This window comes from Pinus tabuliformis, chromosome X (genome assembly GCF_031772625.1).
Source record: "Pinus tabuliformis cultivar Carrire ecotype Pingquan chromosome X, CPIR1, whole genome shotgun sequence".
Taxonomy (NCBI): Eukaryota; Viridiplantae; Streptophyta; class Pinopsida; order Pinales; family Pinaceae; genus Pinus; species Pinus tabuliformis.
This window is the reverse complement of record NC_142308.1, coordinates 340,981,401-341,053,489: the sequence shown is the minus strand read 5'-3', so window position 1 is coordinate 341,053,489 and position 72,089 is coordinate 340,981,401. Positions and strand designations below refer to the sequence as shown.

The 72,089-nt window shown below is 37.2% G+C and overlaps 2 protein-coding genes and 2 pseudogenes across 2 annotated transcripts; 3 read left to right on the top strand and 1 right to left on the bottom strand.

Moving 5' to 3' along the window:
- The first annotated feature begins 13,504 nt into the window (after positions 1-13,504).
- On the top strand, positions 13,505-23,518 carry LOC149139866 (xanthohumol 4-O-methyltransferase-like). Its single transcript, XM_089450842.1, has 3 exons — positions 13,505-13,634; positions 23,021-23,085; positions 23,198-23,518. Exons 1-3 carry the CDS (start codon positions 13,505-13,507, stop codon positions 23,516-23,518), a joined length of 516 nt encoding a protein of 171 aa, XP_089306968.1.
- A 2,041-nt stretch (positions 23,519-25,559) lies between these two features.
- On the top strand, positions 25,560-26,234 carry LOC149139865 (uncharacterized). Its single transcript, XM_089450841.1, has one exon. It carries the CDS (start codon positions 25,560-25,562, stop codon positions 26,232-26,234), a length of 675 nt encoding a protein of 224 aa, XP_089306967.1.
- A 12,587-nt stretch (positions 26,235-38,821) lies between these two features.
- Positions 38,822-42,596, top strand: LOC149139864 (uncharacterized; annotated as a pseudogene).
- A 381-nt stretch (positions 42,597-42,977) lies between these two features.
- On the bottom strand, positions 42,978-43,490 carry LOC149139863 (OVARIAN TUMOR DOMAIN-containing deubiquitinating enzyme 2 pseudogene; annotated as a pseudogene).
- Positions 43,491-72,089: the final 28,599 nt, after the last annotated feature.

Genomic DNA, 72,089 nt, shown 5'->3' with positions numbered 1-72,089 from the left:
GGCACGCCGATGGAGCTAGTTGTAGTACGCAGAACCTATCTTTTGTGGCCTGGGCCATTTTCGCTCTAAGCGGTGAGTTAGTGAGTTTCAGGGGGATATGTATTGGTCGATCGACAAACAACATCGTTGAGTATAGCGCGTTGATTGAAATTCTCTCTGATATTGTTTCACATGGCATACGCCGACTCATTGTCAGGCTAGATTCACAACTCGTAATTCTACAACTTACTGGCGTTTATTCCATTCGGAACCCAGCTATTTATCGCATGTTCCTAAGAGCTAAGATTTTGGAAAGACATTTTGATTCCATTCAATATCAACAAATTTCCGAAAACTTGGACACATTGACTGGTTTATTAGCAAACTATGTGTTAAATAGACATTTGCAGCATTTGTAAAGAAAGCATTTCACATCAATATTTGCATTAGGATTGCATCACTTAGCCAAAATAAAACTCCAAAAACCAAAAAATGAACCCACAAGCATAGTTCCCCCATGATTCAAGCTTGTCAAAATGAACCCACCAAGCATAGTTCGCCCATGGTTCAAGCTTATCAAAAAATGGACCCACCAAGCATAGTTCCCCTATGGTTCAAGCTTGTCAAAAAAAAGAACCCACTTTCAACTAAATAACCTTTGTGATTTCCATTCTATCAGCCTTTTGAGCCTTGGTTGTGTACCTCTCATCACCACCATCCCTTTGGCCGATCATATGCTCTCACTTGGTTGTTTTACCCTTTTTGAGGAACAATTGTGATGAGTGGTCTTATTAGCTAGCCTCTTCACAGAATTCACCATGTTTTGAGCAGTTCCAAATTCACTAGAACAAGTTGTTACCTTAGACACCACTCGTTCCTAAAAAATCGAGTCCCCCTTAAACCCTTTTCAGACTCGTTAAATATTAAAATATTTTCGAGCGCTGACCTTTCCAGCTTGTTAAAGTGATTGGAAATGTCATCCCTCCTGTATGATTTTATACTTTTTTGGACCCGAGGGATTATCTTATGAAAAATTCGAGCGCTTGTCTTTTTCAGCTTGTTAAAGTGATTGGAAAAGTCATCCCTTTGGTATTATTTTATCCTTTTTCGAACCTAAGGGATTATTTTACGAAAAAGAACTTATGGAGTTTTCTTTTCATCCCTTTTCAAACTCTCTAAACATGAAAAGGACCGAGTTATCCTTGTCGTTAAACTCGTTAAAACAATAGCGACAAACTTGTCCATTCTAGACGAGATCGAGTTTCATTGTCGCTAGACTTGTTAAAACATAGCAACAGGTTTTCCCAAAGGGAAAATTATAGAACAAGCATATGTTATCCTCCTCAAGCTTGACAAAAATAAAGAGGTACTAGTTAGCAATGACTAGGGAAAAAGGGAAGAAAACTTGAAGAATTTATGGTAGCAGGTCGCTCTTGAACATGACACTTTCACTTCATCACCATGATTGAGTTGGGTTGGGTTATTCCGTTCATGAGTCATCTCACCATTAGTCTTTAATACCATCCATCTTTTGGGGTTAACGCTACCAATTCATCTTAGTGTTGCCGACATGTTAAAGAGAAGTTGTTCAGTTGAGAAACCACCATCTAGTTAATGTCTCATCCACTACAATACCTCCAACCTTCATTTTTTTCATGACCACCATTCCTGAACCTTGTGTCCTCAGTTCATTTTCACCTCCAGAAATCATTTGCTCCATTTCGTGTCGTAGATGTGGGATATATTAAGGCCCTCCTACGATGAGTCACTTCTTGTTGACATCAGCTCATTATCCAAGAAATTGACTTAGAAACAACCCTTTCAGTGCTTTGAAGCTTGCATACATCAATGGCAAGTTTTCCATTTCCGGCGATAGCTTGACATCAATGGCCTTCGACCGAAAGATTTTGCGTGGTGTTCAACATCGGATCATATATTCACACCACGTGAATTGTACTGTAGTACCTTGAGGGTCATTAAAATTATCATTGATTCCTCTCGCGTCTGTTAACAGCTCACATTATTGGTTGGTAATCAGGCAATGTCTTTCCATGTTCGACTTCAGAACATCTCTTCACATGGATTGACTTGTACATCGGGCAAATATTGAACGAGTTTGAATACCCCGGATCTAGTTTCATCCATCTTGGCTGTAATATATTCAAGGACATAAAAACATCAAAGGTACAAAGGCGCTACACAGATGGTCATCCTAACCATGGATGATGACTCTACATCTGAAGAATCACTAGTTTGCATCTACAAACGACTATCTAATCTATGTACATGAAATGAATTTATAAAGCTGAGCATGGGAATGCCTACCTCAACTAGATCATGAAAATTATATTATGATGATGTATTGTATTGTAACTTATGCAGGTCACCTTCCAGTTCGAAACCTCAGATCCTCATGATAAAGCATTTCACCCGACATCAAGATTTACGACTTCATGCTTTAGGGGGCAACTGTTATAGACATATTTGGGCACATCAACCCCAAACTTATATGTTGATAAACTAGGGCTCATCAACCCCTAAAAGAGTTGTTTCATACCCTAAAAGAGCTTAGTCATCTGATTACATCATTCCCCAAAAGTTCCACCTGAGAAACCATCCAGAAATGGCCTAAACTGAACCATACTGACTGCTCCACTGGCAAAGTGCGATGCATACTAAGTGGTACACTGCTAGGGTGCGATGCATACTATTTAAGCCTTCTATAGGGTACGATGGGAAAGAATGGACAAATGTCTGAGACAGTTTGCTAGGTTGTTGCTCATGGAATCTTCTAGAAACTTCTCCTATGCCACTTGCCTCTCTGAATTCGCCCAGGGATGAGTAAGAGATCCAAGAAATCTCCAAGTGGAACCAATTGTAACAAATGGAATGACACTAATCAAAACCCCAGAGATGACTCACACCCTTGCACACATCTATAAATGGATCCCTCATTGAAGAGATCCAGAGGCTGGAATATTGTGAATTGTGAGGAAGTGCTAATAGTTTGTAATTGAGGAAAGAGCATTGTATTGTTGGCATGATCTTGCTATTTCATGAAGTGAAAAAGGATTGAAGCTGGGAGGATGATGCTGGATCAGACAACTAGGTTGTAATTCTCCCTTCTATTAATAAAGTTCTTCAAGTTTTTTCCATATGATTGAACAATTGTGAATGCTATCACTTGTGAATGCTATCATTTGTCCATCATATCTCTGATTCTGTAATGTTTATGTTGTAATAGATCATAATGCTTTGACGGTTCTTTGTTGCTGTACTTGTGCAGGTACTCTCCAAGTGTGTTAAGTAAGGAGAGGAGTTGTGGGTTCTATCAAAGGAGAGAGAAAGCAAGCAAGGGATTAAGCGAAAGTTCTAGGTTGGTCCCATTATCTTTCTCTTATCTATTACACATGGAAGAAATCATTGAATTGCTTTAAACTACTGTTTCTAGGGTAGATTCCAAACCTAGAGGGCTAGTTGTTCGACAAGACACTAGTTTTCCCAGAAACACTCCACCCCCCCTCTAACCCCCTAGTTAACTACGTGGGCTAGTTGTGGAAGGAATATAACACAACCCAATATTCCAGGCCTGCTGGCAGTGGAGCAACACCAGAGATGAAACTAAGACTATGAAGACTATACTACTTGTGCACCTATATACCCCTCAACCCTAATTGAAAGAATTGTGATGCATCGACTTGGAATGTGTGTCAATTGAGCAAGGGTCTGGCAGTTGATACATCTTACAATCTAACTAGTGTGAAGCCAAGATGAGCTGAGAGCTAAACAATACTTCCAGAGGTGTTAGACTTGCTTTTCATTAACAAGGCCCATTCAGAGAGCTAGAGTTCTACAAGTGTGCCTTCAAGTGTTGTAGTGGCTAAAACCATCCTCCAAAATTTTTCCTTAGCCTATTTTGGAGCCTCCCTACCAACCTTACACAACACCTTGTCTTTCTTCATCAAGTACACAAGCTTCAAATGTTTTCGTTACACAAAGGCAGCTTGTCGATCATAATTGATCGATTCCCCTCACAGGCTATTCTCCCAGACTTGGTCCAGTTGCAGGCTGAGCAACTTCCCCTTGAAAATTTCTCATTTCTAGAGGGAAACCAACCTTCCCTCTGGGAATAACGTAGTCCTCTCTAATAGCCTACTAGGCTCTAGGATTGCACAATCCTGCCAGCTAACCCTCCCCGCAGGATTTGCACAAATTTTCGCAATACCAGGCTCTTCAGCTCAGGATTTGCGCAAATCTGGGAAGCAGTCAACTTCTTTGCCCAGAAATTGCACAACTCTCCTGGGTAGCTAGCGCAACTCCCAGCCAGAAATGTGCATTTTTCGCCAATAGTCTCTTGCTTCTCCCAAGGCATCATGCAAAGGCATCCCTTGTTTTAGGGATATATGTTTAGCAGTTGGAGGTTACATGCAAGGAGAAATTCTGAAACCTCCCACCAAGTTTCGCTTCCCCTAGATTCGTGGCATGCACGTCACAACTTCGATGTTATCAAAACTCATCAACCGGACACTGCAGAGCTGATTCCTCACATCAACCTTATAGCTCTGACATCCCACATCACATCTGGGATCAGTCGGCACATTCAGCTCCACTGTTTTGGGGTAAGCTCGCTTCCCATGCCTTGTGCTGCATTTCTGTCGCTTTTTGTGTTTTTGCTTGTAGGAGTATTCTTTTCTTGATTTCTTTGAATTCTTGATGTCGCTTACATATATACTAGCTTGTCCTAGCTCTATTTAAATTTATGTTGCCATCTCATTGTTGTTGCATGCATGAAACTGTTTTGCATAGACGTTTGCCCAACCGGCGAATTGTCTCACCCACATGCATGTTGATATGTTTGCTGAATATTTCATTCATGTTTTTCATGCACTATCAATCACTTCTACTATCAATTAGTGTCGCCATGAATTCACTGACTTACTTGCTTTCAGTCGCCCGTCAGCGAGTCAGACCAACGTTGGCCCGGGCTCTACCTTCACCAAGGCTGCATTAGGCAATCTGGGAAAGGAAGGCTCACCTTCCTCTTGATATTTGTGCATTCCTGCCCGACACTTGCTTCCAGGACTATTTTGTGCATTTTTGGAGGACAGTGGCTGCTTGGCCCAAGAAATTGCGCAGATCTATCCCTAGGCCAGCAGTCCTTCCCAACTGGAATTGCACATTGCATAATCCTAGTCGTTAGCAGCGAGATTGGACTATGCATTGCGTAGTTCCAACAGTCAGCTAGTCTCCCAATAGCCCAGACTGAGCGTTGAGCAGTCTTGGCAGTCGGTCTCCTGACCTCCTAGACGAAATTGCACAACCTTCATGATCATTCACCCAGGTATGTTGCAAGTTAGTTCTCATGTTCGTTTTGGTTTTCGACTGACATATTGCTTGCTATGAGTCTTGCCATGTCTTCAGGTATCACAGGTGTTCATATGCCTCTCAGCAGTATAGGTACAATGGTTTACAGGAGAGCAAAGATGAGGACACCGTTTAGAGCACGCTTAGGGATGCAGTCAATCAAGTGTCTATGAGCTTTCCTACTCACGAAGAAATCAAGTTGTTCGTAGACAAGGACATCAAGTGCCAACATCATAGTGAGTAGCATCATGAAAAACAACTGAAGATAGCATACCAAATGCAACAAATTCAAGAGGAGGGTTGTTGACAACACGGAGGCAGAACAAGGCTCCAAGCTCAAGCAGGTCCATTGATGATGAAAGCAACTTTGGAGACTTTAGCTATGGAGTGACAGTGTGACATGATGATCGCATGAAGGTAGAAGATGTAACAAAGAAGGAGTTGCATGTGCTGAAGCAACAACTCAATAAGAACATGAAGCTACGTAGACAGACGAATGAGTTGTAGCAGGATCAAGAACAACAGTGGGCGCAATGTGCCCTCATGGATGAAATTGCACCTGGACAAGTTAAAGATCCATCCCAGCAGCTAACATAGAGCAGATATGGTGAGCAGTGTGGTTGATAGCATGAAAGGGATTCAACAACATGCATGTCATTGTGCGCACACATGCAATCCAACCCATTCAACACACCCACCAAGGTGACAACAAGAAGCAAGTCCAACTGGAGTTGAATGGGTACTTCGGCAAGTTGAAGTGCATGACCACCATCACACACTTGAAGATCAACACGGAAATTATGCATTAGTGTGCTTCCAATTCAGCCGCACCCAAGAAGACCATGTACATGTTAGTAGATGAGTTGGATGAAGGGGCTGGACCAATGCACTGGTTGCAACGAAAGAAAGAGTTCTCTTCAGCAAGATGTGACCATGAGGTGCATGCACACCATCACGAACAACCAAGCTTGGCATCAACTCACCAGCTTCACCATCACAAGCATGTCAAAGAGTTGGTCTCACCACAACGAACTGAGTGTTAGTGATGTCTTGTAAGGCTTTCTCAATCCATGTTGTCTCACATGAGTACATGTGCATTGTAATGTTGAGTCATGTCAAGTGTAAGTCAAGTGTCAATAGTTTGGTGTAACAGTCATAGAGTAGGTGAAGGGTCATGAGGGTAGTTGAATTGTCACAAAGGGGAATGTCAAGGGTCACCCCACCCTTTACTATAAATAGTCCCTCATAACTCATTGTATAGGCTTTTGGTCAGCCAAGCTTCTCCTACGACGATATTGAAGAAGGCTTGGATAGTATTGTAACGTGCCTTGGCTTCTCCACTGCACGGAGCTAGTACATCTCTTTAGAGGAGCAGGCGGATGTGGCTGTAATGTTCCACTGTTGGGCCTAGAAGGTTTACATGGTGCATTGTATGATTGTGACTTACACTTCTTTAATAATAAGAGCCATCACATTTTCATGCATATGTTGTTACTGTAGTTGGATTGTTTTGGTTGCCTTAATGATATATGTTGTTTAACCTATGTACTTATATATGAACTGATTTGTATGCAATTATATGAATCTTGTTGTTAATGTGTTGCATATGTTGTTAATGTTGTCACCGTCCGTGTCGACTGCTCTACTAGACATTAGACATACCTTCCTCATGAACCTTGCTATATCAACTACCACACTCATCTCATACTGATCCATAAGTGTTCTTCGTGTTATCTTACCTTGTTGTTGTGACTGCCGCCTCTGAGTGGACCACTCCATCGGAAGTTGTGCATGTCCTTTGTGTGGTGTGTTCCTAGCTGAGTTGGGACTGATGCCTTTCAACTTGGAACTCACCTTCACCTTCCTCTCCCTTCGAAGTGTTGGAACCTCTCGTACACATTCCTTGACTATCTACATTAGTCACACCCTTTCTACTAACAAATTTATCTTACTTGCCTCTGTGCGACATCGTGGTCAAGGCATTACCTTACGACCCACTGCTAGGACTCCTACACCAAATGGTCTGAGGTCAAATTGGGACTTCTTACGGGGGAGACCCCCTTAACATGTTGGAAAGTCCAACACCGTCAACAGGAAGGAATAAAGGTATTTTCCATTTGTTTTCTGTTCAAATTTTGTTTTATCTATTACAGATGATGATCCCAGAACTATCAGGGGGCAGTAGATTCAGAGGATGGAAAAATATGGAAAGAGGTCGTGGTTGATGAAATGGCATATTTGGACAAAAATGAGGCTTGGGATCTATTGGAATCTAGCTAGAAGGAAACCCATTGGAAGAAAATGGGTGTTTAAGAAGAATATGAATGCATAGGGAAAAGTGGAGAAAGAAAAATCTCGGTTTGTAGCAAAATGTTATTTCGAGGTGCCGAGAATTGATTTTGGTCATATGTTTTCTCTTGTTTCCAAGGTAGCTTCTATTATATTACCTTTATTTGTTGTTGCTTCTTTCGATTTTGAGGTAGAACAGATGGATGTGAAGACAACATTTCCTCATGGGGATTTGGAAGAAGAGATCTACATGAAGAAACATGAAGGATTTACAGTGAAGGGAAAGAAAAAATTGGTATGCAGGTTCAAAAAGTATCTTTATGGGTTAAAACAATCACCAAGGATGTGGTATCATAAATTTTATACACATATATGGGGACTTGGCTTCACCATAAGAAAAGTGGATCACTATGTGTATTTTAAATTAATTGGTGACCGTGCTATTTATCTGGTCTTTTATGTGGATGATATGTTGCTGGTTGGAAATGACAAAGAAATTATCTAAGATTTGAAGACCCAATTGTCCTTGAAATTCAAGTTGAAGGATATTAGTTCTGCAAACTATATTTTGGGCATGTAAATTAAACAAGATTGGGAAAAGAGGAAGCTCTGGTTAAACCAAAGGAAGTATGTCAAGATAATACCACAGAGGTTTAATTTGTAGTATAGTAAACTAGTGAAGGTTCCTATTTCTGTAGGTTTAAAGTTATCTATTGAACAGTGTTCCAAGACACAAGAAGAGGAAGATGGCATGTCCCTTGTTCCATACGCAAGTGCAGTCAGTAGTATGATGTATGTAATGGTATGTACTATACCATACATTGCACACGCAATGGGAGTATTGAGTAGGTTTATGTCAAAACCAAGGAAGGATAATTGGAAATCAATAAAGCAGGTTTTCAGGTATTTGTGTGACACTAGTGATTATGGTTTGTGTTACAAAGAAAAACCAGGTTTGGACATAGTTTTGGACATCTGTGGGTTTGTTGATGCAGAATGGGATGGACACAAGATTGGAGAAGATCTGCAAGTGGGTATGCTTTTAACCTATTTGGAGGTGCATTCAGTTGGATAAGAAAGAGATAGTCTGTAGTGGCACTTTTAATTACTGAGGTAGAATACATCGCAACCACTCATGCAAGTAGGGAAGCAGTTTGGTTGCAGAGATTGTGTTCCAGTATGGGGTTATTAGAATGAGATATAAGGATAGACTGTGACAACTGAAGTGAAATTTTCTTGGCAAAGAACCCTGCTTATCATTCGAATACAAATCACATTGATGTTCAGTATCACTTTGTGAGAGATATGGTTGAGGACGCATTGCTAGTAGAGGTGGACACTTTGAAGAATGATGCAGATGCATTGATGAGGTGTGTGAGGACGGAGAAGTTTTTTAAGTGTAGAGAAACAATGGGTGTTGTAGGGATGGATCAATGACTAATCTCTCCTTTCATCCCTTGTGTGGAAAATAAAACAACAAGTGGGAGAATGTTCAGTGTGTGTTATATTCTTTCCACGACTGGTTGCACGTGCAGGAGGGGGGGTCACAGGGGGGTGAAAGAGACCCCTATTCGTTGTGACGAGAACGACACGAGGGTCATAGGGGGGCACAGCGCCCCTTGTCGGGGGGTTTCAATGGGGTGTTATTCCCCCTGCACGGGGTCCAGGGAAGTGGCTCGAGAAATTTTTTTTGGACCCTATATTAGGTGGGTGGACTTACACATGGTTTTGTGGATGGGTTTTGCACATGGTTTTGGGCATGATGGTTTTCTGCCCATGGTATTTTGTATATTTGGTCAAGGGAACTATAGTTATTTTCTAATCCAAGGTTAATGGATGTAGGTTTATGAACGCTTCAGTTGTATATATATGTATTGTAACATTGAAAGGAACATAATGAAAAATCAATATGGTAGTCTCGGTTTGGCATCTAGGGGGAAATATCTGTGTATTTGTTTTATATTCTCATCATTGTTTATTTTCTATTTTTAGAATTCATTTGCAGGTAATTTATGTATAGGGTTAAAACCTAGAAACTTGAAACGAGAAACTTGGCTATATTTTATTAGTGTTTATCTATAATTGGATAGTAATTCTTGTATCAACTATCTGATAGGATATTTTTTTATAAACCAAACTATGAAGGACGAAAAGGGGTAAAACATGCAGGGGTTCTTGGTAGCGATATATTATTAAGTAAGAAAAGTTTTCTTCGAAGAACCAATCACCAATGTGGTCAATGTCATTATTTTCCTCTTTTGAAACCCAGAGAGTTTTTGAGTGGAAAATTACTTCATAAATAGGAATAATAACAAAATGGAAGATTTGGTAAAAATGGTCAAAGTAGTTTTTCTCCCAAAGCTTGGAGTGAAAAATATGTATGAGAAGTGTTTCAACAAGAGTTCATTTCCATCCCATACCACAGAAGGAAGTGGAAAACAAAAAGGGAATCCATAATATAAGCTAACATTTAGAAAGGAGGATTGTGAGTAGTGGTTTTAGAAAGCTTGAAAGAGTTGATATGCTTGGCTATATTTTCAAACATGATATTTTACCAATTAAAAGAGTAACATTTTGAAGCTCGTTCAATGAGGGGAGCCTAACATAAAGGAAAATGTTTAATTCATTTTCTTCCATAAAGCTTGCAAAGCATGAAAACAATAAAGGAGAAAGCTAAATTCAAAGGGGAAGTGGCGTGCCCTTTTGTAACTTCTTCTATAAATATATGCTTTCTTGTTCTCCATATTTTAATCAAAACATGAATTTTCCTCTCAAATTCAATGCATTCCATTTGAATGAATTTATTAATGAACTAAGAATTATTCTTAGGCTTGGGCTTGAGAAGTTGATACATAACCTAGAGGTGCTGAGAATGAAATGAACCCACAATTGTGCCACAATAATTACAAATAATCCTCCTTTATGTGTCTGCATCTATGTCTTAATGTATCATATATGTATAAGGAAAAAAAATAAGTCTTGCAACAAATTTATGTAAGACCAACCTTGCAACATCACTCCCAGAGGTATCTAGGTTACCTATTGTGCCTTATTCATTTGAAAGAACGTCTAATATTTAATCAAGTAATTCCTCTTCTAAAATTTTATACATGTCATTCCATGAAGATATTTCGACGCCTTTAAGTGATTACTATATGAGAACATGAATGTGTTAATATTTTTCTCATCCACATCATTAGGAGTTAATTGAGGAGGTCTCTACAGTGGAAGTTTTCATGAAATTTTAGTTTGCTTTCCCATGCTTGCAGTTTTTGGAGAATTCATTGAATGAATAATTTGAAATAAGAATGAAAATCATATTTGTGTATAATTTATTGATTCAAAACTTAATCAGAACTTCGAAAAAGAGTAATTATTAAATATTAGATTGAAATAAATGCAATTAACTACTGAAAATTCGTTTTTGCAAGTAGGGCGATATTGCAATAATCTGCAAATTGGCCTAGTTTAAAATGAAAATACCTGCATTTACGTATGGAGGAACTTTTACTAATCACAAGGTTAAGCATTAATCCTCTTAATAATCCCTAATTATCCCTAATTCATGTTTCACACTGATAGCCATGTTTAAGTGATTTTGCTTGAGGGACACACAACGAGACGAAGATATGTTTGTTTTTCTTTCTCTTAATTTTATCGTTAAACTATTTTGGGATCAAGTTGAGTTATCAAATGTTAATGTGGCAGGGTAATGTGTTGACACATTATTGCTTTATATGGTGACACCGTGTCAATATCTAATAGGAACATGTGGAATAGAAATTCATGTGGACTTACCAAGCACGTCATTGTGGGGAGGACTCGTAGGCTCGAAGTTATGATTCACCATTAAAAGTTACTGGAGTCCAAGAACTGACAGATGCCACGAGACGGAAAGTATTCAAGGTATTTGATGGAAAAAATTACGTCCCACTGTGAGAGTATACAAATGACTTGAAAACTGAAAGGGTCGGCATGATTGAGGTAAAAATAAAACAAAATAATGTATTTTTATGTGATAGAAAATTGTCTGTTGCACCATGAAGGTTTATAAAGTAAGTGTGTTTCTTACGTAAACCTTCAAGACTTAATCATTTTCTCTATTTTTCACTGTTTTACAAGGGGGTTTGTCCATGAACTATGTACAATATGGAAAGACAAGGAATTAAAAGGAAGATCATGGAAGGGAAAGGTATGAAACAAAAAATAAAAGGGTACCTATTTTATTGTGAATTAAATATAAAATGGGGGTTATTGTTTTGTCACAACATGATTTTATGTTATATTGTTATTGAATGATGTCATGTTTGTTATGAAGTTTCTATAGTTTATTCTTTACTTGCTAACTTGTTTTGCTAACTTGTGAACAAGGACATAAATTTATTTGAACAATTGATTTAATAATTTGGGGTGATTTACAATTCATTATTTTCTCACCAAAAGTTATGTCACATAGTTTAAAGGGTCTATACATTGAGGAGGTTCTCTTCATGCATTGAATAGTGCAAAGAAACTCTACGAATTATGTAAATTGATGCAATATTTGATATAGAATATTAACGATGCACCCTTATAAATGTGTCACGATGCTTTCTTATAAAGTTTTTGGGGAATTGTAAGAGTTCAGTTCTAGATATTTGTTGATTCGTTTGGAAAATGTTTCTAATTAGGAATTAACTTATTAATTATGTAAGTCATGTTCTATTTAGAAAGTAGGGATCTCATTCCAACATGAAATATATTTTTCGACTGTGAGTGAATTCTAAATAATGGAGTTCGTTATTTTTTGTGGTTTAATTTAAGATCTTTAATTATTCTAGATAAATACAAATGGTAATGTCTTCTTTCCTCTAGCTCAAATGGCTTATTGATGTGGCTCTAGTTTTTATGTTTTTACATCGTGTAGTTAATATTATTTAACATGGGATGTTCATTTTTAAGAGAAATGTAGCAAATGTCTATGGTGAAAAATAATAAATCATTGATCTTTGGCAATAAAAAGCAATAATCAATTCGGTAGTCATTTAAGATCATAATACCTCTAACACTCCCTCTTAACTAGGGAGGTATTGAATGGAAAAAAAATGGAGGAAGCTAGGGTTTCGATGAGTGGGCAAATGAGGTCTGGAGCGGTTGCCAAGAAGTGCCCCTCGGATGGCACCAAAGGAATCAAGGAACTTGGGCAGAGGAGGGCTCTAGCATCAAGGGGGGCACACACTGGAACATTATTCCGACCTGAACAACCGAGACATTGGCTCGCAGGCAAACTGGAATGGAGTACTTCCCATGGGGAAGAATACAATCAAGGGGGAACAAGGTCAAAGCAGGCCTGTCATATGGGGTTTTCTTTTACTACTTAAGTCCACCAGAGATCAGGGGGAAATATCCAAGACGGCAAAGGATAATGAAAACAGGGACCTCCTACACAACAATAAGGGAAAAGGCGCCGCTGACACCTCCCATCCCTTGGACAACTCGTGGGGAAGTAAGATCAAACTAGCGTCATGGCGGTTCTAGGCAGATGGTCGGAGCTCACCTGAGGTAACTTTTTGCTATGGAAATGCAGGGTATCCCCCCGGGTACAGAGTATCTCGCTATTTCTAGAGTGCTGAATTGCATCCTAGTCGAGGATGGATACCTGAGGGCCTTGCAAGGGCACACAGAAAGGGGTGTGTGATAAGGTGGATGATTAAATGGGACAGTGGTATGTTGATGGAAGCTGGACTAGCTAGTTGGACTGTAATAGTGGGCCACAAGAATCCTCCCCTCTTCAACGAAAAATGCTACAGGGTCTCCATTGGACCAGACATGGTTTGAATGTGGGGGCAATAATACCCTACAACACACACACAGCTAGTCCCTCAGCGCAGATATGGGAAGACAGTCAATGGGAACAGGGCACCAGAACCCTGTTAGGGAACGCAAAGCCCACAATGAGCCGAAGCGCAATTACTGCTGCATGGACAAGCTACTCCCAGATGGCAACAAAACCCGGATCTCTGGTAAGTACCCTCCGTTTCCAAGTTTTTGTCAAATCCCCTACCAGAAAAACACATTTGATTTGGGTACATGGAACCGATAGTGTGATGCATCTGAAGAACCTTATTTCTCAACAAGTTGGATATCCCACCAGTTTACAAAATTTGATACATGGGGGCAGAGCACTCCAGGACTCCAAGCCTCTTATGGACTACAAAATCGCACCTGTATCAACCATAATTCTCAATCTGAGACTAAGAGGTGGCGTGGCAGATAACAGTAAAAATCCTTATAGGGGAGAAGGAATTGGGAGTTGCTCAGCAAAAAGCGCAGAAACACATCAGGGGAAAAAAATGGAGGCCTATCTTTCAAAAACATTCTCCAGGGGAAAAATACATCCACAGCAACACCAAAACAAACAGGAATGGAACCAAGGCCATATATTGTGGAGCAACTGAATTATACCCCAGAATTAAACATATATATATATATATATATATATATATATATATATACCAGAAACAGATGAGCACTATACTATATTTGAAAAGCAAGCTATAATTTGTAGATTCAACTATTTTTGGCCCAAGCCTGTTGAGCTATTTCATTGGATTTTCACAAACTGGACTACACAATGTGAAATACATCTCTGCTCCAAGGGTTTCTTCATAGTGAACTTCCCTTCAGCAGAGGCTAGAGATATTATAATACAGGAAGGACCTTGGTTCTGGGGGTCCACGGATCTCTTCATCACACCATGGTTTCCATAATTTGATGCAAACACAATGGTTGTTTCAAGGATGCCAGTTTGGGTACGCTTGCACAACCTCCCAATACATCTTTGGAATCAACAAGTCCTTGAAGGAATCAGTAACACCATTGGGAGTTATATCAAAATGGAGACCTAAATATTGGAGGAAAGAATCTACACATTTGCACGAATTTGTGTGGAAGTAGATCTTAGCAGAGGGCTGCCAGATCGAATTCAACTGAAGCATAAACATAGGTGCTGGACACAGGTTGTAGATTATGAAAATATAGCATTTAGATGTAGAACTTGCCAACAAACAAGGCATCTACAAAACACGTGTCCAAAAGCCAAAAAAGACATGTGTAGGAAGAAGAAACCAGGGAAATAAGCCAAGGGATGACAATTTCCTCCACCACTCTTCGATGAGGAGGAGGAAGAGGATGTTGAACATGTTATACCCAATGATAACAATCAGATGAATAAAGAACCAGAAGCAGAGGATTTAAGTCCACAAGATCTGATGGGATCTCAGCAGGAAAAGATACCAGAAACAATGGATACTAGCGGAACCAAACAACAACACTTATCAGACACCTCAGACTCTGATAAAGACAACCCAAAACCTATGGCTAACACTTCACTAGCACTTGTATCTACATTACCGACTCAAGGGGAGTGGCGAAAGGTTGAGAAGAAAAAAGGGCGAAAAGCATGACTTTTCCCCACTTGTACATTATTTTCTTGCTTTCATGAACTTTGATTAGCAGTCAATGATTGCTGATGGAATGCGCCACAACATCTGCAACATGTAATTTTGTTTTAATTAATAAAATTACAATTTTTCTTTTGGAAAAAAAAAGGCAATAATCAATTCACAAACTAGTTAGTTGTAAATATATTGGAATTTCATCTATAATCATCCATTAGCTCCATCACCATTAATATATGTGATCCAATATGTGTGTGGAGGTGTTTATCCTTAATGATGTTAATAGATTGGTCCGTGTCTCATAGCAAACTTGCAATTAAAAGTGCATTAAAAATTATATTTCCAAAGATAATAAATCTCTAAAGGATGCGCAAGGCAACTCAATGTACCACCTCACTGCTACCCTTACCAGAGTTTGTTGGAAAAGACACAAGAAAATTAAGTCATTCATGAGGGATTTTGAAGTACAACACAGATGGAAAGTCATAACATGGTTCTTGGTGTCTCCCCCTATGTTTCCTTCAAACTTGGCAATGTCTAAAAGTATCTTTAACATTAGATGTTAGCTTTTAAAATAAATTATAGGTGATTTATAACGAAGGGCATCATTAATTTTTTTTAACTCTTATTACACTAGAAGTAATTTTAATTTGTCAATGTTATACACATATGCATATTTATTAATAATTAAAATGAATAATTAATTCCAATTTCTTTCTCTTCCAAAATACTTGAAAACATCAATTAGATATTGATTAAGATATAAATAAACATTGATAATTTACTATTTTTCACCATATAAATGGTGCATACAATTTTTGGTGCTTTATATCATTGTTCCCTTCATTTGCAACATACATGCATATAGTGTCGTCATTTATTACAACAAGTGTCATTACTGTCAAAGGGGATGCCTAAGGAAGAAATGATATCATTCATGAAGTAATATTGCAACCTAACCTCTTGCATTCCCTCATAAAATGAAGTCAAAGAGGTTTGAATTTTATTGAGATTTTGACAAGATTATGTTGTTCTAATGAGCTTATGGATATTATGGTTGGGTAATCCTCATTGAGAATTTTCTGATGGTATATCACACTCTGAAAAAATCCTCGCGGATGAGAAGTTATGCTATTTGAAGGTCAACATTGGGAAAAGGACCTAAACTATAGAGAAAAACCCAAAATCACCAAATTTGTTAGAAAATGTGCATCTTCTAGGCAGATCCATGGTTCAATTATCCAATCTACGATGGATAACAACTAAACATGTACGAGAGTTAACATAGTTTAAATTTGAGCATCTCTGCTAAGATCAGATGGATCAAATGGTAAGGTAAAGAATTGAACAACAAAGAATATGTCAAGTTTCCCTAAATTTAACCTTCCATGATGAGTCTGTCTCGTAGCGAATTGTTGCAACTATTGATTAGATGATGTGGCAGTGATGTGTCCCTCGTACACAATCAACTATGACGTGGCAATAAAGATAATGTGGCGCAGTTTGATGGGTTAGAGGAGATGGCATGCTAGCAAGGATGATGTGATATTGATAGGGCTTGACACATCATCAGGATGACATCAACATGATGATGTGAAACTTCTGGGGATTTCCATGTGGTAGGTATGAATGATGGTTTTTGGTTGGTCAAATAGTAAAAAATGGGTGACATGTTGCAACCCTCATAGGATGTCATGTTGCATGATGACAACATCATGATATCATGCTTACATCATCGCAAACGAACATGGACCCTAGCGACAACATCACATGGCATGGTCATAGGTCACCTAAGGGTAAGGCCCAAAGGCTTGAGGCACAAAGGTTAAGGACAAGGTTATGTTGAATGGACACATGCTGGCCTTGTATGATGAAACCTCTAGTCTGTAAGAGAAAACATGGGTCAAATGATATGAGCTCAAAACCATGCACCTCTTATAAATACATATGACCTCGATACAATCCAAGACACATTTAATTCAATGAACACATACCTTTGATTACAGGTTTGAAGGTCAATTGTTGTGGCGATGATATATTTGTGAAATTGTTTGGGTTCGATCAGTGGAAGGGATGAGCCCTCACATGGTTGTGTTTTATACAGAGTGTATGGTTATTAGTTTGAACTCAAATGAGTCATGACACGTTGATGGCTAAGTGTGATATGGTTCTGGACACCAATGTATTTATATATATGTTTTCTCTTAATAAGTAATGAATCATTGTGTAGATTAGTTGGTCATATGGATTGGTTTGTTTTGTGAAGGTCATGAGTTCAATTTTGGACAGATTTAGTCAAATTTTTTAATATGGGGTTAATTGCACACCTAATTTGACAATTCTGTTCAATAGTTAGACATTTTGTAGAACCCATAAAATGTTATTTTGTATAATGCACCCAAATGATGCCATTTTGTCACATGATTAATTTTTGTATAGTTCTATTTAGTGCTATATGATTTTTGGAGGTTTATGGGTTCATTTTAAGACCAAAATGGATTTTGAAAAAAGCATGATGGTTCGAGTTCAGTTATGAATAGTTCTAGAGGCATGAAAATCCTTGATGATGTAGTTTTGATGTTAATGTTATGTGTTTTTGGGGTTCATGAACTTGTTGCAATGAGTATTGTGTATATGACCACCATTGTTTTGAGTAGTGTTTTATGTGACCATGTTGATGAATAGGTGGTAACAAGTTATGGAAAAGACATAAGAGCATTATAACAAAAACAATTCATCAGTTTTAAGACTTATATTGATTGAAGAATAGGTGGATCTAGTTCAAAATATTCTGAAAAATGATCCACACAGAGTTGAAGAAGGAGGTGGGGGCCTCCGTCAGGTTGAAGCTTACAACTACTCTAAGCTTTCTCATCTTTGAAGTTGGGGCTTCAATCAGGTTGTAGTATGCAAGTGGCTGCATAAACTTTTTGCGGTTGGTGCCTCAATTGGGTTGTAGCATATAGTAAGTAGTTTCTTGCACATCTTAGGGGTGGGTGCCTCCAGTAGGTCAGCGCTTGCAAATCTATGTAATTAATTGAAGAAGAAGAAGAAGATTTTTTTGTTTTCTCTTGTAAGGGTTTCCACGTAAAAGCTTGTGTCCTCTTGTGTTGATGTGATGATGGCTTCTTGATGCATTTATTTATTTATTTTTATGCTGCAAATGGTTATGGTACATTGCTACATGATTATTTATTGATAAAATGTTTTGAAATGATATATTTTCTACCACACTGATTCAGACCTCACCCCCTGTTAGAATAATGGAGAAATTCTAGAATAAACATTATTAGGATTTGTTATGCATTGTTATTGTGTCATTGGGATTATTGGTCTTAATTATTTTTCATCCTATTTTTCAAGAGTCTGTTTAAATTCCTAGACTACAGTGTATTCCTATAAATATATTCAAATGCTAGTTTGGTGAATGTGAGTGAAAGTGAGGGACAACTTCTTAGTGTGTTGATTTTCTCACCTAAAGCCACATCATTGTTTGCATTACTTTTCTTTCCATTAATTTATATAGGATTGCATTCTTTCCTTTCTTTACATCTTCCTCCTCTTCTCAATTTAATTCCTCTTCTTCCTCCTCTCCCTCCTTTTTTTCCATCTTTTCTAATGGGGCATTGTCCTTTCGATATGATCGAATGGGTGGATCCTCACCACCTTCACGTTGAATTATTCTAGAGTTGAGGCCTTTCTATGGTTTCTAATCCCTTTCAATTTCCTTATTTATCTCTTTTATATTTCCAACTTTGAATTTGTTGTATTTATCATGGAAGGCCCCTTTTGGAATGGACTTGATTGTTTAGGCCCCTTGCACTAATAATTTATATTCCTACAAAATGTTGACCTAAACTGGCCAATGTTAGTCAATGATTATTTTGGATGAGGTTGTTTCACTTGAATTCTTAGACCATTATTGGCAAAATTCCAATAAACATGGCATATGCCACAGTTAAACATAAACTATTCATAATCTAGGTCTTACTATGACTCCAACCATCCATATAGATTTGTAATGCTTTTAGAAGCCCCTTCTATAGGTCTACTTCCACATAGATCCATGTGAAAAAGTATAAGTTGTGTTTTGGACATGCTTGATCAATAAATCAACCTAGCTTTATCCCAATATCTTTGAGAGCTATGAACCCATGATATCAAGTGGAGATGAAACAACCTAACCCAAATTGGGGCTAAAGAAGTATTTGCTTCTAGGTTGAATTTGAAAGACCATAAGATAAAAACATTCATTGGATTCTATGAAATATAGTTTAGATTGAAAGAGGAAATCACATTCCTCCTTATTGAGAAAAAGAGACAAAATATCCTTAGCTTGAAGAAAATGAAAGTATCTATGCATGAATCTTGGTTGACTAGTCCTACGCTATCCTACATTCTATAGCTTTTGGGTTAGGGAAAAGCAAAGCAAATTTTCAAATCCAAACACACCTAGACAAATTAAGAATATTTCATCTTGTTTATGAAGATGATAGATCTTTAATAAATTTCATTTGTGAAAACTAAATTCCTTTATTTAACATTAGGGTTCTAACCAAAACCTTAAATGCCTTTGCCTTTTATCGAATTTCAATTCAATTTTTCCTTCTACATGAAAACTTCTTAACAAACTTCTTAACAAGATCAAAACTCAAAACCCCATAGACAAAGAAATCCTTCACAGATAGGTTTTTATATTGTGTTTACAAATCTCTCATCATATAAACAAAGTAATAATTAAAACTCAAACTCCATATACAAAGAAATCCTTTACCAATAACATTTTATATTATGTTTTTAAATCTCTCAACCTATAAACAAAACGATAATTAAAATGTGAAAACTAAAGTAATAGTAATAATAATAATAATATTTTTAAAACCTAAAACATATAATATTATAAATATATAATCTCCAACCATTATACTTACCTACCTTCCTCGTAACTTTATATCTTTCTTTAATAAAAAAAAATGCAGTACACCGAATATAAAAACAAATTGGTGAACTTGACAAATGCAAGTCTTTATCAATCAATATCAACTCTATGTGGTAGACTTCGCATGTTTGAAGCTTGGGACTTGTAGATAATGAATTGCAGCGCAATATGCAGCGACTATATTAACTTCTATTTGACATCCATGTTGAGATTCTGTTGCATTCTTTCTATACCCACTAACACCCTAAGCAATGACTATATTAACCTCTATTTGACATCCACTATTTGACATCCATGTCGAGATTCAGTTTCATTCTTTATACACCCACTAACACCCTAACATACTATCTCGGGCCACTCTTTTGATAATGCTTACCAGTCATGAAAATGATTGCTTTTCACGTTGATTTGCTAGTAATATATATGAAAATGATTGTTTCTCGTTGATTTGATAATATTTAGGTGGATAGGCTTTCTTATGCATCAACAATCGTCAATACTTTTACTGTGCTCCGTTGGATTAGGTGAGACACTTTGAATCATTGATTTGAAGTGTTGCTGTTTTTTTCAAATATCTGTTGAATCGCTTTATTACTTTTTCCAATTTTTTTATATCACTCTGGAAAATATTTTTACTGCATTTTTCCTACCAGTTGCTGTTGCTGTTCTTCTTCCCTGGCTTTTGGCATTTATGAAGGCGAAGAAACCGCTAATAGCCGCTGCAAGATTCGCAGACATTGTATTTTAATTTGCAAAGGCTCGAAATGTGCACGAATGGCAAGGGATTTCTTAGGTTTGAGCTAATTTGCCAGATGTATGACCTAATCCAAACACATTTCGAATAACCACGGATACCCTGCAAATTTCAAGATATTTTCAGAAAAGAAGAGGTGAAAGAAAATAATATTTTCCTTTTTGCTGGTTCCGTGGTAAGAAGAACGTAAATGTTCCTTCGGTTTCACAATTTTCATGGTATTGCAGAAATGTGAACCGGCTTTACGCAAAGGCGATTAACAGTGGACGAAATTTGCAAATGACGAGATTGGTAGAAGGTGAAATCGTTAGTCTGTCAACTAAAGGTTAATTGCATTGTTTTGATTTGGGAGATTTTTTTGAATACTTTAATTTCAATTCATTATTACCTTCTTCTTTTAAATTTTAATTCAAGCAAGTACGATATTTGACTTTGGACGGACCTATATCGAGTTTGTGGCATTAAAGTTAAATTTCTTAGCTTAGAAGTAGTCTTTAACATTGCATCTTATTATTATTTTTGTTATTTTATTTTCTGGAAAGGCATTCGTTATGGTTAATTAAATAGTTTCTTCATCATTTTTTTCAATACTCTACATTGCATTGGCTTGCCTTGTTTCTTGTTCAAGTTTATTTTCTTTGTTGCATGGCCATGCATTTTGGATTTTACAGTGTTTTATTTTTATTGTGTTTTTCCTCTGTTTTGAATTTAATTTATGTTTTTTTTAAAAGAGTGTTTTCATGGTTTATCTTGGCTATTCTATTTTGTTGCTGTTATGTTGAGCAGAAGAATGGATAGAGATGCAATTCTTGATCCATTGGAATGAAATTCTCGAATTTTTTTATGGATAGAAGCATGTATGCTTTTGGTTTTCAATATCTATGGGTTTTACTAATAAATTTGTACAGGGAAAAGTAGCGTGGTAGATAATGGCTATGCACGGAACCCAATTTTTTCAACAGTTTCAACCCATTGTTTCTTTATAACAGTGAAGCTGTGGAAAAATCGCAAAGGCTTTAACAGTAGAGGTAGTGCTTTTATTTTATTTGGCAGTTTTTGCTGAATGGTTTTTCCCTACCTATTAATTTTGCAACAGGGGAAGAGAAGAGTTCGCCATGGAGGGATAATATAATATGAGAAGCTTCGATTTCTGAATCTGTTTTCTTTTCTCTCGCTTGTTTCTTATTTCTTTATCCATCAAAATCTACCATAGATGTGTATTTTGTCTCTCAAATCTTTCTAACACGGTATTTGAATGGCCTACCGTGAATCTGGACAGGTGAAACAACCCGCAAGCCAATAATACGCGTGCAAAAGGATGTTTGTACACCACTTTGCGGCATTCATTTTATTAGGTAAGGTGAGTAGCAATTCTTCTTTTCTCAAAGAGAGAAATCATTCGGTCATTTTCAGTTCGCTCTCTGCAAATTCTATCAACTCAATCATTTCTTGTTTAATTACTTGTTATTTTGCTCAATACCATCAGTTGAATGTCCAGAACCTATATTTATGGAGATGACCCATGTAAATAGGTAGATGAGAATGCCCAAGTAAACAGTTAAGCCGGTAGAAGATAAGGGTTAACATTAATTGATTAATTTGTTCAGTATTGTCCTATATATATGCACCATGGCATTTTTACCTTATTTTGTTGTAGGGAGCTGTAGCTGTTTTTCCGTATTCTTGATATAGTAGGGAAGGTTAAACCGTTTTTATTTATTATTTCACGTAGTTTTAAGTTTTTTGCATAGGGTAGCAATAATTGTCCAATGGGCGATATCGACAAATCACATGGAAGGCACAAGTGTCAAAAGGAAATATGAATTATTAATTTGCAATTTAAAAGCATGGTGAAAAACAAATATGCCAGGGATCTTGGGGTTATGTTGGTAGTCAATCTTCAACCAAACTTGAAAAAAAAATGTCATATTTAAAATCACAAGGTTGTGCGGCCTTGTTTGACGTTTCAAACATCAAATCATCATGCTAATTTCTCGTTTTTGTTCATGCTAATTTAATAATCCTATCAGCTTTTCGAAATTTGACTTCCATTCTCTGATTTTCCTCGAGAGGCTGGGCTTGCAGAGGATACAATCGAGGCAATGCTGTAGCATTATCCTTCCATCAGAGGCATCAACTACGACCTCCCTCATGTCATGGCCACTGCTCCCCATCTCCCAGGTTACTAACAACACCTTTGCTTCATCAATGGTATATATGCATAACAATCTTATACATATAAATGTATGTAAATAGGTGTGGAGCACATGGGCAGAGACATGTTTGAAACCGTGCCCTCTGCGGACGCCATATTCATGAAGGTAAGTCTTGAACTTACTGAGCTGTCATGTAATTCAATTAGAATGAGTTGAGAGCGCGTTTTGACTATACAATTTGTTTGTGCGATGTCATCAGTGGATCATGCATGACTAGGGCGATGAGGACTATATCAAGATACTAAAGAGCTGTAGAAAGGCGATCCCCGAGACGAGGAAGCTCATTATTGTTGACGTAGTAGCGCTGGACTCTAATCACAAAGGCGATGATAATAATAATGGTGGCCAGAAAGAGAAGCCGGTTCTGGATCCTAATTTAGTTCTAGTATTTGATCTGGTAATGGTGGCGCACTACTCTGGTGGGAAGGAAAGAACAGAGAAAGAATGGAAGAAGATTTTATTAGAAGGTGGATTCGGTCGTTATAAAATAATCACCGTTCCTGATTTCCAATCTGTGATTGAAGTGTTTCCTTCTTGATTATCTGCTCTTTATGGGCTCATTTTTAGTATTTACAATGTTAAAATGCAATCAAATTATTGTATTTACAAAATAAACGAAGATTTATCAAGGTATTATGGAGACATGAAACATCGGTAGCTAGTGATTTTCTTTAGTCTTACCTTGCACTCTTGAGAAGACAATGCATCAATGGGTCACGGAACACTCCTCATCTCCTTCGGAGACATGGAGGATCCGTAGATAGTGCCGTCCTTTCATCTTACCTTTCTCTGAGTAGATAATGTATTAACGAGTCAGGGGTTTTTGTTTTTCGTGGTTCTGTTATGGCTCATGAATGGATGTGTTTATGGATTGAAATTTAAGGAAAATATGGGTTTACTATAGCATATGAATGGAATGTATCCAAGCATTGAAATTTCAGAAGTTGGGTTTATTGTGCATATGAAATGGCATGTGTTCATGCTTTTGAAATTTTACTCACACAAAAAAAAAGATGGATTTCGTATTGCATATGAATGCAATGTATTTTTCTTATATGCTTGGCCATCTATAGAGGTTTCTTGATTTTGGGTAATTAACTTAACCTCTTGATTTTGGGTAATTAACTTACTCTAAAATGAAATAAGACATTCAATGTGTTCCTTGTAATATAGATATAAACAAAACATCTAAAGAAAAGTAATTACACAATGATCCAGTCCAAAAATACAAGGTTTTCCACAAACCAATTAACTCTTCTAGAAAAATTCAACAATCTCAATTTAATAATCCTATCGGCCTCTCTTTGTACCTTCTGGGACAATTGCTAGTATATATTACATCTATAAAAGCATTGTGTTTTCTCCATACTATTTTATTTTCATGTACATGAAAGAATTGCTTACCGCGTTGATATTATAATAGTTGTAACCCTCGTAGTTCGTTCATCGTTTGATGACCATCGCTACTATTATAATGGCTATAACATAAGATATTGTGTATGCACGTTTGTTGTGCTTCCTCAAAGGTGCGAAAGAACCGCTACCTCGTATCATTTTATATTATTATTAGTTTTGTAACTTTGTTGTAGCGTTGTTGTTAATTAAATTGATAATAAAGAAGCTTATTCTCAACTGTTATTATTATTTTAAAATAATATATTTATTTAAAATAATTTATTGATAATTTATAAAGAAATAGGTTTTCATTATTGCAATATGTTAATGGGTTTTGATTTTTTAACTAATTTAAGATAAGATCTGGTCAATTATTTTTTATTTTAAAATGAAAATGTGATTTTAAGTTAAATAGTATGTCCAAGAAAGTCAATAATCTCATTAAGATTACATTAATTTGAGTTAGGTGTGTTTTTATATTTTTTAATTTTAATTTCATATGAAAAACTAAATATTAGTGTTTGATAGTTTATTACGCAGTAAAGCGTTTCCCTCTGAAATGGACTCTCCCAAATGCCTTTCTGTCCTAATCGTAGCCGTTAGATCTTTTGTTAGACAATTGAACAAAAATCAGCTGTCTAAGTTAATAAAAAAATGTTTTAAAACAATAAAAACCTTAAAAAGAGTTATTAGGGCAATGAACAATGCCCTCCGCTTGACATCTGTGCGCTTTTTACGGAGGAGTTCCAGATAGAGTCCGTTTTATGGAAATGAACTCCAGCGCTGGCGAAGCCTTTTCGTGGCCTCAAGGATGGCGTTAAAGTCCCTTTTGTTGGTGAAATCAGGTGGGTATTTTTGATGGAGGCAGTGAAAGTATGGCTGCGAAATCCGAAGAATTTGGCATTGTTAATATGGGGTATTGTTGTGGCAGTATTTGGAGGTATTCTTTTTTTGGTTCTAGTTGGCTTTCTTAACAGGGTCGTGCCTAAAAAGAGTGAGAGGGATTCCTGGTTTGAGGTCAATAATCAAATTCTAAATGCGCTTTTTACCATGATGTGCCTTTATCTACACCCACAGCGTTGTTATCATCTTCTACTTCTCATTAGATGGAAACCAGAGGACATGTCAATATTAGAAAGGTCTACTGTAAAAATGAGACTTACAAACCTCATGAGTGGGCACACATGATGGTAATTGTGCTACTTCTGCAAATAAATTGTTTTGCGCAGTATGCGCTCTGTGGTCTGAATTGGGGCTATAAGAGATCACAGCGTCCGGCTATTGGAGTGGGTTTGTGCATTTCTGTTGCAATAGGCGCCCCTGTTGCAGCTGGTATTTATCTTATCCTGAGTCCTCTTGGGAAAGATTACGAAGCCGAAGGTGATTTGGAGACTACGGTTATAAGTATCACTGATGCAGATGTTATTAGGATAGATGATAACTCTGTGAAAAACAAATCTACATACGCGCGGCTTGAGAAGAAATACTCTCTTCTTAAAAGAGGTAGTAAAAGAATGGAACCTAAACCAGAATGGCAGGGAGGTCTATATGACTACTGGAGTGATTCGTCTGTTGCATTTTTTCCAACATTTTGTGGGTTCTGTGTTTTTGGGTGGAATATGGATAGACTGGGGTTTGGGAACATGTATGTGCACATAGTGACCTTCATTTTGTTGTGCATGGCCCCTTATTGGATCTTCACCTTGGCTGTTGTCAATATTGATAATGAGAATATTCGGGAAGGTCTTGGTATCACTGGGATCATTCTTTGCGTGTTTGGGCTTCTGTACGATGGGTTTTGGAGGATTCAGATGCGGAAGAGGTTTGGCTTACCTGGAAATGGCTGCTGTTGTGGGTAGCCTAATGTGACAAATCTAATGCAGTGCCTTTTCTACGGTGTTTGTTCTCTCTGTCAGGAGGTTCACATTGGAAATTTCTATGAGGTCTGTGAGGATAAACTCTATTCTAAAAAATATCTTGGCCAAGATTCACAAGACCTGAGAGATGCTTCACCGAGTTTGGCTCCGTTGGGTCATGAACCAGGATCACCAGCTTTGAATTCACCCTCTTGGGTCAAATCAGACATGTCACCAAATTTGAATGCTCAAGCTTCAGTGTCGCCAGTTTTGAGTCCAATGCATTATTCCATTGAAAAGTCTCTTCCTCCACAGTGTATGCCCCTTGTGTGGGAAGGGTCGACATTTCCTTTGTCTAACTTTCTTTCAGCGAAAACTCATATTACGATTTCTCCATATTCAGAATCAGCGGATGCACATAATGTGGCAGCTCAAATAGAAAATCTAAAGAGGGAGGGCTATCCAATGAATGCATCCATTCCCCAAAGACTCGAAAAATAAGAATAGGGAATTAACGCAATCATACTCAGGCTATGGTTGATGGCTGGAAGGTTAAATTGAATTACCCTGGAAACTTGTCCAGTATTAAGATGCATCTAGACATTGACTTGTTCTGTAGCTTTCTGCAGTGCCCATTGTTACAGTTTACACTTCAGGTTTGGTTGATTCTTTTCTTTATTCGATAAAGTGGTTAGATAGAAACGTTCATTGGCATTGTTCTTTAGTCCATGAAACCTTACCTTACTTAGAAGGTGTTGATTGGTGCAGGAACAACATTTCGAGCTTTACAGATCATCCATCCATCTTTTATGTTGCTCCACGGATTGTGAAAGTAAGAAATGTGAGATAAGAGCAGTGAACAGTTCCTCACTGATGTATATTTGTTTGCAAATACGCAGAATATGAGATTCTGATTTTTAACTGTGTTGATGCAATTTGATTTTTCTTTCTCATCTAAATTATCTAACTGAATCCTCTGTAGTGAGTTAGTAATATATTTTGGGACAAATTGCATTACCTGTACTGAACCACATCCTAACATGGAATATTGACCGTGTATGGTTTGCATTTATGTTCTGTACATTCAAATTTACATGATTTATGGTTCTATGGACAAAGTTGGATAGTTCTTTCTAATTCTTGATCACTATGTGGATCCAATACATTGAACTTGGAGCATTGCTGACAAATGAAGAGGATTTTAAAAGAAAAATTATGCCTTCATCTGATCTACAACCTATGAGGGAAATTTTACTTCTATCTAGCTCAGGCTACCTCTCCATAAAACACTACCTTTTGGTAGCAAAAGTGGAAAAAGGCAAACCTCTAGAGCTGGAGGCGAATGAAGAGGAGCAGGGCAAACTTTCAAGAGCTGGGAGGGAATGAAGGGGAGCAGTGAGAGTCTAACACAGGTGCACTAAAAGTGAGTCATGTTCGACCCAAGGAGACAAGGATGAGTTGGTCTGGTGATTCTCTACCCCCAGACTCGGTTTCAATGCAATGCAATGTTTGTTAACAGATCGGCCTGATGTAATCTAATGGCAGTGGAAACCACTTTGGAAAATCAAGTCCCCACTAAAAGCATGAAGCAAGGATCTTCATGTGGCTGGCCATATAGAACAAGGCCCTACTCTGTGTAAGTACTACATGGTACAGAAGAGGATTGGACATGGGCCAAGTCGATGTACTTTATACAAGTTGGATGAGGAAGCTATAGGAGATCATCCTGCCCATATTCTTCCCCATTGTGGGCTGGAATGGATAGCTTGATATGGGTAGGAGGTGCTGGGCAAGGTGAAACTAAAGTAGTAAATTTTACACAGTGGCAGTAGAAGCCAGATTTAAAAGAATTCAAAGCTTTACTCTTGATAGTTGGGAATTTGGTTTGCAAGGAACGTTGACACTTTTGAAGGGAGATTCATCCCACCTTTCCAGTGTGCATCCCAACACAGATTTATATTTGCTAGTTATATAAGTCTTCCCAAAGCAATGCTTGAGAGGCAGCCTTTTCACGATTTTGACGGAACAAGCCAAGGATCTCCTCCCAAATATAAATATAAAGCAAGTGGCGTAATTTTTTTTTAAGACACCCACTTTTTCAGGGTCAAGGCCAGTTTGGGAGAGGAATTTGACAGTTATGCTGAGCTCCTTGCTTTGAAATTACTTATTAATATACTTTGTAAAAAGGGGTTCAAGTTTCAGATTTTTGGTGGTAATAAATTCGATGAAGGGTGAATTTACAATGGGGAAATGGTCTTAATTTTGATTTTTGATGAGTTAAAAGGTCGATTTCTGACTCCATTTCTTTTTTCATCATGCCTACAGAGAACTCAACTCTGAAATTGATCTCTGGTGACTCAATTGGTGGTAATAATTTGGATGAAGGATGAATTTAGAATGGGGATCTGTTCTGAATTCAATCTCTGGTGACTCAATTGATGGTAATAATTTGGATGAAGGGTGAATTTAGAATGGGGATCTGGTCTTAATCCTGATCTTTGATAAGTTAAAAGGTCAATTTCTGTTTTTAACTCCATTTCCTTTTTAACAAATCATGTTTATGGAAAACTCCACTCTGGAAACGATGTCTTTCTAAAGCAGGACTATAGATTTTCGTAGCTGGTCTGTTTTAGAAGTTAAGGATGGGCAAGCTATTTCAAAATGCATTCTTTCAGTCTTGTGACTCACAGTAGCTAGAAGTCGCTTCCAAATTGGTCCTGATCCTCTGTTATATATACTCGTGGGCAAAAGCTCCTGATATTATTTAATGGCTCATGTTTGACAGCTTAATTCCCTTTGTTACAAGATGAATGCCATATGCTGGGAGAGTTGTGATTTCTCTTTTTCAAAAGTTATCCTTTTCTTTGGATGTCATATCATGGGGATATTAATGTGATTTTGATGAGATTTTTGAACCTGTTTTGACAATTTGTGATTTTTATGAGCAATATTAGGATCACACTGTAGGCTCTCTTTGGACAGATCTTGAGCCTACTCGGGCATAAAATTCTAGCAGGGAATACTCTTGAAATGCTTTGTGCATATGCAGAAAGTAAAGCTAAGCTATTTTAACATTTGACCATTTATTCATGGAACAGATTTACTAATTAATAGTTGGTCCTTATTAAGGAACTTCAATCAGGATGACACGCCTTCCATCTCTCACTACACTGTTAATGCCCACTTTGGCCTAGGAGATTATATTTCAAAACATTTCTAGCTTCATAGGGCAAGGAAAAAATTACATCTCTTCCTTCCTTAAGAGCTTAAACCACCTGCCCGGTTGCATGATATTGTTCACACGACCGATAATTTCCATAATCATTTGACAATCTTATTGTCCAAAATCAATTCTTTGTTGAAGGCGTAAGATAAGATTCATATATTTTCTTGATTTTCCAAATATTTTAAAAATGATCAAAAGATATATATTTTTAATTTTTTAATTTTTGTTTCTTAAATATTTAAAAAAAAAAATCAAAAAGTCAAATTTTGATTTTCTAAATATTTAAAAAATATCAAAAGTCAAATTTTGAGGTAAAGAAATCTTTTACTTTACAATGAATTTAATGCACAGACAAATATGATGTCTTTACAAATGAATCTCATCTCTTTTATTAATAAATATGATGTCTTTACAAATGAATCTCATCTCTTTTATTATAAATAGGATTTTTTTATTATAAATAGGATATGTCTATATAAATGAATCTTATCTCTTTTTATTATAAATAGGAGAATATGAAAATATTTTTTTATTATAAATGAATTTAATGCAGAGTTAGGAGAATATGAAAATATTTTTTTTATTATAATGAATTTAATGCAAAGTCAAATATGATCTCTATACAAGTGAATCTCGTTTACTTTATGGTCTAAAATCAATTTTTTTGTTCTTGTTGTTGAAGGCATAAGAAAAGATTCATATTTTTTTTTATTTTCTAAATATTTTAAAAATATCAGAATATATATATTTTTTATTTTTTAAATATTTTAAAGAGATGGAAATTCAAATTTTGATTTTCTAAATATTTTGAAAATATCAAATGGGAAATCTTTTTTTTACAATAAATTTAATGCAAAGACAAATATGATATTTATATAAATGAATCTCTATCTCTTTTATTATAAATAGGAGAAATGAATCTCTTTTATTATAAATAGGAGAATAGGAGACAGTGCCACATGATGTAACCTATCAGTAGGTCAATATAGTCCTAATAAATAAAGTAATAATAAATGCTTATTAGAGTTTTAACCGTCCTCATCTTTTAAAAATGTTTGGCCTTTAGAGTTTGTAATTGAGATTGTGTCTTCAACTTAATCATAATAAATAAAGTAATAATAAATCTTTATTAGAGTTTTAATATAGCCCTCATCTTTTAAAAATGTTTTGCCTTTAAAGTTTGTAATTGAGATTGTGTCTTCATGAACCGTTCATTTTCCATTTAGCCTTTTCAAAATGCATGTTCTTCCACTGATTTTAGCTTTTCAATTCTATTCTAAAGTGATATAGAATGCTGATCTATAACTTTTTCTAATCTAAGATCAATTTTTATTCTTCATACAATTTTAGAAGTTTTGTTTGCACTAGCATAGTTTATCTCAAAACCTTTTTTTAGACAATATACATCCTATGAATGTGGGAACACAAATCTAACTGATATGCCACTTGTCCAATCCTATGAATAATCTTGTAGATTTCTATTAAATTTTGTAGCTATGTTTTTTTTTCTTCTTTTGCTTGAATATAAATTGTTTGTAAGGTTGTAGTCTCAAAAATACCCAATCAATTTTATGAAATTGTTCTTCATTTACGTGTTGATTTGCTTCTTGTTTTGCGTTATTTGAAGGTTTTACTTGAGAATTGTTAAAGTTTCTAGTCTTTTCCATTTGTAACTCTATTGCATGTACTTTGGACTTATCTTGCAAAAAGTATGGGATACTAGGAGATGTATATCTATAAATGACCTCAAATGGGGACATTTTAGTAGATGTGTGATAGGTGGAATTATATGACCATTTTGCCAAAATCAACTACTTCATCCATTGAGTTTTCTTATCTAAATCATAACATCGTAGATAACTCTCTAAACATGTGTTAACTATTTTTATTTGACCCTTTGTTTGTGAATAAAACTTTGAACTCATATCTAGTGTTATTCCACTCATTTTTCATAATCCTTTTAAAAAGTTAATGAATTTTGGGTCTCTTTCACTTACTATTACTTTTGGAAAACCATGAAGTTTATGAACTTCTTTCATGAACACTTTTGTTTCTTGGCTTGTTATATATGCACTTTGAATTCCAAAAATGTGCATATGTTGTGAGTCTATCAACAAGCACAAAAATGACGCCCTTGCCTTTAAATTTTGGTAACCTTGAAATGAAGTCTATTGATATCTCTTCCATCTTTGATTAAGTATGTGTAATGGCAAAAGTAGCCTTGGAGATTTTATTGTCTCCCCTTTATTTTTTTACAAGTTTTTGAATATCTTTCTTTATTCATTAAAAAAAATGATCTTTTGATATGTTTTAAGAAACCTTGCATGTCTTGGATCTTGGATCATGTAATTCTCTTAATATTTGTTGCCTCAACTATGATTAAGGGTATGAAAACATTCTACCCTTGTATACTAAAGTATATCTCCCCTCCACTCACAATGCTCCATATAGTTCATCCCTTTATCCATTGTGTTTTTTGTTTAGAACTGTTGTCAGTGTTCCATTTATGGTGAGCTTTTGCTAGCCACTTATGGATAGAATGTGTATTAGAATACAAACTTCAGGTTTCTTTTATTTTATAAAGAACATTTGCTACTACATTGTCCTTCCATTTTCTGTAGATTATTTCAAAATCAAACCCTTGTGCTTTTGCTACTCTTCTACTGACCATATTTGCTCCAAAAAGTACTTTAGGATATCATGGTTTGTCTTGACTTTAATGTTCTCCTAATGAGACACTGTCATCATTTTTTATTGCATGTAAAATTGCTTCTATTTCTACTACATGTTGATTTCACCAAGTCTTTTCCCTTGAATTGTTTGCTTTCAAAAACCAATAGTCTTCCTTTTGTGTCAATATTTCTCTAATTTCTTGTCCTTATGCATAATGTTTTTTTGTGAGTGTTTTACAAAACTTAGGCATTGACAATACTGGTATAGAAGACATGCACTTGATCTTAAAAAAAGATACCACTATATCAAATTAAGAAAATAAACCATTCCAAAAATAACTTCTAGAACACAAATAATACTGTGAGTTCTTGGTCATGCCTTTAGGGTTGACTAATGCTTCTACTTTTCAAAGCCTTATGATCAAATTTTTTGGCCCCATCTTGAAAAAATTGTGTTGGTTTTCTTTGATGATATACTTATCTATAGAAAATAATAGGAAGACCACATTAACCATGTGGATAAAGTTCTACAAATTCTCAAGAACAATTAAATATATGTAAAAATATCCAAATGTCCTTGTGGGAAACAAGAAGTAGAGTATTTAGGTCATATCGTTTCAAAGGAAGGAGTTAAAATGGATCCTCAAAAGATCCAATCCATTACAAAATGACATTTTCTCAAGAACATCAAGAGTCTTAGGGGATTTTTGGGACTTCAAAGATATTATTAAAAATTTGTTAAAAATTATGCACACATTACAAACCCACTCACATCTCTCTCTAAGAAAAAAAATATTTGTATGGAATTATGAGACTACTTTGGCATTCCATTTAAATTTCATAAAATAAAGTTTAACCACAACTCCCTTGCTACCCTTTCTATTTTATGATAGTTGATGGCTTGAGAAGGTCTAGATTTTAACTCTTTGCCATTCATATTGAATTCCTCTCAATTCAAATCTCATGAATAATTCATTGTAGTTTGTAGAAATTTTACCTAATGTTCACAACCATGGAATCCATAGAACATCTACACCTCCAATGGAAATGGCATACATTAGGCTTACCAAATTATATTCTCCCATACTTAGTTTAATGTGGTGGCATTTTTCCCATACTTAATAGCTTGGATATACCAAGCTATTGAGACACTTTGCTAATATTTTATCAATGAAGTGATAGTTACTTCCTTAGTGAATAAGCGCCATGACCTTTTGCTTCTCAATGTAACCTACAATCTTCAAGGTTTGAGGTGATGACAAACTTGCCAATGCATGCATAGATATTTCACACATGGATAAAACAATATTGTGCACAATTTCAACTTCTATGTCTTCTTTTTTAAGTTGACAAGTTCTTTTTCATTTCATTGTGTAGATGTTTCCATTTTCTCTCTATCATTAGTTTTGAAGGTGAACACTTTTGTTTCTTGGCATTTATGCTCTTTTGATCCTTTGTTGTTACAACCAAAGGCTATACATTTTTCTCTTATTCCTTTTTTTTCTTCTGTGATATTCAAGTAGGCTGAGTTAGGGTTGTCTTATGAATCTCAAACAATCTTTGCTTTATGCATATGGTCCCACCAGTAGACTTGTTTGTAGCGTTATTCTTGGCTTGAATATGACTATTCAATTGCATAGCTTCCATAATATTTTCATGATGTTCTAGGAAAAGCTCATGTTTAATGTCTTATTTTAATCCAGCCATGTAAGCTTCCAACAAATGTTCATCACTTATGTTATCCATCCTTGTGGCCAATACTCAAAATTTTGAATTTTAATTTTCGATATCACCTAAGTACTTGATTCTTGTCAATTGACTAAAGTAGTCTTGTTCCCAAACTTTTCCATATTGTGCTTCTAAGTCTATTGTAAATAAACCCAAAGTATAAGAATAAAAAAAATTCTTTCTTTTAACTACCCATTTAGACCATTGATAGCGTTATATTTTAAAATTCAAAGTTGTTATGTGAATCGTTTGTTTATCATCTATAATATTATGCAATTCAAAATATTTATTTATTTGTTTCACCTAGGTAAAGATATTTGTTCCTTCAAACTTCTTTAATTCAACCTCGAGAAATTTCATACTGTTTGGAGACAATCCATAAGTAACTCCACTATTTAGAGTTAAATCTTTCTGACAAATGCTTATTTTTAGAAACTTTAACAACATGGATATTACCTTTATTTTCATGAATCACTTCAAACATTATCAATTTTAGGGAGCCTTTCATAGAGGGCTTGTACGATCTTATGTTCCAATTTTCCATCATTTTCTCCATTTCCTTATTTTCATCCATCTTTTGTTTCAATCATTCCACCATTTTTTTGTTTTTTGTTTTCGTTTTTTCCATATCCTATTTAATTGATTCTTGTATTTGTGACAATTCAACCTTTCTTAACATAGTGTCAATTATTTTCTTAATTTGAATATCTAAATTGAATACTTGATGTTGCACGTCTTCTATTTCTTCATCAGTCATGATTGAGTTTTCTAGAAGTTTAATTGGTGAAGTAACTCTTGGGTGTTTCTTTGGAGCCATGTGAGAAAAATAATGCTCCTCTTTTATCTCTTTATCACAACTATGGTGAGCTCACTGGAGAAACGTATTGGTTCTGAGGGAAAAGGAGTGTTAGGTGTTATAGTCGTTTGATATACATGTGTGGTTCAATAGTAGTGCTTGGTTCAATCATGCCCTTAGTTGTACTACTCAACTACCTACGCACTAAAGATTGGCCTCACCAAACATTGTTCTCAATGTACTATAACAATTAGGTGTTGAAAATTGCAACAAGAAATTCTCAATTTGATTTTTCCTTGATCAAATTGATAAAATTTGAATTTCCACATCAACAAACAACTTGAATGATGTTAACTTGTGTGACATGGCTTATGTCACCCAGTTTACTCAGTAAATTCGAGTTGGAGGAGTTAGAGTTCAATTTTGCATGTGTGATTGCTAATTTGTAGCAATCAAGGCCATTTATCTCATTTCCAATTAAACTAGTTCCAACTGTTGGACGAACTAGTGGAGGGTCAAGTTAAGCAGTGGGACTTCAGTCAAACTTAATGATCATCCAGTAACTGATCAATCATCCCAAAATATCTAGTGCATCCAGAGAATTCGAGTTACCTAGTTGAGGTGGAGATTCCAAGGCAATGTAACATCAGTAGTAGACTAGTCTTGAGTGTACAGGTGTTGCATGCAGTCAAATTATCAGCCTAAGGAATTGCACAATTTAATTAGAGGAATTTCCTAAATAATGGGGCTTAATTCCTCAAGGAACAACACAAGGAAGTATGAGCTCAAGACGAGGCAAAATGTGACCTAGTCTGAGTTAGATGGCTTCAATGAAGAATGAAATGAATTGTGCACTTGCAGGGTGAGATCAGTTGTGAAAAGCAATTGTAATACATCTCTATTCATTTGATTAATGCAAGCAAGCATTGGGTCTTTTAGCAAATTTATTTCCCTAGATAAAAATACTTGTTGCATGTGTGTTATTTCTTCTTGTATGTCTGAGATTTTTGCTATAAATTTTAAATTAATGTCCTCAAAGCAGTAGAGTAGGTTTGTGTCTAGTGATTTTTATTAAAACTTCATGAGCAATTGCAAATATACAACCTAATTTCTACATGGTATCAAAGCAGGCTTCACATTAAAACAACAAATTTGAAGTCGTTTCTCAGAGGTTCAAATTTGAAGGTAAGTGTAGCGAGATTTATTCAGAGCTGAGAAGATGGCCTTCAATGGACTAAGGCTAGAGTACCCAAAATACTGAATGCCTGGATACCCAAAACACTAAAGCTTGACCGCTGTAGTTGACATTTTCAAAAAAATTAGCTGGATTTTTTCAAAATCATGTTGTAATTTCTATCATTTTCTATGCAAAATTAAGGCACTCAAAATTCTAAAACTTGACAACTATAATCCACTTTTTCAAAAAATTTAGCTAAATTTTTTCAAAATCATGCTGGAATTTTTATTTTTATCATGATGGCTCCAACAAATTTTCATGCATTTTCAAATATGGAATGACGACCATGATGTTGTTCACAATGTCGTATCATTTCTTTCATCTCTTCCATTACAATATAATAGTATTTTCTAATAACACCATAAATAGGTAGCATATGGAAAAATTACATCTCGGAAGACAAAAAAAAAATAATGTACAAAAACATGTTCACATAAACAAAAACAACTACATGGATAATAGATAACCTCTACATGACATTACTATTATTTACCAAATAGCCATATTCGAATACACATAACTAATCATTTCAAGTATAACTCATTATCATCCACCCTAGCTTTTAACAATGTCCATTCACATGTTGTTATTTTTCCACACACTACTATTATTTACAAAATATCCATATTCAAAATACACATAACTAATACTTTCAACTCTAACTCATTATCATCCACCCTTCCTTTCAACAATGTCCATTTACATGTCGCTATTCTTTCACAAACTATTACTATTTACAAAATATCCATTTTCAGAATACACATAACTAACTATTGCAATTGTAACTCATTATCATCCACCCTTGCTTTCAACAATGTCCATTCACATGTCCCTATCCTTCCCCACTCTATGCTATTCTTCCCCACTCTATACATGTCCCTATTCTTCCCCACTCTATGCTATTCTTCACCACTCTATGCCTTAACGGCGTTTCCTTTGCAACATAAGGTGCAAATGCTAGTTTTAAAATTGAAAAAAACTAATTTTGTGATGTGCGTGGCCATTCTATGGTGAGTTCTGTGACACTAACACTAGTTTGCCAATGCTCTACCTTATGTTAAGTCTTTTAGGCAGGAGAGGTGGGGAAAAACAAATCTCCATAAATTCAAGTGTCTTTAGTGTGATTTTTTGGAAACTTTTCCTGTGGGTTTTTTCTGGTCTAATTTCTCTAAACTCAGGTAGGAATTTATTGAAATCACAAATTTGATGGGTAATCGTTACACAATTCAAGTGCCTTTGGGTTTTTCAGGGCGTTGAATCCATATATACAATGAAAAAACTAATTTAAATAACATAAATTAAGATTTCACTTCAAAATTTTTCACTGAATTCTGAAAATTCTAAAAAATATACCTGAAAAAAAAAACAAAAATCCTCCGACAAAGCCTCCACGCTCATTGCTCAGCATTTAAACATGCTTAAAAATGATTAATTCACATTCAAACATGCTTAAAAAATCATGATAGTTGAACCATAAACCTTACATGAAAGAGAAGGTACGCCAGAGCCTCCACGTTCACTACTCATCGTGTATGCCTACAAAGTTTTGCATCGAACAAAAAAAATTCATATAAAATCTTGGTCCAATTAAAAAGAATCGGGAGATTATCTCCCCTTATCAGACGCTCGCGCTAACTTATCAACAAAATTCAATTCCAATGATCCAGTGTACACAACAATTTATTAAGAACTCACATTATAGCAAATGATTTTGGACGACAACGTCAACATCAACACATGGATGAGGGAGCGAAGCAGTATATAACCCAATAGTTTACTCTCGTCCAGTGGTCTCAACATATTTTATACAGGTTTTTCTTTAGCATCTCACAAATTTTTCTTTAGCATCTCACAAATTGAGTGCAGCAAGAATCAAACCAAGTTCCATAAATCGAATCAAGCAAGAAATCACCCTCAAATTTTCTATTTTTTATCAATTTTTTTATAACCTTAAATTGTTTTATATTAAAAAGAATCAAAACCCTCTAGCACATTTGTATCACTACGGTTCACGTTGAAATTTTGACGGAATTCTTATTAAGCGATTTGAACATCTGCAGATTCATAGCAATGACAAAACTTGCCAATAAAATTGTGATGGCATGCAAATACGATGTGGAATATATAACTGAAATTTTGAATAGCTTGGACCAGATAGCGCAGTTTTTTAATAACTTGCAGGGTGCTGTGCAGAAATTATGAATCCCGGGTTAATATAGGTAAAAACCAGAAGAATGAAACATACCCCCAATAAATTATGAATCACAACAAATTCGTCGTGGCTGAATTTGGTCACTGACTTCTCACATTCCTACCATATATCTTCATATGCTCATCTAATTTATATTTGACTACTACGTGATTTACTAAAGAGCGTGACGTTGGGTTCTTTATGCTTTCATTGTGCGGAATATGGCTCATACTCCGCCCAATTTCATCCTTACCCCCAACATTGTGCGCTGTATGAACCATATTCTGTATGATATTTAATAAATGTGATTTATAGCCCATTGCCTCACATATTTCAACAATGTATTAAATTCATTGGTTGTTTTAAACAAGGGTAACCGCGTAGCGGCAGTCCCTGCTTATAAGACACTACTTTATAAGAGCAATACTAAATACATATGAAAACAATCACTTGTGAATTGCGGTTATAAAAAAAATCTCACACTTTTTCAATTGCCGTTTTAAGATTTAAATTGCTTTTATAAAAAGCAGCTTCCAGACTTCTATGTCTCATTGTGGTGTGTTATTGTGTGCATGGACCCGTTTATGTGTACGTTATGTTCGGTTCAAAAACTTGTATCCAGATTTGTTAGTTTCAACGGGATTGAAAAATAAGACTTCTACCTCTATAGCTGCTCAGTGAATTTATGAGGTCCTCTTCTTTGAATAAAGCCAATTAAGTACTAAGTGGGCGGTTACTAAATGTCAAACTTTAAATCTAAAAAGACACCACAATCTCAGGAGCATCTGGGAACCTTCTCTGTAACTCTATCTGGGGCATTGCATATAAAAAGCCTCAAACTAGCTAGTCCTGAGCCCAGACTATGTGGCGTATGCCGGCCTAATCGATCGACCTGTATACCCAGAGTTTCCCTCCGCAACTTTCGGAGATCTCAAGAGCATCTGGGAACCTTCTCTGTAACTCTATCTGGGGCATTGCATATAAAAAGCCTCAAACTAGCTAGTCCTGAGCCCAGACTATGTGGCGTATGCCGGCCTAATTGGCTCACTATCGATCGACGACCTGTATACCCAGAGTTTCCCTCCGCAACTTTCGGAGATCCATTAAGCAAACGCTTACTAAGGGGTGTCCTGCATCATATATTTCATTTTTTAATGCCTTCATTGAACTCTAAAAAAATAAAATACATAAAACCATACAGAGATTAATATAGCCCAGGGTGCTAACACCTCAACATTCTTCTCTTAAATCCTTTGAAAGAGACAACTGTAACGCATGCATAGATGGTCCCATACAATATAAATAGAAATCACCACGTCTGAGCTTGTTGGCCCACCATTTTACAATTTGTCAAATTTTGTGGCTCCCGACTTGTCTCGATAGCCCAAATGGACAACAAAAAAAAGAGACTTTCATATAGCCCAAATGAAAGTCTGCGGCAGGGAAAAGCTGTCCTCCCAGGCCGCAACAATATTTGAAGGGATTCCGTCCCGCCTGCTAAGTATCGGGGGTGGTTTAGTGAAAAAGCTTACATCGGATGCAAAATTTGTTCAAGGATTTCAGTCATAGAAAGGCTTCCACACTAGCCTACATTTGAGTGTTTTAAAATCATAGAAAGGAACAAGCCCGAGATAAAGCAACTGATATTCTGGTGTCAATACTTGATCATAATTGCAGTATTAATTGTTTTTCAGTGATTAGCTTATGCTTTTATTTCATGGTTACAGTGAAGCAAAGCTTGCATTCATTGTTTATTTGGGGTATCCCAAAATAAAAGGTTGTTTTGGGATCAACCTATGTATATGAAACCTTTGTTAAGCCTTTTGCAACAAAACATGAGACAGATATTGATAGGAATTTACTTGAATCAAAGACAAGGGAAAGAGATATGATCGTTTTTTTTTTTATCATTAGAAGTCTACAATTTATATACATGCTAGATTCATTGATATTCTTCAATACGTTCCTTCACAGTGACCCAGGAATTGACTTGTCCAGTGTATTCAGCGGCCTCACCCAGGAAGTGACCTATCCAGTGTATTCAGCAGCCTCAACAAGCTGTAGCAGGGGTTCCACAACAACCTGGACTAACTAAAATAGGTTCTCGTCAAGCCTAGCCCCCTAGCATCAACCATCAACCTACTCGCGCAGCGGGTTCTCAACCAACACAAGTTGCGGTTTCAGATCCTCGAGAGCCTATGAAACCAGCTGCTCACCAGTTCATTTCAAAAGCAAGTCTAGTTCATTTCAACAGCAGCAGGTGCAGTTCATTTCAACAACAAGTCCAAGAAAAGAAACCATTTCCAACAGTCACCTTAATTAAAGGTACACATTGTGGCTGCTTGTTTTATGAACTCATAAGCTTCACCCTCCAAGTATCATATGCATTTATTTAGTTGGTGCATCTTCATATTATTTTACTTATACAGGTAATAGATGTAATAATAGAGGTAATAGAATCAACTATACTTACACAGAGTTTTCCCTCTTGGCCAATGTAAGAGCTTCGAAGATTTTTTCTCTCTGCAAATCTTCCCTCATCCATTTCAAGCAACAGTAACCGGGAAATGTGTAGAGCAAGGCCTCCAATGGTACCTGGCTTTCCAGGCAAATCTTTCATGGAGAATACCATAGGGCCGGGCCTTCCTCCTCCCGTAAATCATGCTCATGTTCAGGTTGGCCTCCAATCTGACCGTCCACGGTGTGGGGAATGGAGAATGGAGGGTGGGGGAATGAAGAGGAGGCTGAAATGAAATGGGGAATGGAGGAGGAGGGTGGGGGAATGGAGGAGGAGGCTGGAGCATAGAAGAATGGTGGAATGAAGAGGAGACGGAAGCATAGAAGAGGTGACAGGTAGAAGAGTGGTGGAATGAAGAGGAGACAGATAAAATTGCAGACACTCAAAAATATATTCTATTATATTGAATGAGGAAATTACACACATATTTATACAATCAATAGTCTCAAGATAGGAATTCTATCTTAGACGTACAGTAGTGTGGTTGAGAGATTCTCTCAACCACACACTAAACTAGGAGAAACTAAATTCCTATTATGTAGGAACAAACTCCTCAAATGGAGAATTACAACCATAGACAAGTAGGAATTAATTATTTCTAACTCCCCCCCTAATGACTACTTGTCATGATAGTCAAATCCACCACCATCAGGCGAATTGCATGTACAGAACCTCCAAAACACAAACGAAGATAAGGATTCCCGCGGATCCCCTTGAAGGTGAATTGGCGCGATTTTTCCGTAAAATTCCACTCCAGTCTATTATTTTGGCACGGTGGCGCTATTAATGGCCTAACAGACGCGCCAGTTACGCATCCTGACGTGACTGTCAGCGCGAAAAGCGCGCCAATCCCCTTCTACTCAGAAAATTAAAAAATCATCTATGTTCGAGCCAGGTGTTCTGCAGTCCACCTGCTCAATTAAGCACAAAGCTCTCGTGTACCCGCAGCCACAAAGGCACCTCAAGCCACAGAGGCGATTTTGCCACAAAGGCAAGCTGGTCACAAAAGCACTTCAGCCACAAAGACTCTATAGATGGTTTCTGGCTCACCACCAACCCTCACATTACAGTGACAAAAGATGGTTTCAGGCTGACCATAAACCATTACAAAGTGGTTTTGAGATCACCACGAACTTTCAGATGCCTTTAAAACTTACATTTCATTCCACATTTTGGAGTTTCTGGGTACATACAATGACAATTACAACAACTGGACTTGCTTATAACATGCTAGGGAGTCTATTCCACAAACCACACTAATTCAAACAAACATCTACTTTGTTGTCCACCATAAACGTTGTTGCTGCTTCATTACCTCATCTTCTCCTACATCCTGGGCATCCTTATCTATTCAAATAACTTCTTGGAACTCTATGCTTAACCTGTCATTCGTTAGAGTTGCAAATTCTAACAAAATAACTCTGCCTACATTGAGTTAGCTAGGCTCAATAAGGCTCAATAATATATAAACATGATTCCAAGAAAATACAACATAAACTCTTCAAATTTAATTTCTCTATCTCTGCCCATAGATGATTATTTTATAAACATACCAGCAGCCATTTTTCACCAACAATACCTGTGAGGGGTCTACTGATAAAGAAACAGATTGACGACTTTTCACCTGGACTCAATGCAGTGCATTCAAACCCTGATGATCCAGATATAGGCACACAGCCACACGAAGAGAACACAATTTTCCCTTCAAGAGTAATAATCCAGGACTCCACGGTCCAATCCTCCATCGCGTTTCAATATCCACTCCCCTGGCAACATAATGCCACTTCCCCTGCTCACAGTATCAAGGCTTGGTAACTGCTTCCAAGCATGCTGCCTCATACTCGCTGACGTACTGCAACAACTAAGATCCATTGTCCAGCTAATCTCCTTGCAATTGAACATGCAGGCTTGTCTCCACAATCTATACACCGGACACATACAAACTTGATCATCCTCCAATTTTTGACGTAACTGTCATGTCTTCTCATATCTGGTAATAAATCATTCCTGCAAATAGATTTGTCTATTGTTGGAATGGCAAATTCCAACATAGATTTACACTGGTGACACTAGTTTGCCAGGCTAAATGTCACAACAATCTAATTCTTTTAACCAGATTTACATAAATGCATTTACATGTTAAGTTGATCAGTTCTCAAATAAATTACGAAGACAATTTATTTCATCAAAGGAGATATGTTGAAACTTTTAGTTTCATCTTTACCCAATATAGAAACATAATCACATCAAGGCTTCCACACCTGAAGAAGACCCAACAAGCCTCCATACAGAAACTCCATCGATCCACACCATTGGAAATCCAATCCTCTTTTGCTTGCAACTTGACACAAAATTCATAAGCAATTATGGATTTGTTTTTAATATGCCCAAGCATAAACTACTTTATACTTAGCTGGAACTCTTGCAGAAACTTGCTTTGAACCAACTCGTCGCCCTGCATGACTTGTAGTGCTTCCCATCACAGCCTGCCATCGCCACATGCAACATGTTTCCATGTTTCTTCTCTTATCCAGGCCATCGTAAATCAGCATGACTCGTTCCGTGTAGCCTTTTCCCTGGCGATACCGGTCGCAACGAGACGATTGGACATCGTATGCTGCAATTTCACGACCATAATAATCTGCTAAAATTGCCAGCTCAATGGCACCACCCCATTTTTCAAAATCCAGTATCCATGCACAATACTCTTCATTTGGCTTTCCCAAGAATGCCTCATTATAATGCACAATATCACTTCCAACTGTTGTGGCAATTACCTGTCTCAATTCTGAAGATTTGTTCTTGTTGTTTTCCATTACATAACCGACTGCATTGAAGAGACAGTTGTTGTCTGCTGGAATGACTCTTTTCACAACCACTCCTTCATCCATTTTGTAAAAGAATAAAATAGCACAAGAGCCAAAAAAATTCAGAATGGTAATTCACAAACAGTGTTGAGCATGGGCACTTACATCTCTTGTGCTTCTACTTCCAACTTTGTACATTTCATTGAATCCTCTACCTACTGGAATGTTGCGGGAATATATAGCAGAGCATCCAGGTTCAAACCGGAACCTCCTCTCAAGGCAAGAGAGCCATAGATTTCTTCAAACGATAAATCGACTACGGCCTTGCTGCCACGTGATCTCTATTGCGACCACCTACAACCTCGACCAACAGCTCTTCAGGCTCAGCCACCCTAACTACGAGCTTGTGCACAGATCAGCTCACCACGTTCTGGTTTGCACGCGGCAGGACCACAGTCTTATAGCCCTCCGCACCGCACTGTACATAACACCCAGCCAGGACACCGACAATGCCAAAGCGAGGGAGCTCATCTGCCGAGATATCAATTAAATCACTGCAAAAAATAAATGAACTCCACAGTCCTCCAACCATTCGACTCATCGCCCCAAATCGATGATGATGAGTCCACACTCCGCAAAAAAAAAATCCGCCATTCTGCACTCGTTATTTCTCCACATCTGATGTGTTTTACAAGTTTGCCTTTCAATCCCAACAGAAGCCAAACAATGTAGTATATCTCACTAGTTCTCTGCAACAGGCTCAACAAACAGCGACTACATTAACAAGCAGCGAGTCGATCTAGCTCATATTCGTAGTGGGGGAATTTAACTGAAGGATTTGTACGGGGTCGCAACATTTCTCTTTTCCAAACCGGTTGAACTGAAGGCCGCGCCGCCCCCTTGGCTATTTCGGCGAGAGCGTTCATGAACTGAACGAAGCCACCAGCATTACTCACCGTGTGATTGACACGCATGGCAAATATGAAACCTCCGCCTCTCAGGCGCGTCCCCTGAATATGAATGACACGTATGCAATCCTCTGGAATTCTATAGCACCAGAACCAAAGTCTCGCCAGATGCACCAATAATCACGCAGATCCGATCAGATTTAGGCTCAGCCTTCCTTCTCCTTCAACCACGAGAGGAAAAAAAACAAAAGGAATTTCTCTGTCGAATGCCTCTGCACTTTCGCGTTTCATTCGCGGTCCAGCTCCACGCAGTTAACACAGCAGCGAGTATTCAAGCAGTTGCTCCTCAGGTAGGCAGTGCTCCTCAGATGGACAAACCCAAAACAAAATAAACTGCAAACAAACTCTTTATCTGCTATTTCCCTCAGCCCACGAGGGGCCGAGGCCCAGGCCCTTACGGGCTCTGAAGCTCTGATACCAAGATAAAATTGCACTCACTCACAAATATATTCTATTATATTGAATGAGGAAATTACACACATATTTATACAATCAATAGTCTCAAGATAGGAATTCTATCTTAGACGTACAGTAGTATGGTTGAGAGATTCTCTCAACCACACACGAAACTAGGAGAAACTAAATTCCTATTGTGTGGGAACAAACTCCTCAAATGGAGAATTACAACCATAGACAAGTAGGAATTAATTATTTCTAACTGAGACAGGAGCGTAGAAGAGGTGACAGGTGCCCAGAAGAGAAATGGCAAATGGCAGCGTGCGTGGAGGCTTAAAAACTTTGCATAAAATAGTTTACCTGCTCAAAATAACTTGTTGACACAATTGTTTTGAAAAACTTACCATAAAATAACTTGTTGACACAATTGTTTTGAAAAACTTACCATAAAATAACTTGTTCGGACATTTGTTTTGAAAAACTTGTGATAAAATAACTTGTCCCAGCTGAAATAACATCGGTGCACGTGAGACTTGTAATAAGAAGTTGAATTCACAAGTTTGGTTCTAAGTTTCGTACACCGAAATTTCCACGGATAAACTTTAGTTAAAGCATAAAAGCTTGCGGTCAACAAAAGATTTAATAGCTGGTCAACGATCGAGACAATGCAATAGTCCCTCCTATGCTAGAGGCAAGGACTAATAATGACGTTTTGTAGAACAACTAATAACTTTGGTAAATTCTAAACTAATAACATATAACTTTGGTACATTCTAAGCCGGAGAAATTTAGTCTAATATACTGGGACTTAACTTATTGTACATAGCACTGTACAATAACCTAAAATTCTGCACAATGAATTAAATGCGGTACAAAAAAATATAATATTATTTTATTAACATTATTTTTATTTTATTTTATTATTGAAAAACTGATACGTCATTACAATAAAATATTATATGCATATTTACTAAAAAACGAGGCTGTAGTCTAATGAGGCAGAAAAGTTGCCTAGAAAGTTACGGAAATTCCGAGCATATTTAGAGAAAATCCGGTAAGGATTTTTGCAAATCCAAGTTATAGTTGTTAAATTTCAAAATTTTTGGTGTCTTAGACATTTTTTATGGCGCTGAATCTATTTCTATCATCAAAAATACGATTCAAACACTGCGTATACAGGACTTTTTGAATTTTTTTGCCTAAATTCCAGCCACTTTTAACAGCGCACAATTCCTTTGGAGTCGTCTAACGAAGCGGAGGAATTGCCCAGATGGCTAAAAGTGGCCGGAATCCAGGCAAAAAAATTTCAAAAAATCTTGTAGAGATAGTATTTGAATCGTGTTTTTGATGGTGGAAATGGATTCAACACCATCAAAAACATCTAGGACACTTATAATTTTAAAGTTTAACAGCTATAACTTGGATTTACAAAAATCTTTGTGAGATTTTCTTTAAATATAACCAAAATTTCCATAACTTTCCAATCAATTTTTCCAGCTAATTAGACCACTGCAATTCCTTTCCTCTGCCTCGGTAAACGACTCCAAAAGCAAAACACTAGGTACTTTATGCTTTCATTCCGTGGAAGACTGTTCATATTCCCCACAATGTCATCCTCCGTACAACATTGTGTAGTGTGAACCATCCTCTACATTCGGTTGACTTTTGCGATATTTCCCATACAGGTAAATACCTAGACCGAGACATATGCAATGCAATGTTGAACATGAAATTTGTGGGGACCATGCCGTGCAAGTCCCGGTGGCATTACTTGTCAGACAAGTCAAGCTCCGCATGATGTGAAATATCAAATCCAACGTTCCACGTGTCAAGGAATCACGTTAACTTTTGAACTCGGAAATCAAAGACAAATAATCCCGCCGATAGATTAGCAGTCAAATTGGGATTAGCGGTACTTCCCGCCGGTCTTTAAAATTGACGCCGGAATTGAGTTTTTTACTTGTAAAAGACCGTTAATTCCCCAATAAACACGTCAACTATAACTTACGAAAAATTTACAAAAAAATGTCATAATAACGGGCATGAGAAAAATAAGGAGTTTTAAATTATATATATATATATTTATAAAATTGAACTATATTAAGCTGACAGTTACCAGCTGCCTCACTGTGAAGAATTTTGAAGGCTCGAAGACCGAGGGTCGAGGGTTTCATGAACCTTGAAGTTCATTTAATTTTAATAGATGTGGGACAGTTGTATCCACGTAGGTTCAAAAACAATGCCACATAAACGGCGGTCACAGTGAAATTCGCATGGTGTCGTATAACTGCCTTTTATATGGTGTCTATAAAAACTGGAAATCCAACGGTAGGGAACATTTAGGGTTATCAAAATGATAACCTTTTCACACTTGACCTTACAAATAGTTAGGGTTTATTCAATTTCTCTTGCCCCGGCTACCAGAGCCTCTCTGGGTACATGCCCCCACATGGCACCGTTTTTGTTGTCATATTACGCTCCTTGTGCTTGGTATTGCAGTTTGCTGTTCCTATGGAACTATGTTAAAAAAAAAACGACTTTATCACCCATAAAAACGACAGCGGGCGTCGAGAACGACGTTTACCGTCTCGTTTCTCCTGCGTTTTTTTCCAGGAACTATGGCTACCATCCCGTTTTTGGTGACTAGTATGGAGACGAGGTTACAGGTTAATCGAATTCTATCAACACTTTGTTTCCTTTTTACCTATAACCAATTCCAGTGCCACTCCTTCGTTCTCACTTATTTGTTTTTTTTAGTTTTAACAGGATCCTTGAAGCGAGGAATTCTTGGAGTTTTGGACCCAAAAGCACCCAAAGTCTCAAACGTAAAGTGAAATTTTGATATTACTGTTACTCAGATCTAGGATTACACCATTGGATTCTGTCATTTGCTTTCCAAGTACTAAACCCTTATTGTATTAAACTTTTAAGTCTTCACTTGTTTTTTCTAAGACCTCGCATTTCAACCACCAATAGGGCGTGCGAGAACGAAAACTGTGAAAAAATTATCTAGGCACGTGCTCGAGAGGTACTGCTCTCGCATGACTCTCGACTTCCACACCAACAAAAAGATCGTGGAGGAGGTGGCCATAATCCCCTCGAAGGCATTGAGGAATAAGATTGCAGGGTTCAATAGCCATCTCATGAAGCGCACTTAAAGAGGCCCACTGCGAGGCATCTTTCTCAAGTTTGAAGAAGAGGAGCTTCAAGAAGAGTGTGAGAGGCGCATGGACTATGTTCCTGACGAATCTGCCATCAAAGTCGATGTTAATGAGGTGGATAAAGAAACCATGGACATGCTTGCTAACATTGGAATGGTTGATTTACCTGGAGTTGTCAAGTAGGCAGAACCACTAGTGGGTGGTGGTTTGAGACAAGTAGGTGGTTATATGGGCTGTGCACCAAGACGGAGATCCTAAAATTGTCTCGCTTTAAAGTTTACAAAAAAAAATGAATTATATGCAATTTGTGACTGGTGAAAGCATCTCTTGAATCCAATTATTTAATTAGTTGGGAATAATAGTTTGCATAATAGAAATCGTTTGATGCGAAGTCCAAATTAATGATATTCGATTTAGTTGTCCTCGGTTTTTTTACACTAGGCTTAAAATATAAGCACGGTGTTAATGTGTAACAGTAATGGCTAGATCGAATTGGTGCCAACAGAAAGAAATCAATATTAATAAATACTTAATTTATCATTCCCTAATTAATATAAAAACTAGGTAACAACCTAGAGTGATCAGATAAAATGGAAGTTTAAAAATGTTAACATTCTGAAAATGTTTACCTAGGATTCTGAGACTGTTTAACAAAGGCGGGCGAAGATTTTGAAGGGGAGGTTTCACCAAGGAATGAAAAAAATATTGTGCAAGAACTAGGGTTTTGAAATTGTAATTAATAAAATAAGTATTGAAGCAGGAGTTTAATATGTTTTGATTTTGGATTTATAATGCATTTAGAATAATACAAAGTTTTTAAGTTAGGGTTTAATTTTTTATTTTTTATATATTACACTTATTTAGAATAACAAGTAGGATTGTTGCTTAACAGAAGCATCTTATGTGAAAAGTAACTCATAGATTTTGTTGCTCAGTATATTTTATGTGAAAAGTAATTGATAGATTTCAGTTGAATTGTAGATTATGAAATTGTAAATTTTTGTTATTGATATTGTATAATTTTATTTTTTTTTTATGCTTTTTTTAAAAGCATTAAATCTTATTTTGACACTAAATAGCATTAAAAATCCAATTTAAATTATGTAAATTTTCTATTTAACAAACAATGACATAGCTTTACAAGAAAAAATAAAAAATGTTTAGAATCCATTTTTAATAATGAACATGAAAAATATTAAACAACATAACCGTAAATATTAAAAATCTTGTGAAAAATAATGTAAAATAAAACCGTCATTAAAAATATCCATAATAAGTAAGGGATCCGATTAAATTTAACCCCTGCTTCCCGCAACCTGTTCGTTCAGGTATCCATCCCCCGGGTCAAGGGTATGCTACATGAGTTATGTTAACTTGGAAACTTGGTCAATTGTATTAATACCATGGGTATTAATGTATTACCAGAAAATTAATAAGCTAAGCTATACCATGTATAGCTCATAAAACAAATACCATAAACGGACTTCCATACAGCTAAACCATATTTCCTTATTTTACTAGGCAACAAAACAATAATGGAGTATTTGTAAACTGTCTTTCATGTACTCTACTAATCACGTTATAGGATATTCTCAATATTTAATAAAACCAAGTTTCATAAATCGAATCAAGCAAGAAATCATCCTCAAATTTTCGATATGTTATTATTATTATTTTAACTTTAATAGTTTTATTTTGCTGAAAATCTTATATAATTTTTATCAAAGAAGTTATTTTTTTTTACTTTATAGTAGCACAACTGTGTAAATTAAATGGTTAGTAAATGTTTACAAGCATATAAACAACAAATTGCTTACTTAATACATCTCAAGTTGTTAGAATTAAAAAAATCATAAAACTAACTAAATTATAATTTTATTAAACTTTGAATTTATAATTTGGTCATATGACATTTTATTAGAAAAAAAAAATGCATAACTACATTCCAGATAAGTATCAACCTTTGATTTATGTATACTATTAAGAATATTCTAGAATTTAAGTATTGAGGGGTTTCCGCAGTGCATTATATTAGATATCATTTTGGGATTCAACTGCATTAAGTAAGTTAATCATCTATGGCCATTTCCATGAGAGGTAGTCGTAACTGACTAATTTCTCATGATTTTTGAATAGTTCACTTAGCACTGATGCAAATTTAAGTATTGAGGGGTTCCCGCAGTGCATTATATTAGATATCATTTTGGGATTCAACTGCGTTAAGTAAGTCAATCATCTATGACCATTTCCATACTGACTAATTTCTCATGATTCTTGAATAGTTCACTTAGCACTCATTGCATCAGGTGATGCTCACAGGGATGAAGAAGTGGGATTGAAACTAGTGAAATGAATCACATAACGTCAATCCTCACTTCTAGGGCTTGCACCCAGTAACTAGGACTTCCCAAGAGGTCACCCATCCCAGATCGCCTCTGGCTCAAGCGCGCTTAACTGTGGAGTTTTCCCCACAATCAAGCCCACTTAGCTTGCTACCCCATTTGCAAAACCTTAGCAAGTATTGTGCCTCATGAACGATTCAAGTAGAGTTCCTTTCACTCTTTTGAATTTAAGTATTGAGGGGTTTCCGCAGTGCATTATATTAGATATCATTTTGGGATTCAACTACGTTAAGTAAGTCAATCATCTATGACCATTTCCATAAGAGGTAGTCGTAACTGACTAACAGCTTGTATATGTTGTTCTATTATACTAACAGCTTGGACTATTATACTAACAGCTTGTATATGTTGTTTTGGAATTTTCCAGTGTGGGAAAAACTCGTGCTTTCTTTCACAAACTAATAACTAGCACACGATTGTGTACTTTTTGCATCTAATAACAAGGTGTGAGCATGGGAACTCAGGTACAGTAATTCATATTTAAACCTACAAAAGATGAACAGGAAAATTACCATTGGTTCTATGCACTATCAAAGCAGATTTAGAGGGCTGCAAATAGATAACATAGGCTTGTTTATTTTTGGCATTGGTGGTTAGTTTTGGTCTTGGCTTTCCACATCAAGAAGACCAAGCCTTGGAGCCAATACACAGATCCTTTCATTGTCATGTTTATGATTAGTAGCTAAGAAGGTAATGCACTCAGAATGGCATCTAGATTCTAGAATACATAATAAGATTTATTTATAAAAATATCTCTGGTGGTGAAATGAGTAGGTTATAAGTCCCTTGTTTACTCTCTTATTTTACAGTTTCTCCCATTTTGCTAGCAGAGTAAGAATTCATACATGCACCCAGCCCCGAGCCTTTAAAAAAATATAGGCTTCTAAATTGATGAGTGAAATTTCTAGAGTGACCCGAACATAAAATAACCAACTTGGGATTCGAAATGCCATCTCCTTTCTTTTAAGTCAAAACTTTGACCATTATTCAGTTCATCATCTCTAAAGCATCATTATATAGTACTCCACTAAAATAAAAATAAAAACCACCCATTTTTGAAGATCCAAGATCATCGATATAAGTGTAAAGTATAAATCATGCAATTACAGCTTTTCTAACTGTATTGAACAATATTAAGACTCTCAATGAGCAGTTTGAAAATTGCCTCAAAAGGTCTTCAGACATTTTATTAAATCTAACCTATCTATTAGCATCATTCACTTTAATCTACTTTATTCTACCAGTGTTCTCCTTAATGAAGCCATTGTGTAGGAGAAGAATAGTTTAATTTTAAAATTTAAAACACAATTTGATAGCCTTTGTCCTGACTAGTGCATTTGAACTCCTCGCATACCTTCTTAATGATTACTAGAGGCACATTCTTTGAATTTGTCAACAAAGAAACTGATTAATTTATAATATGTATAACAAAGCAGTTTAATGTTCAACTTGTCTAATTTTACATTTGGCATTAGGCATATCTGAATAAATTGTAGTGCTTCTTTGGAGGATTATCATTTAAAGGCTCAAGAAGCTACGAGTTGCATACAAGAAAAAGTTGCCTCTCAAAACTATGAAATTACAAAATGCAATCAAACCATTGAGAAAACTCCAAGTACATTATTTTCTAACAAACTTTCCCATTAATTTAAGATTTTCACTGGGTTCAACTTTACCTTTGTTATCAGTCAAAACTTTGTATTTTCTATAAAAGGTTGAGTTGTTTTTGTACAAAATGAAAATATAATTGAAAGGTCAGGTTGAATCTCAAAATGAAACTTTACTTCTCGAAAGGGTGAAGATATTTTTCTTTGTGTCAATTTCTAGGATTGGTTTTAGAAGCATGAAACCCAAACTAACTGACATGAATTTAGTGGAACAGGTAGAAGACTTGGAAACTAAATGTGCAATCTGATTATCTCTATATCTCCAATTGCCAGATATCCATGTAAGGACCTATAGCTTAACTAAATATCACTAATTATTAATAGAAGCATATTAGATTCTCTGTAGGATGCAATGGGATTATTGTATTACTTATTCATAACAAGATCACTTCTTGAGGGATCACTTCTTGAGGGGATGTTTTCATATCAATAAGTTATCTCTGTAGGTGGTTTATATGAGCAATTAATAGATATGCAAGTTTCCTTAGACCTAGAAAATCATAACTAGCTACTAGATCCTTAGTGATAATATATGATTGGAAATGCTGGAAAGTCTTCTTCCTAAACATTAGATCCAAGTTATTTAATGGCTGTAAACTCCTGAACTCTTCCTAATATACCAACTCTGCCATCTTTCCCATTGAAGAAAATGTATTTCAAGACTGAATTTATTCTTATCTAAAGATGTTTGAGAGGTCTTTTGTTTTTCAAATCGTTTTTTTTAAGAGAGAATGCCCATGTCTTCTCTAGAGTTCCATTAGTGCCTTCTAATGTTTGACTGCTAATAATCGTGGTTATTTATTAGTGGAATCTTTGTCTTTACTAGATAAAACATTTACTGATGATAGTCATCTGAGCATGAAACACAGGTTTTTGGATAGACCTAAGACAGTGACAAATATTAATAGGGTTAAACCCTTCAGATATTCCATGGCTCCAACATTCTCCAAATTTTTCTACATATCCTATCTTTTCTAGAGGATTTGCATGTTTTCATGGAAATACATCCTCTGTGTTATCAGTGCTTTAGTATATTAGACGTAATCAAGAATATTCAAAATTGTTATCCCTTACCCAACTCCAACCCCTGAGAATCTTAGTTCTCAAGTTGGGACCATATTTGTCTATTCTTATATACTGATTGTGACAATAGATGCTATCGAGATTTCATGCTTTTAACCCCCCTTAGATTCTGACTCTTATTGGTCCTATTATCAAAGATGTTTGCTTATACATGTATGCTTCAAGCCTAGTAGAGTATCCCCAAAGGTATAACTTTTTTACCATTTGTTAGATGATATGAAGTTTTATTCTTAATAGTAGTTGATATCTTGTTCTGGAGTTAGGCATGCTTGATAAATCTTGTGTCTAATAATGATTAAGAACTTCATTATTCTGCTCTAATTTCTTTGAACTTTGAGCAGAAGTAAGAAATGGAGGTTAAGGTGGCGAGGCCTATGAATGGAGGAGACAGAGAGTCACTAATTTCTGTTTGGAAAAAGGAGGTAATCCAACCTTATTGTTTAATGAGATTTAATATTTTTTTTGTAGTTCCTTAAGCACCATGCAAGGTAGTATCCCTTTGCATTCAATTGGGTTCATTTCTCCTTTTGTGAAATCTATTCATCATTTATCTTTTTCTCACGTTTCTTTTTATCTATTTCAACATTCATGTCAAGTTATTAGCTGGTTCATAATTTTTGTACACAAAAACAGTACTGGGATTTGATATCATTAGTATGATAAACAACAAACATGTACCAGAATTGAAGTGCATCTCCAAAGAGAGGATAATGTGAAACCACTCAACTTAGAGAATGGCCAAATTTCAGTAATTACAAAGGAAATGGCTGAAGAGGAGAAAATAGTCGAAGAAGAAAAGGCTGTAAATGGAGAAAATGCAGAGGCATTTATATCTGTTTTGGAAGAGGTAAATCCAACCTCACTGTATTGATAAAATTAGATAGGGATTTAAGTTCTCTATTATCTATGTGGTGCTTTAGTGTGCATGTCAAATTCTTGGCACATTCCTAATTTTTGTGCATATGGAAGACATTGGCATTTGACATTAATGTTCTAAACAACAAAAATTTATTGCAGTTGAAGTGCGAGGAGAGAACAATGAAATACCACTCAATGTAGAGAATTTTCAAATGACAATAATTAAGGAGGAAATTGTTGAAGAGGAGAAAATACCTGAAGAAGAAAAGATTATGAATGGAGGAGATGTAGAATCAGTAATTACAAAGGAAATGGTCGAGGAGGAGAAAAGACTTGAAGAAGCATGTTTGAAACACCAGGGTGCAGAAATGGAAATATCAATCAAGAGTGAAACTTTAGAAATGAATGATTCCATTTTTAGCAAATTGGATGAACTTTTGAATCAGACTGAGATGTATACAAAGTTTCTACTGGAAAAGATGGATGACATGACTTCTGTAAGTTTTACCAAGGCTTCTTTTATTTGTTGTTTCTCAATGTATCTTGGTGTATCTTGGCCTTTTTTTGAGTTTTTTAATCCCTGTGCAGATGCAGATGACAATGCACAATCAACTCAAGGGACTAATGCAAAAAGATCTCGCAAAAGAAAATCAATTGTTTTTCGTAATGCGGTAATTTTAACTCATCTTAAGAATCACCCTACTTTTGTCCTTCAACAAATTTCTAAGTGCTAAATTGACATAGATGTTCAATTTCTTGTGATATTATGTGAGTACCCTATGATTAATTATTTTAGTTCAGTGAATGTCCTCTACTTTTCCAATTAAAAGATATATTTCATGTCTAATATGTTTTATGTACTTCACCAAAAGCCTACTAATTGAAAATATGTTCGACCTTTCTTCCATTTTTTTTTCTTTGATATCCTCTCTTAAAGAATATTTGTATGATCATTTTTGTGGAAGGCATCTGGTTTCTTATGAAATTTTGCAAGGTAGTGGATGACATCTCATGGTTGGGAGTTGGTCATCGAGGTGGAATGTTTACACCTGAATCATCAATAGAATAGAAAATAGAAACCTTGTAATATTTGCAAGCTAAAATGGAAAATATAATAAATATAGAAGTAAAAGTGAAACTGTGTTTTCTTCCATGCATAATAGGATCTAGCATACTAGTCCTAACTCTCTGATTCTTATTTATGACTATCAGGCCCACAAGCAAGCAAGAATAGTAGTTGAGGCAATGCTTGTTAGTTGCAAGGAAGAGAAAACTGAGGAAGGTTCTGATAATTTAACTGAGGAAGAGAGGCTTTGGAAAGAACAGATGGAACTCGTACCCTTATTAATTGGAGGGAGGCTCAAATCTCTTTAAATGAAAGGGGGTGAAGTGGATGATTTCACTATGGCAGAATGGTCTTAATGGAATTCTTGTTGATCAAATGGGTCTTGGAAAGACTATTCAGACTATTGGATTCCTTGCACATCTGAAGGGAATGGGAATACATGGACCTTTCTCGATAGTTGCTCCTCTTTCTACTCTCTCAAATTGGGTGAATGAATTTAACAGGTTGTTAGTTATCTGCTTATTGTGCCTGTATGAGGTTGCGTTTAAGTTGAGACCATTTGTTATTAACTAATTGCATTCTCGTGTAGATTTGTTCCAAGCATGAGTGTGCTCCTTTATCATGGATCAAAGAAAGAACGAGCTGAGTTGAGGATCAAATATATGCCCATAACAATGGGCCCAACATTCCCTGTTGTTATCATCTTATAATGTGGCATTGAATGATTATAAGGTTTTGGCTCGATACAAGTGGAGATATCTTGTTGTTGATGAGGTAAACTGGAAAGTAGCTTTTCATCAATTTATATATTTTTTATTAGCATCATCTGTCTGGGAATCTGACTAGAGGTTTGTTTGTGTTTTAGGGACATCAGCTGAATAATTTCAATTTCAAGTTGCTAAGACACCTGAAGATGTTGCTTGTTGATAACACATTGCTATTGACTGGTACTCCATTGCATATAACCTGGGAGGGCTTTGGTCATTGCTAAATTTCATCCTCCCTCAAATTTTCACGTCCCTTCATGAACTTGAATCATGGTATAGTGCTCTTCATATACCACCACTGTTATTTAGTTGAATATATATATATACATATACATATATATATATATATATATATATATATAGTTAATCAAGGTGTTGAAATTATGTTATATTTTTATTTTTATGTTTATTTTTAATTTAGGCCAATTTTGGTCCTTGCTAAATTTGATCCTTAATGAAAACTCTAATGAACCTAATGAAGTGGAGTTATCCTAATGAACATCTAGGCTCTAACAAACATTAATATTCTCTCTTCGTCCTCGGTCTTTTTAATAAAATTGGATATTAGAAAGATAGTGTGTTTTTGTGTCTCCATCAAACATGGGAAATTGATAGATGCTCTATTGCAAGTAATGTGTTGCTATACTCTATCCAAAATTGGTGAAGACATGTTTTAGTTGTGGTCTCGTAAGAAAACCCATGTATGATATGGAATATTAGGGAGATTACAACTACAATTAAACTTTGAGAGATGCAAGGCTAATTGAGGAACTTGGCCATTTTTAGGTAACTTGGCCATTTTTGCAGCAAAATGAAAGCTATGCAAGAGAAAGGGTGCCACCAAATGCCAATTTACCCTGGAATCTAGTTAGGAACAGTTGCTGCACATGAGCTTAATAAAGCTTTAAAGGCTAACAAGTTGCGACTCATTAGAAAAAGATAGCTTCACATTTTATTAGAATGAAGTATCACTTCAAAGAGGGATAAAATGCCTCAGACTTCAAGTACCCTCTTTTAATCCATGTGAAATTCTCATATGACCTTTTTCTGGCCCTCATCTATAGCTCATCATATTACAATGCTATTCTCTACAGAAAGCATGATTGGGTGAATGTTCAAACTTTCCTGTGTTCCAAGTTCCAAAACAGAGGTCTGCTGGGTACCATGACACCGGTGAATGTGAAATGGTACACATGATTATGAACACCATCCTTAATTAATAAAAAGCCAATTCTGCTGACAATCTTCCTAAAATTTCTAATAGCGACATTGTTTCTTCTGTTTGATATAATAATGGGTGCCCCTAATGACTGAGTGTGGAGAGCTAATTCATCACAGAGATGATGGTTGAGAAAACAACTCTTGACCTGCGGATAAATTCTCAGGAAATGAACCCTTGCTCCCTGTGATAATAATCTTGAAATCTTTGTGCAACCTGCACTCTCAATCCCCTTGAAGGAAAAGGGCGACAAGGTCAGTCTGCCAGATGTTGTTTTCAAATAGATGTGTTTTGATGAACCCCCTTGGAAATCTGAGGGTTTCTAATAGGCTCCATTTGATAAAAAGTTAAAACAACTAATGGAACAAGAAAAAGCTGATATAATGCTTGTTGCTTGAAACTTGCAGGTGAGAAAGTTTGTACAATACTACAATAGCCTCAAATGAGGTCCACTTGAGGAAACAAAAGATGATATGATGCTTATACCAAGAGCCGTTTGAAATTTAGACAAAAAGGATTGCACACCCATTGACATTCCAATAGATAAAAAAAGAAAATGATACAAAGAGAAGAAAATTCGGCCCGTAGGTGAAAATAGAAGCTAGATTATCTAATTTTAAAGGAGAATTTGAAATTAAGCATAATATAGGTCACAGATTTGACATGCTGTTAGAGATGCAAACATTTTTCCTCTTTACAATCAGATTCAAATACTATTTATATGAACTGTACAACTCCTAGAAGCCAACATTCAAATAACTCATAAACAGAATGTCCTTGGTCCCTTTAGCTTAATGCTTTTTTCTTGATACTTTCTACAGCATACCATTTTGGCATTTTCAAGTTGTATGGAATAGAGGCATAGATGGATATCATTCACAAAATCTAAAAGTAACCTCCCCTGAACTTTCTTGAGAATGATGGCCCTATGTTCTAAAGTTCTAATAGAGTATGAAGATAATTTAGTCAAGAAATACATTTGGAATGTTGATTAGAGACACCCAAGCCAATTTGCTCTCAGGAATTAAATTAGAGGCACCCCTGAACTATCTGATAGTATTTTCTAGCCAAGTTGACATATTACTTAATCTATTTATTCCAATTTGGAAAGAAGGGAAAAATATTGTTAACACGAGTTTAAATATTTATTTTGAAGGAATGCATAAGGTATTCAGCCCTATCAAGTAATGGAAAGCCAAGCACGTTCATCGCTCATACATTGCATCAGATATATGGGGAACATTTCAATATCCAAAAGCATTTTTGACTAGGACCAGGACTCTCAAATTACCTGCAACTCTTAACCAAAACATTCAACACGGGCAGAAATAACCACAAAAATCATATACAAGATGAAATGCACAATGTATAACTCTCTGTCACATCCCTGGGCTCCATAAGGGCATTCAAACTACATCGCCTTCCAAGAAAATGCCAAACCGGAATCAACCCCTAACTGGGACGAAAACAACCAGTTGAAATCAAAACCCCAACATTAAAATCTGAACAAAATCGTTCAAAATAAAAACCAAGAAATCCACCTTTGTAAATTCCCCCCTAAAAATGGTCCATAGAGGTTACAAAAACCTATGGTATTCCTTTATGCTACTCTTCTTACCCCTCTTCAAGTAACCCGTGCAGGGTTTGCAACTCCATTTCTTCTATTTTCTTCTGCATCGGGGCCTTAGCGAATAATTTATCCACAACAGAAGTTAAAACAAAAATAGCCATACGAAAAAAATAGTATGTATACATAGGGACAAAGTTTTCTCAGCCAGAATACAAATCAAAAACACATACCAACAAATCATAAACGTATACACCACGAGAATGAGCATATACACAGGGTTCTCTATCTATAAACCCTAAATCTACCTGAACAGAGTCACGTTAAGAGCCGATCCGCGACCATGGGCTTCTGCGTCTGAGAAATAGAAAGGCAATAGACATAGCCATAAGAAGAAATGGGATGGACGCATTGATGCCATATCCTTCTGCAATGCGTGTCTGCAATGCAATGTTTGGTTATTCAACTCGTCCGCCTTACACCCACTTTCATTCGTAGGCCGCCATTGACTTCTGGTTAGAGACCTCTCTTACTACGCCTCCACGTCATTATTAGGAGGATCAATAAGTTGGCCCTTTATTTCATTTCTTTAATATTACATGCACCAGAATTAAGATGCCCTAATGGGGTTGCTGTTGAGCACCAAAATTAAGATGCTCTGATGGGTAAAGGTTGTTAACCACAATAGCTTAACCGCTACAAGGTTGGAGGTTCAAGCCCTCCTTCTAACGGTATTTGGGGTTTAGTGGGCTTTAGGTCCAGATTTTGAACCAAAGCTCTGATACCATGTGTAAGAGCCCTATCCTAGGGTCTGCTAACTGATCTATTTCTAAAAAAAAAAAAATGCAATAAGAGGCAATAGTTTACTCACTTACTAGACTTTTAGACAAATAAAATTTTACCATTTACATTCTAATAAAATTTACATGAGTAAACTATGGAGGAATACCTGTACCAGTGGCTGGTGGAGATGCCTTTGTCCTGCTGCTCCTGCTGAATGCTCCTTTTGATGGACCCAACTGGATTTACCTCCCAGCCAACTAGGAAATAATCCCTAGCCTAGGAAACCTCCACAGGTTCCCTAGCCCTCCGAGCCCAAGTCCAACTAGATGTAGTGTGTGTGTCCAATATCAATGATCCAGACCAAAATAACAATATTTCCCTCCTCTCAACAACCCAAGAAACCTCCACAGGTTCCTAAGGTCTCCAAAAAACACAACAAGTCCTCAAATCACAGCCAACCCCACAATCATAAGCAAGACCCCCAACCTCCCCTTTTTCTCCCTTCCCCCTTCCCCTTTTATACCCTCTCTCTCTTCTCCATCTCAACCACCCCTCATTAATGTCATTAACTTCTCATCCATTCTTACAGTTGACTTCCCTTCTCCCAAGTAAAGCTAGGAGTACATTAAATGGAAATTTTACATGAATATAAAATTGGGAAATTAATGGGAGAGGACCATGTCTTCTCCCAAGTAAATCTAAAAGTACATTTGGGAATGTGAAATGAATATATATATATATATATATAGATGGAGAGGACTGTGTCTTCTCCCTAGTAAATTGTAGAGGACCATGTCTTCTCCCAAGTAAATGTGAGGGTACATTGGGGAATGTGAGATGTAATTAAATGGAGAGGACCATGTCTTCTCCCTAGTAAATGTGAGGGTCCATTGGGGAATGTGAGATGAATACATATATTATTTGAAATAATGGAAGGAGATTATATCTTTCTTAAGATTCAATTTGAGAAGGTAAGTTGGGAATTTGAATAACAGAAATCATGAATTTTATATTACACCAATATTTCTCAATATTTTCAGATAATGTAAACATTAACCAAATTTGCAGGATAAGATTTAAGTGGGGCATTACCCCCATCCAAGTGGATATGGTTTATGATGTGGAATTGTTTCCAAGTTTAAACTTTTGACAATGTTTTGAGAGATAAGATTGGCTTGAGAGCCATTGTTGAAAAGTGTATCAATTTTGCTATGTTTTGAGATCACCCTTATGTGAAAAAATTATATCCTCTTCTTTTCATTTGGAGTTTCGTTGTGTGAACTTGAAGTACTAGTACTAGAAATGGATTATTTTCCTTTCATACCCATGGCTATAATTTAGTTTCATCACCTGAATCAGATCCCAAATCCTCTTGAATGACGGCAATTGTCTTTTCTTTTCCTTTGTTGTTGAATTTCTTTGGTTTCATCTCAAGATGAAGCTTCCAACAATTAGCTTCATCGTGACCCTCTTTGGAACAATGTTTACATATTGTTTTCTCTCCTTACTTTTTAATGGATGCATTTTTCTTTCCTTTGAAACCCTTTTCTTTTTATTTTACCCTTAAATGACTTTTTACTACCCTATTCTAGAGTGTTTTCCCCTCTTTCCTCAAGATGAGTGGCTTGCCAACACACATCATCTAGATTATTGGGATTAAACATTAAGATAATATGCGTAAGATAACTGTGTAATCCCCCTATGTACTTCAAAAACATGTCTTGTGATTGCAAATCTACACCTAACATTAAAGACCTTTTTCTAAATTCTTGGGTGTTATTTTGCACATTTTGACCTTTAAGTTGTCTAAATTTTTGCCAATTCATGATGGCTTTCTGCATATAAGCTAGAGGGTAGAATTGTCTTTTAACTGCAGCAATGAAATCAGACCAAGAAATTGAGATCTTACCATGTTTTTGTATCTCCTCTTATGTCTTTGATTCCCACCATACTAGTGTTGCAACCTCCATTCCCAAGGAAGCTAACTAAATCTTTATGTCATTCTCTTGAAGGTTTTGAATTCTACAATAGACCTTCAACTGATGAATCCAATTATCAAGCTTCTTTGCATTCACTTCACCATTATACATGGACAGTTCAAATTTAACATCAAGTTTTAATAAGGGTGATTTGCCATTTCCTTTTGAGGTATGTTGATGAGTATGAGTAAGGGTTGTGTTAGTGGAAGAGGGTGAAGATGCCTATGAAGAAGAAGAAGATGGTAGAGAGGGTAGAGGTTTACCTTCAATTCCATGACTTCCATTTCCATTATCTCCTCCTGAAGAACCATCTCCTTTGGGAGGTTTGGATCTTTCACCTTGCAGTCTGGTATTCCTCTCTTCATAGAGGACCTTCACTATCTCTGTCATATCAAAGAAAGCCTTCCTGAAGACCTTCTCATCCTCTGTCACGTTTGTAGACTCTCCTTCATGTGACATACACACTGGAGTCTCAACTGCAACTTGAGGTAGAACTGGTGTTGTAGATTGTGGCAACCTTGCCCTCCTTCTCCTTGACCCAACTCCAGGGCTTTCAACTAGCTTCCCTTCTTCTCTTTTGAGTTTTAACCTTGTAAGAATGACATAAAATTGCAAACAATTAAATCCTTCTTGCACAAAGAAAACCTAGTGCTCTGATACCAAAATGATCTGATTAGGAATATTAGTTTTGTTGTGCTAAGATCCTCCTCAGATTATAAACAAAATGTTATTCATGTGCTTAAGGATTCATGAGTTTATTGCAAGTGAAAATGAGTTTTTATGTTAATTTTATGAGCAAATTAACATAAATAAGAAACTGAATAACAACATATAAATGTACAAAAAATCACCAACAACACATCACAACAGGAACATGATGAAGGAGTTCACCCTTCCTTGGGTACGTCTCCTTGGTCCAACTTCCAATGGCTTGAGCCTCTATATTATGCTCAAATGTGTAAAATGATGTGTTTACAATGCTCAAATGCTTCTGCAACCTGCTCCAATGAGTCCAGAATGTCCAAAAATGGCCATATAGCCTCTTTTTGCTCCCAATTTGGTCGAAAACTGGAGAAGTTATGACCTCTCCTAGTTTCTCCACTATTCGCTCCACAAATTGCCCAAAATCTGGCACTAAACCCTCATTTTCGCCTGAATTTTGCTAACTGGCCACCAAATCTGCCGAAATTTGGGCAAATTTGTCGGGCGGATAATTTGGTCGTCGAGGCCTAAACATTTGGATAGAGGTCATATGGAGGGCCATGTGCCTAGAGGCTAGCCCCCGGCATTGGCTCCTTTCCTCTGGCAGTCACATAATTGTTAGTGGTTAGGCAGCAGTGTTCACATGGCAGTAAATTCTGTGGGCTAGCACAACCTCCAAACTATGCGGAAGAAAACTTTAAATAACGCTTGACCCCTTACAGTTAAGTAACAACCGCTTGGCGTATTGGCATTTGGCTTTGGTGTGTGTTGGGAAGTTGAAGGTTTGACCCCCACTACCTCTGCCCGAACTATAGCAAAACTTTTGGTGGCCTCTCGGGCTGCTGTGGCAGCGTCCGACTAGGCCACGTGTCAGCTCGTGGTTGGCCACTCCTTCAACCAATCAAAACCATTAAAATTCGACCAGTACAAATGTGCTGCTTGGCATGATATAATTCATCAAGGATCCCGTTGACCTAGTCAACGTCCACATACGTTGCGCAATTAGTGCCATGTCAGAAGTACAAACTGTTCACTAGGCTATCCTTTATTTTTTAAATTCGTTTGTTTGGGAAGTGAACAAAACGCGTTTTTGGAGTCATACGAAGTTTGTTTCGTGCAAAATGAGCTGTGCCGATTTAAAACGAGCACGACGCAGTCATCCAGGGTCTACACCAATCCGACAACTTTGAATTTTAAGCTATTTTTTGAGCCCCTGAGCAATGTTAGTTTTTAATACTATTTGATTGTTTGCACTAGATGCATTGATTTCAGTGTAGATGTTGAAATCTCATTTGATGCAACTATATGTATTATGTACATTAATTTCAAAGTAATTAGATAATAGTGTGCATTGATTTCAGTGTAAGCACATCTTTGTCCACTCCATCTATATCTCTATCTCCCATTGTCTCCCTTTCTTTATCTCCTTATCTCACTTCCCAAACATACACACTCTTTCTTCATATCTATCTATCTATCTATCGTTACATTGTCACTCTGCATTCAGAAATTTTATTTGATCATTTTCATTATTCAAGTTATTAACAATTTCCATCATCTCAACAAACTGAGGTAATTAATCAAATTTAAAATTAAATTGACCAATTAATCTTACACATATTTATCATATTTAAAATGATCAAAATAATTAGATGTTCAACAAATTTTGTATGATTGCACACGAATGAAACCAACATAGATCCATCTTAACCCTGGATCTATCAAGCGTCGAGAGGGATCAAATCTCAAATCTCTTGAGGTGCAAACATTTCCTCAGATCTTACACTCAAAAGAAAAGTTTACACCTCAAAAAATTTGATCCCTCTCCACAATTGATAGATCTAAATTAATATATATATAGTTAATTTCTTTCCTCGATTAGAAATTAGAAATTAAAAATTACCGAAAACAATATAATAAAAAATAAAAAATTCAACAATCAATCGATATACATGCACCTATAATGTAAAAGAAATTATCTTTAAAAATACAATAAAATGCCTATAAATCATTGTTCCTCGCAGCTAATAATAATTGTTAAACTACCACTTTTTGAAGAAAATTAAACATCGTCCAGTGTTATGTGATATTAAAAATTAAACATCGTTCAGTGTTATGTGATATATATATATTTTTTTTCCTCTCTCGGAATCAATTCTTTTCTTCCATCATAACTAAAGTGTATGTGCTGAGTCCCGTTACCCGTGGTCAGTGAAACCCACGCATGTTTACCGAATGAGCTTGTTCGCCATTATGTGCTTGTTAGAGCTCTCATATTTTGTGGCTGATCGCAGGGTCGTGGATGGATCCAAAGACTCCTGGTTCAAGATTCGGCGCCCTTATTTTCTCAAGATTTCTGGTCCAAGTTTCAGTCGATACATCTAGATGATTGAAATGAAAAAAAAAAAAAACTAAAAAAACGTAATTTTTTAATTTAAAAATAAAAATAAAAAATGTTAATATACAAATTTTTATTTTTGAGTCTAAAAGCTCATTTTATAGTTAGATGTGTAAGTTTGTTTTTCAGTCAGTGGAATTGACAAGTGCCTCTTTAAGATAAAAATAAAAAATTACATTCTAAATAGAAAAATAATGTTACTATAATAATTAAAAAAAAATGAATAATAATATATATATATATATATATATATATATATATATATATATATATATATTTTCCACTGGAAAATCCGTAATCTTCATTATTATTAAGAAAATTACATATAGTAGATGCTGTTAGCATATGCAGTAGTGTTCATACAAAATCCACCACGCAGGGTGATGTATCAGAGTATATCAGAAATATGAGATAGGACATATATGAGTCTGGCTGTATAGCCTGTTCGAGATCACGCAGGATCTATTTGCAAAAAGTATGATAACCATATCTATGTACAGTTTTTCAACAAAGACAAAAATACTATATTACTGTCGGTTATCGGGACTGTTGTCCCGCTGTTCTCTCTGATCTATGTATGGCCTATGGAAAAATCTGAATTCTTCAGTCCCCTGCTGCTCCACAATTAGCCATTCTCCTCTGGGAAGTATCGCGGCCTCTTTGGATAATTTGTCAGCCTCGCTGTTATGTTCTCTGTAAATGTGTAGACATGAGAAATGATTAAATGTTGCCTTGAGTGTATGTGCATCATATAATATATTGCTGAGAGTGTGTGTATGACATATAGTGGCATTATTGATCCAATTAACAACAGTCATAGAGTCCCCGAAAATATTAAGATTTGTATACTGATGTGTCAAAGCGTAATGCATTAGATTTCGAATGGCCAAGAGCTCTGCATAATTGTTTGATCCTCTGCCGAATCCCATTTTTACAAGGTATCTATGGTGTTCATTGATATGCAGAACAAATCCACCCCCACAGCCAGTTTGATTTGCAGCCCCATCGAAGAAGGCCCAAGGGGTCGATTTATCGATAATGGGCTGTGGCTGTATCGTCCTGGATCGAGTGGGTGGGGGGTCAGGTAATTCTTGATACGCGGCAATGATGTTTGCTTCTGTACGGGGCCAACACACAGCCTGATCCTCGAATATATATCGATTCCGCGCTAACCAAATGTGCCAGGTTGCCACGAGGGGAAGGTTTAGGAGCTTGGAGCCCGGGTGGCAGTGATTCCAGGCTGACCACGCACCCGTAATGTCATCCCCATTCCAGTTCCCCGTAATGCCAAGATGAGTGAAGATGTTGTTCCATAGTGTGCGAATTGCCGAGCAATGAAGGAAAAGATGGACCGAAGTCTCTGATGCCGCTTTGCAGAAAGAACACCAGGATGGTCCATAGATGGATCTGCGAGTAAGGTGTTCGCCCGTGGGAATGATATCTTTGAGGACACACCAGAAAAATAATCTGGTGCGTGGAGGGGCATTCAGCTTCCAAATGTCACGCCACCACGATGGCGATGGTTCAGGTCTTCTGTGAATAATAAGAGCGCTGTACCCAAACTTAGGTGCGTAGATACCATTGTCCGCCTTACACCAAATAAGTTCGTCCGGTCCTTGTTTGATGCGGATATGGGATTCGTTTAATGCCAGAACATATTCACGCCATTCCTGATGCCACTGCGGTGGAAGGTCAAGTTGCTGAGCCGATTTCCAAGCTTGAGTGAAAATGTCTGTGCGCTGTTGATCAGCAATATGAGCAAAATTCCGAATGTCCCGGTCATGAAGAAATGAAATGAGATCTCTGTTGAGGATGTGTCTGCCCCCACTATCAATCCATGGATCCAGGCCAATCCTGCCCAGCGTTCCATCGTTTATTCTCCAGACTAGATTATCTCGGATGAGGGGAAGGGAGTGTATCAGGGCCTTCCATATTGATGAACATCCCTTCGTTGTCCAAGATGGTAATCTAGCCCAATCCAGAATATTCTGAGGCCAAATGTATTTGTGATAGGATACTTGTGCCCATAGGTTTTGGCTGGTTAATAGTGTCCATCCCATCTTAGCAGCAAGAGCCATAGCGAAGTCGGGTAGGTCTTTGAGACCCCAGCCACCCCATTTTTTGGGCAAGGTGATTTTCTTCCAGCTTATCCATGCAAATATTCTTTTGTCATGATTTCCATTCCAGAGGTATCGGTTGCACAGTTGTTTCAATCGTCCCAGAATATTCCGCGGTATCCACGCAAGTGCCATCCAGAAGACCGGGGTAGCCTCTAAGACAGACTTAATGAGTACCAATCTGCCAGCCCTAGATAGGTATCTGAAGCTCCAGCCTGAGAGTCTTTTTTCCAATTTGGCGACCAACCACACCCAATCAGCAATTCTTTGACAAGTAGGCTTTAGTCTGAATCCCAAATATTTGAGACCTCTATCCAGAGGGAGAACATTATAGGGAAATACCTGAAGGGCTAGCTGGGATTCCTGTACCGAAGTGCGGGAGCATGTGATAGAGGATTTAGTCTGATTTGGAAGCATACCTGTAGCAGCAGAAAAAAGTAGAAGGATCTTTGAAAATGACCGAGAGTCTCGAACACTGCCATCAAGAAGGATAAGTACATCGTCCACGAAGAGCAGATGTGTGAGGAAACATATATCGGATATGCGAAGGCCCCGAACATCTCCAGATCTCTTTGCAGAGTCTATGAGACGACTTAGGCCTTCCATGACCAGCAAGAAGAGCAGAGGAGAGAGGGGGCAACCCTGTCTCAGTCCCCTTTCGGAATGAAAAAAGGGTGAGGCCGAACCATTTATGAGGATGCTGAAAGTAGGGGAGGATATACAGGCCATGATCCATGAGATGTAGGAGTGAGGAAAGCCCAGGTGGATTAGGATCATTTTGATATAGAGCCAGCTGACCCTGTCAAATGCTTTTGAGAGGTCAATTTTGAGGAGGATGCCTTTTAGGTGCTTGGACCATATAGAATGTATAGCTTCTTGGGCCAGGCCTATGGCCTCATGAATCTGTCTAGATTCAAGGAAAGCAAATTGTTGTGGGGCAATGGACCTGGAGAGGATTGGTCTAAGACGATTTGCAATAGTCTTAGAAATGATTTTGTAGAGGCAATTGCACAAAGAGATAGGCCTGTAGTCATCAAAGGATTCAGGGGTATCAGTTTTAGGAATGAGAGCAATGAAGGTAGAATTGATGGCATGGTAGATGGATCCTGTAGTTCTGCTCTCCTCCACCACACTCAGAAGGTCCTGCCCCAGGACATCATAGAAGGCTAAATAAAATTCAATGGTCCATCCATCCGGGCCAGGGCTCTTATCTTTTTTGAACCACTTCAGTACTCCTTCCAGCTCCCCTGTCGTAACCGGATCATTTAGAGCCTCCACATCCTCTTCCTCAACAAATCTCGGGAAGTGATTTGCCACATTGATGATATCAGGTAGATTAACTTCACGGGGACACTTGTAGAGGTCCCTGAAGTGGGAGGTGCCCAGATGAGCGAGCTTGTTGAAAGTGTCTGCTATTTCTCCATCTGGTGTGGGGAGCTTCCAGATAGTATTTGATACTTTCCTGCCCTTAGCGAAGCTATGGAAGAACTTCGTGTTATCATCCCCAGCTTGTATCCATAATGCCCTACTCCTCAATCTTATGGATTCCTCTCTCTCTTTGAGAATTTTTGCTTTTTGATTCTCCAATTCAATCAGCCTGCATTTGTCTGCTGCTGTGATGAACCCCAACCCCCTTTCATCGGTGAGAGAGCATAATTCAGCTTCAATATGGGTTAGTTGTGCGATGTCTCGAGCCTGTTTCTCCTTTGCCCATACAATAGATAGATGCTTAATTTCCGAGAGATTTCTGCAGAATCCTTTAGCAAGTGATTCTGATCCATTGATAGGGTGAGAGGACCAGTAATCAGTTATCATCTTGATATATGATGGGTCCTTCAGCCAGGTATGATTAAATTTGAAAGGTGCTTTGGGCTTTTTGAAGGGACCCTGAATCTCCAGGTATATTGGAGAGTGATCCGACCATCCCCCCGAGCCAACCCATTGTTTGTAATGTTGCAGTCGCTGAAGAAGTGCCTCCTTCATAAGGAATCTGTCAAGTCTACGGGCTAGTGCAGCGTCCCCCACCCGCCTGTTCCTCCAAGTGGGAAGTATTTTCTGCATGGGGATATCCACAAAGTTTGATTGTTCAAGCAGATTGGTCATGAAGTCAGTAATGGAGTCAATTTGTGCCGCCGATCCCCATGACTCCCTGAAACCCAAAGAGAAATTAAGGTCTCCTCCGATAACAACCTGGTCTTCGCTCATTATGGTAAGATGTAGAAGTTTCTGCCAGTACGATTCTCTCTGGTTGCAGGGGGCATATACATTGACTATGCGAAGGTTCATGCCTAGTTCAGCTGAGAATATGTCAAGCCCCAAAAATCCTGATCCCCCCCAAGACGAGTCCACTTTAATAGAGCGAGGGTTAATTCCAATGGCCAGACCACCAGAACGGCCGACGGCATCAAGGGCAGTGTAGATCCAGCCAGGTGTCATGGCTTGCATGGCTCGAGTAATCTGATCTGCGGAACAGAGGGTCTCTTGAAGCATGATAATATCAATAGGATCAGATTCTATGAGCCGCTTCATGGCTAGTTTCTTGGAGGAACTAGCCAATCCTCTGCAATTGAAGGATAGGCACTTCATGGGGGAACACCTCTCGGGGTATGGCCTGCTCTAAGGACCCCGTCAATGGTGGATTGCCGACCTGATACAACCTCTGCCCCAGCTTGTTTAATAGCCTTTGAAAGATGAGATTTTCTACCCCTGGTAGGCAAGGTCCCAACCTCTGGCACCGCAATGCCCAGGCCCGAATGTCTGATGGGTGGCTCTTTGGCAAGAGACCTGGGCGGAGGAAATAAGTATGAGGAGGGGAGGGTTCCGAGGGTGATAGGGGGGGCTAGCCATGGGGGAGGAAGTGGTAATAGTGGGCTCTGTAGTGCATATGAGGGGGGGGGATGATAATGCACAGTGAACCATGGAGGTCTGAGAGGTGGAGCCACATTCATGCATAACATCAAAAGAAGTAAATATGGGGAGTGAAAGAGTACCCGAGACCGTACCATCTTCAACTACCGAGCGAGCCCTGGTCCTTGGCGGAGAGGGTGTTATGCTCTTAACCTGCAAAGTAATACCCAAACATAGAATATGCGAGGAAAAGATACCCAGAACACAGAATATGCGAAGAAAAGATACCGAGAACACAGATTAGCAATGATTTTATTATTCAGAGAGAAATGTTCACAGGCCTCTTCGAGGGGGCAACCTCCAATAGAGCAGAGCTCGATTACAAAAACAAGACACGATACTCCTCGCAAGGAGTCTCTATCCTTTATATATGACTCATACATGCAATACCACGGGCCAATACCGTGGGTTTTATTAATACCATCTATCTAATACTACCACCCATTTGCAACTAACTGTGGTCCCGTCATTAATTGCGGGTTAACCACTTACAAATATTAATATGGGCTTTATTGACTCTTGACTATGACGTGATCCCATGACATAAATAAGGGGGTTAGGGTGGGACCCTAACATGCCCTCCCCCTTAAGACTAGCCTTGTCCTCAAGGCTGAAGCTGCGGAAACTGCTGAAGAATAGTGGTTGGTTCCCAAGTTGCATCTTCCGGAGAGGTGTCTTTCCATTTGACGAGGACCTCCTTAATCATGCGGCCGCGCAGGTGCTTGTCTCGTGTGTCTAGAATCTGTTCGGGTTGAAGCCAGATTGACCCTTCTTCGTCTAATTCAGGTAGACTGGTTTGAACTCGGCAATTGTTCCCAATCACTTTCTTGAGGCACGATACATGGAAAACTAGATGGATTTTTGCCGTAGGGGGCAAAGCCAACTTGTAAGCCACTTCTCCAATGCGCTGAAGTACTTGGTATGGTCCATAGAATTTTGGAGCGAGCTTTTGACAACCATTATCTTTGAGTGATGTTTGCTTATATGGTTGCAGCCTCAAAAAGACTTGATCCCCTTCCTGAAATTGGCGCTCTGAGCGATGTTGGTCGGCCTGTTGCTTCATGCGGTTCTGAGCTTGATGAAGATTCTCGCGAAGATGGGCGAGCATGGTTGCACGGTGTTGTAGGAGTTGATCCATTGCTTGTACTTTGGAGCATCCCTTGAGATAAGAAGTAGGGGAAGGCGGAAGTTGACCATAGACTGCTTCATAGGGAGTCATTTTGGTGGTGGCATGATAGTTGGTGTTATACCACCATTCAGCCAGAGGTAACCACTGTGCCCAAAGGTGTTGCTTTTCAGAAGTGAAACACCTAAGGTAGGTTTCTAGACATTTGTTGATGGCTTCGGTTTGACCATCTGTTTGCGGATGATATGAAGTATTGAGTTTGAGTTGAGTGCCTTGTATTCTGAAGAGTTCCTGCCAAAAATTGCTGGTGAAGATCGGGTCGCGGTCGGACACTATAGAAGTGGGCATGCCATGTAATTTGAAGATCTGATCCATGAAAGTTTGAGCAACCAAGGTTGGTGTAAACGGGTGGGGTAGGACGCAGAAATGAGCGTACTTCGATAGTCGGTCCACAACCACCATGATGACTGACTTGTTCCCTAATTTTGGAAGACCTGTAATGAAATCCATAGAAACCTCCGTCCAAATTGAGGCCGGAATGGGCAATGGTTGTAAGGTGCCTGGTGTGTTGACGGTTTCCCCTTTGTGGCGTTGACAGACATCACATTCGGCTACGAAAGTAAGGACATCCTTTTTCATGCCTGTCCAAAAGAATGATCTTCTAGTGCGAGCATACGTCTTCTGTAAGCCCGAATGTCCTGCAATGGGAGATGAGTGCAATTCTGCCAAAAGGCGACTTTTGAGGGTAGATGTTGGTGATATTACGACTCAGTCCTTGTAGCGAAGAATATCATTCTGCCACGAGTAGCCCTTGCTGGAATTAGGATCTACCTGCAATTGAGAAATGAGTTGGGAGAGCCCTGTGTGTGAAAACCATTCCCTGCGAGCCTCTTCAATCCAGTCTGGAATGGGAAGGGAAATTGTGAGCAGAGTACTTTCCTCCTCAAATTGGCGCGATAATGCATCTGCTACACTGTTGTCTTTCCCTTTCTTGTAAATGATCTCATAATCATATCCCAGCATTTTGGCTAACCATTTATTTTGTTGTGGGGAGGATAGGCGTTGCTCCAAAAAATATTTAAGACTGTGATGATCTGTGCGGATTTAGAAACGTCGCCCCAATAAGTAAGGTCGCCAGGTCTCGACTGCATGTAAGATGGCCATCATCTCCTTTTCGTAGGTAGATTGGCCCAGATTCCTCCCACTGAGTTGTTGGCTTTTGAAGGCCAATGGTCGCCCTTCCTGCATTAAGACTGCCCCAATACCTGTACCCGAAGCATCACATTCAATGACAAATGATTTGGTGAAGTCAGGTAGTGCTAAGACTGGAGTGGTACACATGGCGTTTTTGAGAGCGGTAAATGCCTGTTGTGCTTCCTCGGTCCAGAAGAAGGAATTTTTCTTTAGGGGTTGAGTGAGGGGCTTCGCTATGCGGCCATAGTTGCGGACAAATTTACGATAATAGCCTGTGAGACCCAAAAATCCTCTCAAGCTCTTCAAAGTCTTAGGTTGAGGCC

Bases quoted from the DNA above. Each gene is read 5' to 3' on its own strand.
- LOC149139866 (XM_089450842.1), top strand. From the start codon at position 13,505: ATGGGAAGACAGTCAATGGGAACAGGGCACCAGAACCCTGTTAGGGAA. The intron at 13,635-23,020 runs GTAAGTACCCTC...GTATGTAAATAG, and splicing joins CAACAAAACCCGGATCTCTG to GTGTGGAGCACATGGGCAGA. The intron at 23,086-23,197 runs GTAAGTCTTGAA...ATGCATGACTAG, and splicing joins CGGACGCCATATTCATGAAG to GGCGATGAGGACTATATCAA.
- LOC149139865 (XM_089450841.1), top strand. From the start codon at position 25,560: ATGATGGTAATTGTGCTACTTCTGCAAATAAATTGTTTTGCGCAGTAT.